This window comes from Nicotiana tomentosiformis, chromosome 5 (genome assembly GCF_000390325.3).
Source record: "Nicotiana tomentosiformis chromosome 5, ASM39032v3, whole genome shotgun sequence".
Taxonomy (NCBI): domain Eukaryota; kingdom Viridiplantae; phylum Streptophyta; class Magnoliopsida; order Solanales; family Solanaceae; genus Nicotiana; species Nicotiana tomentosiformis.
Genome location: NC_090816.1, coordinates 29155140 through 29227228, shown reverse-complemented (window position 1 = coordinate 29227228; position 72089 = coordinate 29155140). Strand labels below are relative to the sequence as shown.

General features: G+C 37.1%; 2 protein-coding genes and 1 long non-coding RNA gene across 3 annotated transcripts; 2 read left to right on the top strand and 1 right to left on the bottom strand.

The window, feature by feature from the left end:
* Positions 1-29829: 29829 nt before the first annotated feature.
* Positions 29830-35847, bottom strand: LOC104092690 (phenylalanine ammonia-lyase 1). Its single transcript, XM_009598347.4, has 2 exons — positions 35229-35847; positions 29830-31739 (listed from the first exon to the last, which is right to left on the bottom strand). Exons 1-2 carry the CDS (start codon positions 35636-35638, stop codon positions 29990-29992), a joined length of 2160 nt encoding a protein of 719 aa, XP_009596642.1. The 5' UTR covers positions 35639-35847; the 3' UTR covers positions 29830-29989.
* A 4635-nt stretch (positions 35848-40482) lies between these two features.
* On the top strand, positions 40483-41565 carry LOC104092689 (uncharacterized). The gene is made up of 2 exons (XR_685485.4): positions 40483-41124; positions 41324-41565. It is a non-coding gene; the product is annotated as an uncharacterized lncRNA (long non-coding RNA).
* Positions 41566-47552: 5987 nt separating this feature from the next.
* On the top strand, positions 47553-51388 carry LOC104092688 (proteasome subunit beta type-5-like). Its single transcript, XM_009598345.4, has 8 exons — positions 47553-47700; positions 48336-48459; positions 48563-48692; positions 49343-49449; positions 50133-50267; positions 50349-50452; positions 50927-51027; positions 51157-51388. The coding sequence occupies exons 2-8, from the start codon at positions 48343-48345 to the stop codon at positions 51282-51284; spliced, it is 822 nt and encodes a 273-aa protein (XP_009596640.1). The 5' UTR covers positions 47553-47700; positions 48336-48342; the 3' UTR covers positions 51285-51388.
* Positions 51389-72089: the final 20701 nt, after the last annotated feature.

Genomic DNA, 72089 nt, shown 5'->3' with positions numbered 1-72089 from the left:
CAAGTCTGTTCCAAGAAATTCCAAGCAAGACCAACATCCCTTTCACGAAATCAAGAAGTGATAACATTAGAACGATCCCAACGGCGTAAGTATCATTATACTGCCTCTCTTTTTCTTTGTAGTTTGAGTTTTGGAAGGTACTTTATGGTTAAGAAAATACCTACTTTCTGTATTTAAGCTTTTTCAATCTAAAGGAAGGTTGATAAATTCGTTTCCTAATAGCCAGAACTCACGGGACGGTGATCGGAAGTCGTGAGGTCGATTTATTCTACTTGTACTGGACTGTTTTGTAGTCCACTCGTGTTGGCCTCTTGTGCTACTGATTTATGGAGTTTGAAAGAATAAACGGCATGGAGAAACGCCACATGTGCTAGGATAGTGGGCTGGTCACTCATCGTTGCAATTTAAGGCTAATTGATAACTTGTTAATTGGGTATGTTATAGTATATTTGGGCTTTTTGTTATATTCCGAATTGTAGTTAAGTTGTTTTTGAGTTGCTGATTGTATTGTGTTATTGTCTCGCCTATAGTAGGCTTGAGGAAGCAATAAAATTAGGGAAAATGTTGTTTGTTTTGTTACAGATTAAGTTACTTTCTTTATATAAATGAGAGAGTCATTCATAGCTTGACAATAGATTCACTATCATTGTTGTAGATTAAGGTGCAGTGAGCTGAGTTTAGCATTGCTATTAGACAGATTTCTATAAGGTATGTTAAGGCTATCCCTTCTTTCCTTTTGGCATGATCCATATGATACAACGAAACGAGCAAACACGCAACTTTCACAAATGACTCTATTCTTAGAAATACTAGGGGTGCCTATATTCTTGATTCCCCATATGTCATACCATTATATCGTCTATTCATGGGTCTCAGAAAATACATAAATTAATAAAGTTTATTCGAAGGCATATTGGTCTTACGATATTCCGAGAGATCTTATTCACTTACTTCATTATGCATTGCATTCATTTATACATGTACATTGACCCATAACCAGATAGAGTTATATACGCGTATATTATATGTATATGGGGTATAGGAAAAGGTTACGGTGTTATATATGCACCACTACCTGATCAGTTGGTATACATTGATGATTTTTCCCACAGAGGCCGAGATGCTATGATGGGATGCCCTCAGAGGCTTGATGATGTTATGTACACATATACCTATGCATGATATGATATTTATATGCACATGCATGATGTTATAAATGTTTCATAATTCATAAAGCTATTCAGACTTACATGTTGAGTACTTTACTACATGTTTATTTCATGTCTTTTATATACTACTTTTAATTCCTTAGATACTCGGTACTTTGTTTGTATTGACATCCCTTTTGCCTGAGGATGCTGCGTTTCATGTCCGCAGGTCCCGATAGATAGGTTGCCAGTACTCCTAGTAGGCTATCAGCTCAGCGGAAGGTGTTGGTGCACTCAACTTGCTCCGGAGTTTCCTATTTGGTCAGTATGATTTGGACATGTATAAATTGGTACAGTGGGTCCCTGTCCCGACCTTTATGACGTTTATGTATTCTTAGAGTCTTGTAGACAGATGTCATATATATGAATACTTGTATGGCATTGCCGGCCAATGTTTTGAGTGTACAAATAATCATGTCGGCCTTATAGGCCCGTATGTCACATGTATAAGGTTATATATCATGTTGGGTCATCTTATGTCTAGTATTCTCTTATGTTTTATTCTGGTTATCTGATGACGTCCCTTCTGTCCTATTTACCCATAATGGTGTGATAAGAAATATACGTTATGTTGGTACTCGTTTGAGTAAGGCACCGGGTGCCCATCGCGGCTCTCCGATTTGGGTCGTGATAATTGTCAGGCACATTTGTTAACCCAAAGCTAAATATCATATTTCAGTTGTTAATGCTCCAAATAGAATAAAGTCCGTGAAGGGTAGAGTCTATGACACGCTTGAAGCATAATAGACTAATCAGTTTCAAAAATAAAATTCCTTGAAGAAGTAGATGAGCAAATGATCAAGATGATCATAATAAGGAGACAAGTGCTCTATAAGATCACCACGATATAACACTTTATAAAACCTCATAAAAGAGGCTCAGGTACCTGAAAATAATGAGATCTCAATAAGTTATATCTTTATTGAGTGATGATGGAACCGATATAAAATGATCATCGACGATATTATTGATATAATGTAGCGCTCAATATTATTAATATTAACGAGAATCTTGAGCTCAAATATGTCCTAGAATATGGAAAGATAAATAATTGGCCAAAATAAAAAAAATACACAATCAAGATTGAATTCACCTGAAAATTATGAAGTTGGATGGATAGTCCCAACACCTGAAAGTATAAAGCTCAGTGGAGGTACACATATGTTCTTGTGAAAAAGTGAAATGCAAAATCAAGTCTATAGATATAAAGACGATTTGTGGCACAAGATATTTTGTAAATATCCTTGCATTGATTATATGGAGATATATTCTCCCGTGGTGGATGCAATCACATTCAAATATCTTATCAGTTTAGCAATTTATGAAAAACTTGGTATGCGTCATATGAATGTTATCGCGACCTATTTACATGGCTCACTAGACAACAAAATTTTAAAAATCCCTGAAGGATTCAAAGTGCCTGAAACATATAAAGATTCCTGGAAAACTTGTTCGATAAAGCTTCAAAAATTATTATACAGATTGAAGCAATCAGGGCGCATATGGTATAATCGCCTTAGCGAATATCTATTGAAAGAAGGGTACAAGAATGACCCAATTTGTCCTTGTGTCTTTATAAAATAATCTGGATCTGAATTTGTCATAATAGCTGTGTATGTTGATGACTTGAATATCATTAGATCTCCTGAAGAGCTTTCAAAGGCAATAGAATATTTGAAGAAAGAATTTGAAATAAAAGATCTTGGAAAGACAAAAGTTTATCTTGGCGTACAAATTGAGTATTTGAAAAATTGAATATTTATCCATCAATCAACATATACCAAAAATATTTTGAAGAGCTTTTATAGAGATAAAGCACATCCATTGAGTATCCTGATGGTTGTGGCATCGCTTGATATAAATAAAGATCCATTTCGTCCTCATGAAAATGATGAAGAACTTCTAGGTGCTGAAATATCATATCTTAGTGCAATTGGGGAATTAATGTATCTTGCTAATAATTCTAGACCAGATATAGCTTTCTCTATAAGCTTGTTAGAAAGATTTAGTTCTTCCCCAATATAAAGATACCGGAATGGTATTAAGCATCTATTCAGATATCTCCGAGGGACTATTGATATGGAATTATTTTACTCAAATAAATTCAGGTCACAACTAATTGGTTATGCAGATGCAGGATATTTGTCTGACCCACATGAAGGTCAACCTCAAACAGGCTATTTATTCACATGTGGAGGTACTGCCATATTGTGGTATTGCAATAAAATAAACTATGGTTGCCACTTCTTTAAATCATGAAGAGATAATAGTCATTCATGAAGTAAGTCGAGAATGCGTTTAGTTGAGATCAATAGCTCAATATATCTAGGAGATATATGGTCTTTCATGGGGAAAGGATATTCCAATAACATTATATAAAGACAATGTTGCATGTACAGCTCAATTAAAAGGAGGATATATTAAAGGAGACAACAAAGCATATTTCACCAAAATTCTTTTTCATGTATGATCTTCAAAAGAATGGTGAATTAGATATTCAACAAATTCGTTCAAGTGATAATTTGGCAGATTTGTTCATTAAGGCATTGACGACATCAACATTTGAAAAGTTAAGACACAAGATTAGAACGCGTCGTCTCTGAGATATCAAATAAGGTTTTTATCGGTCATCGGGGGGAGTATAATACGCGTTGTACTCTTTTTTCCTTAACCAAGGTTTTGTCCCATTTGGGTTTTTCTGGTAAGTTTTTAATGAGGCAACTCTTAATGCGTATTATAAGATATGTGTACTCTTTTTCCTTCATTAGGATTTTTCTCAATGAGTTTTTTTTTTAATAAGGTTTTAATGAGGTACATTATCTGTTAATAGACATCCAAGGGGGAATGTTATAAGTCCTGCAAGTGAATTCATCCACTTGCAACGATGGATGTCTTCCATAACAGGTTTTGAAATGGTTCTGTATTCATAACATATTTTGGATTGGTTCTGTATTCATAATAGGTTTTGGATTGGTTATGTATTTATAACAGGTTTTGGATTGGTTTTCTAACAACGAAATATTTCTATGAATAGGTCCATTGATGAACCTATTCGATACAGTTGAAATAAAAGAAATCCTCCTTCTAATATTATTATTCCCTTCTTATGTTAAGTTCTAGTTAATTACAAAGTTTTTGCTATATTGCTTTTAATTTATAACAACTCTTTTTTACTTCTCATTCTCCCTAATGCTTTTATAGTCAAAAAGTGTTACAAAATTAAACACTACCATAAGATGGTCCAAATTAGCACGCCGATAGTATGAATTAGGGGTGGCCTGTTTCAAAGATCGGTGGTTCTGTCGCCGAGCAGCACTGACTTCGATCATCTTTAAGGAATGGAACAGTACTATCAATGTATTTTGGCTCAGCACATCTCATCGCCCCAGCCCCCAGGCGCTCGCTTTATTGCACCACAGACTTATGCACGCCACCACTCACCAGAACCATAAACCAAGTCGATGCTTAATCTTAGTCTATTTTAATTTGGTTGTTTACTAACTTTATGTTTTTTTTTGTATGCTTAGATGTTTTGTTAAAGACTTATTATCTTTGATTAAATGTTAATTACTCCATGACATAAAAAATAAAACTTCACTGAGATTCAGAGGCAGATCTAGGATATGGGTGAACCACTAATAAAGTGAGAAAAAAGAAGTACTAAGTGAAAATCGATCCATATTCCTTTGGATAAATAAATCAGCATTCAACCAAGTGCACCACTCAACCATTTTGGAATATGGGAGCCAACAGAAAATATTAGATCAATTTTACGAAATATATACATAAAATACCTAGTTTGGCGGAAAGATCATGAGTTCACGTGCATCTTAAAAATGGCCTAAATCCGCCCCTATTGAGGTTGCCATTAGCAGAATATTAGGTACTATTAAGATAAATTTGGTTGGATTGAAACGACGAGTATTTGAAGTTGAGTTGATTGAACGCTCAATTGTGTTTGAACATAAATCTTACTAAAAAGAAAAGATTGAGGTTGAAGTTTTGTGAATAAAAATCATTATTTCATTTGAAATACTCCTCAAACTGATTTTTCAACTTTAAATTCTCCACTTCTAGTTGAGGTTGAAATAGTGGACAAAATTGTAAAACACCTATTGATTTGCCAATAATATTGGGTGAACGACACAATTACCACAAAAATAAAATTATTTACCCTTGTCTACCCATTTACTTTTCTACCCATTAAATTAATTACATTTCATACCCATGATAGCTTTTGTGGGTAATTTCCTCTTTTTCTCCTTTTCGTTTTTATTTCTCTTCTTCTTTTCTTTTTTCCTTCTTTTCTTTCTTTCTCCTTTTCTTTTTTTCACATTTTCTTCTTCTTCTTTTTTTCTTTTCTCCTTTTCGATTCATTTATTTTTTGCCCGAATCATATTATTATTATTATTACCATAATTTAATTTCACCACTCAATTTTGACTCCTTCTATATTTTTTATTTTTCTTTTTTTTCCTTTTTTTATTTTTTTAATTTCTTGTTCCTTTTTTAAATTTATTTAACTCCTTTTTTCTTTTATTTTCTTTTTCTCTTCATAGTTTTATTTTATTTTATTTTTTAATTATTCTTCCATTTTTATACAATAAGAAAAACTAGCTGATATATTAAATTTTTTATTTTTATTTTATAACTGGTATAATATATAGTTTTTTTAATTCAATTATTAGAACAGCTTATACATTACAAATATTTTTTCTTCTCTTTTTCGCTTTCAATTTTTTCTTTTTAAATTTCATTTATTATTATTTCAATTCATTTTTTTATTTTCTTTTTTGGTCATAATCTAATTTTGCACACATTTTTGGCTCCTTTATTTTTGTTCTTTTTATTAATTTGTTATTTTTTATATATTAACTATAAAAAATAACTTTCTTTAGCATATATTATATCAAAAATAATATATTAGTAACAGTTGAATTATATTATTGTAGTATACTATGTTACCTACATGTTATATATCACATACTGACAGAGTATATGTTACCGAGAACAATGTTAGAAAATTGTAAAAGGATCCATTGATTATTTTTTGAAAATTTTAAAAAATACCAAATTTAACTATATTGTTATATTATACCATATAATGTAATAATATATTGTTACAATAAATTATACACTATTAAATTAAATATTATATACCAAAATGGTATATAGTATATTATTTTGGTATATAATACAAATTAGTCTTCTTCGCTAGTTCAATTCAATTTCAACCTAAATTTCAAAAATTTACTCCAGAATTTCCACCAATTGACTCAAACTTTAACCACAACCTTCAATCAAATATTTCAAACTAAATATTTTGGTTTAAGAAAAAAAATAAAAAACATGAGAAAAGTTGAAAAAGAACTCAAGAAAAATTCGAAAAATTCTAAAAAGACCAAATTATAATAGTATACTATTACGTTATATAGTATACTGTAACAATATACTGTTGGAAAGAATTGTATACCAAAATGGTATATAGTATATCATTTTGATATACAGTCAAATTTTTCGTCGCCAGTTCAATGTAATAAATTATACACTATTAAATTAAATATTATATACCAAAATGATATATAGTACATTATTTTGGTATATAGTATAAATTAGTCTTTTTCGCTAGTTCAACTCAATTTTAACTTAAATTTATAAAATCTACTCCAGAATTTCCACCAAATTAACTTAAACTTTAGTCACAACCTCCAATGAAATATTTCAAATTAAATGTTTTAGTTTAAGAAAAAAATAAAAATAAAAAAAATGAGAACTCCGTTGAAATGTTGAAAAAGAACTCGATGAAAAGTTCAAAAAATTCTAAAATGACCAAATTGTAATAGTATACTGTTACATTATATAGTATACTATAATAATATACTGTTGGAAAGAACTGTATACCAAAATAGTATATAGTATATCATTTTGGTATACAGTACAAATTTTTCTTCGCTAGTTTAAACATTTACTGCAAAATTTCAACAAAATTCACAAATATTTAGCTACAACCTTAAATCCTCTATGATACTAATGTGGTATATATCATATACTGATAGGGTATCATAGATAGTTGGTTCATATATACTTGCAAGGTATATAAATATACCAACTAGGTATATTACTACTTTATGTTTGTTTCTACATCTACTTATAATAATGTGAATAATATCTCTATAGAACTCCATCAAACATCTCTTTTGAGATTTTTTTTTTTTTTTGTAAAAAGCATGAGAACTTTATTAAAATATTTAAAAAGGATCCAATTAAAACTTTTGAAAAATTAAAAAATGACCAAATTGAAACATTATATTGTTACATTATATTGTGTGCTATAACAATATATTATTGCAGTAAATTATATACTGTTAAATTATATATTATATACCAAAATAGTATACAATATATCAAAATAATATCTTGTGTTCTTCATTCAACAGTATACTGATATATTATACCATATACTGTAACATTGCATTATCGTAATTAATTATATACCAAAATAGTATACAATATACCATTTTGGTATACAGTATAAACTCATCCTTTTCGCTAGTTCAACCTAATTTCAACCCAAAATTATAAAATCTCCACCAAATTGATTAAAAATATAACCACAACCTCTAGTCAATATTAAAGCACACTCCAATCACAATTGGATCGAAATAACTACAAACTCAACAAATCCAGTTAGTGAGAGTTAAGCTTCAAGATACTTCAATGATAGATTTAATTTTCTCACAATAAAATCTTCAAAAATTAGCATTAACATCATAATCTACACATCAAAGAACAATACCCAATAAATTCCAACAACACTCCAAACACGCATGAAAATTCAAATCTTAGTTAGATTGTACATATTATTTTTTGTTTTACTTTTAAGAGATAAAATAAATTATGGAGCGTAAATAAAAAAGTGGGAGATGGCAGTAAGAAAAAGGTACAATACAAACAACATACAAATGCTATTTTTTTGTGATTGAACTTCATATTTGAAAATTGTGATTTTTCATGAAATAAAAGAGGAAAAATGATTTTGAAACTTCTTAAAAAAAAATTTTGTTTCTCCTTGAGAAATGAAAATTGATGACGTGATGAAAAAGGAAAGATAATTACGTATTAGGTTGGACGAGTAATTAGTTGTAATAGAATTAGTCTTCTTCGCTAGTTCAACTTAATTTCAACCAAAATTTCAAAACTTTACTCTAGAATTTCAAGCAAATTGACTCAAACTTTAGTCACAAACCTCCAATAACATATTTCAAACTAAATATTTTGTTTTAAGAAAAAAATAATAAAATATGAAAACTCCATTGAAAAGTTAAAAAAGAACAAAATGAAAATTTTAAAAAATTCTAAAAGGACCAATCTGTAATAGTATACTGTTACGTTACATAGTATACTGTAATTGTATTACCAAAATGGTATATAGTATATCATTTTGGTATACAGTACAAATTCTACTTCTCCAGTTCAACGCAATAAATTATACACTATTGAATTAAATATTATATACCAAAATAATATATAGTATGTTATTTTGGTATATAGAGGATTGGTTCATTCCTTCAAAATAAATTAGTAGTAAGTATTGTAATTAATTATATACTCTTGAATTAATTATTGTATACTAATACAGTATACACAGTATACAATGTAATATTTTGGTATATAGTACAAATCTATCTTCTTTACTAGTTCAACTCAATTTCAACCTAAATTTCAAAAAATCTACTGTATAATTTCCATCAAATTGACTCGAACGTTAGCCACAAACCTCCAATCAAATATTTCAAACTAAATATTTTGGTTTCAAAAAAAAAATAATATGAAAACTCTATTGAAAAGTTAAAAAAGAACTCAAAAAAATTTCAAAAAATTCTAAAAGGACCTAATTGTAAGAGTATTATAACGACCATGCTGGTCGTTTTGAGAGTTGTAGCCCCACTCCCCCATTTACTGCTCTTTTTATGCTTTATAGTTGTTATGTGACTTGACGGGATAGTCGGTTCGGGTCCGGAGAAATTTCAGAATGAAATGAGACACTTAGTCTCAAGGTTGAAATCTTAAGTTGAAAAGATTAACCGAATGTTGATCTATGAGTAAACGACTCCGAAATAGAGTTTTGATGGTTCTGTTAGCTCCGTTGGGTAATTTTGGACTTAGGACCATGTCCGAATTTTGATTTGGAGGTCGGTAGTGAAATTAGACTTGAAAATGGCGAAAGTTAGATTTTTAAAAAGTTTGACCGGGACTAGACTTTTTGATATCGGGTTCGAATTTCGATTCCGGAAGTTTGAGTAGGTCCGTAATGTCATTTGTGACTTGTGTGCAAATTTTGGGTCAATCAGACATGATTTGATAGGTTTCAGCGTCATTTGTAGAAGTTGAAATTCCTTAGTTTCAATAGGCTTGAATTGGGGTGTGATTCGTATTTTTGATGTTGTTTGATATGATTTGAGGGCTCAACTAAGTTCGTATCATATTTTAAGACTTATTGGTATGTTTGGTTGAGGTCCCGGGGGCCTCGGGTTGATTCCGGATGGTTAACGGATCAAAAGTTGAAGTTGAGAAATTGCTGAAGCTGGACTCTGCTGGTGTAACTGCACCTGCGGAGCTTTGATCGCAGGTGTGAGCTCGCAGGGGAGTGTGCCGGTGGCCGCAGGTGTGAGGGAATTGCCGCACCTGTGTGACCGCAGATGCGGCATGGGGGCCGCAGAAGCGAAATTAGGCAGGGGAGCTGGGTTTCGCAGAAGCGGCTTAGAAACTCGTAGAAGCGAGTCCGCAAGAGCGGAGGAAGGGACCGCAGGAGCGAGGAAAGCCGCAGAAGTGGGTATGTTGTCGCTTCTGCGACTCCGCAAAATGCGGCAAAGTTTCCGCAGAAACGGAAGTACTGGACAGAACACTTAAATACAAGAGTTCACGATTTTGCTTCATTTTAAACATTTTAACCTCGATTTTTGGCGATTCTTGAGAGGATTTTCGAGGGGTTTCTTGAAGTAAGTCCCTTGTGCTCATTTTTTATCAATAATCTTGTTTTCTCATTGATTTTCCCACCTAGTTAGTGTGTATTTAAAGTGTAAAATTGGGAGTTTGAGGCTAGGAATTTGAAGAGTTTGATTTGGGGATTTGGGTGACTATTTGGTGTCGGGTTTTGGCAAATTTGGTATGGTTGGACTCGTGGTTGAATGGGATTTTAGATTTTGTGACTTTTAACGGATTTCGAGATGAGGGCCCGGGGGCCGACTTTTGAGTCGATTGTTGACTTTTGATTAATAACTTAGTATTTTTCTTCTGGAATTGATTCCTTTAGCCCGTGTTGATTATATCAAAATATTTATGGCTAGATTCGAGGTATTTGGAGGCCGTTTTACGAGGCAAGGGTGTGTTGGAGTAGATATTTGCTCGGATTGAGGTAAGTAACTCTTCTAAACTTGGCCCTGAGGGTTCAAAACCCCGAATTATGTGTTATATGATTGGTGTTTAGGCGATGCACATGCCAAGTGATGGGTGTGTGGGCGTGCACCGTAAGAACTGTGACCTAGTCGATTCCATGGAATTGTATAGTGGATTTATCTTGTTGATATCCATGTTTTCACTATGTGATAGTAATTGAGCTGCCAATCGTCCTAGAAAGCATGTTTAGGCTATTGTTGGTACTGTTGAGACCCATAGTGGTCGTTTCTTTGCTGTTGACTTATTGATTACATTGAAATTTCGTACTCAGTCATATTTATTCATTGCATATCATATCTCAGACTCCTTTGCTATTTATTGTTGTATCATATCATCATTTTTGGGCTAGTTTCACGACATTGTGAGCCCGAGAGAGAGAGAGAGACTGGAGAGATTGATGACTGAGTGAGGCCGAGGGCCTGATTGAGAGTGACAGTTATGGTATCGGGTTGCACGTCACCACATATTTGTTGATTTATGCCCGGATCTGGCTTATTATAGCGCTTGGGCTGAAGGAGCCCCTCTGGAGTCTGTACACACCCCCAGTGAGCGCAGTTGATTATATTGAGGGATGGATCTTCCCTGGACATGGATCTTGTCCGAATCATTTATACTTGGGGATGGATCTTGCACTGGGCTAGATTGGCCTTATACAGTATTGAGTGACTGACTATCAGTCGAGTTATATATATATATATATATATATATATATATATATATATATATATATATATATATATATATATATATATATATATATATGGGATGGATCTTCCCTGGGCTAGATTGGCCATATACAGTACTGAGTGATTGAGTATTCTGAGAGTGTGAGTACACGAGAATTTCAGTGTGGTGCATCGCATACAGCATGTGCATTGGCACGTAGATGTAGAGAGGTCATGCTCCTCAAATCATTCAGAATTTGATCTATTTTACTTGAATTGAGTTTAACTGTTGAACTTAAAAGTATGCCTACATTCCTGTATTGTTATTTCTATGTTGAATTGTACCTGTTGAGTTCGTCACTACCTTTCAGTCCAAAGGTTAGATTTATTACTTATTGAGTTGGTTGTACTCACGCTACATCCCGCACCTCGTGTGCAGGTCCAGGTGTTTCCGGTCACGGCGGTTGCTGAGTTGTGGAGTACGAATATTTGGAGACTATCGAGCTAGTTGCATGGCGTCCGCGGACCTTGACTCTCCCTCCTTATCTTCCATTTTATGTTTCAGCTATTATTTTCTAGACAGTGTATTAGACTGTGTTTTTATGTATATGCTCATGTACTCTATGACACCCCGATAGTTGGAAATTTCCGCGTTGTGTTTTGGGTTTCTATCTCATTTATGAGAATTTTTTATTATTTAAACTACGTTAATTCATTTTCTGTTAAAAGTGTTTGAATTCGTCTTCATTCCTTCAAAAAAAATTAGTAGTATACTATTGTAGTTAATTGTATTCTCTTGAATTAATTATTGTATACTAATACAGTATACAATATACCATTTTGGTATACAGTGCAAATCTGTCTTCTTAGCTAGTTCAATTCAATTTTAACCCAAAATTTAAAAATCTAATCTAAAATATCCACCAAATTGACTCAGAATATAGACACATCATCCAATTAACATTTCGAACATACTCGATCAGAATCAGATCAAAATAACGAACAAACTCAACAAACCCAATTTATGAGTTTCAAGCTTCAAAGTCCTCCAGTGGCAGATTATTTTTTGTCACAATTAAATATCCAAATATTATCATTAACACCACAATCTACACATCATAAAACAATACTGTAACGACCCGATCGGTTGTTTTGAGCTCCAGCGCGTCGTTCGGCGGTTTGAGTCCTTGAGTAGCTTCACTTCAGATATTATGACTTGTGCACGTGGTCGAAATTGAATTTTGGGAAGTTCGGAGTTGATTTGGAAAGAAAATTCTAATTTCGGAAGCTTTAAGTTGGAGGAATTGACTAAGGTGTGATTTTTGAGTAAACGACCTCGGAATCGGAATTTGAAGGTTCCAACAGGTTCGTATGATGATTTTGGACTTGGGCGTATGTTCGGATCGGGTTTTGGATGACCCAGGAGCATTTCAGCACCTATTTTGGAAGTTGGCATTTTGGAAGAACTTCATAAAAATTGGGTTGAGGTGTATTTCAATGTTATCAACGTCCGTTTGGGATTCCGAGTCTGGGAATAGCTCCGTATGGTGATTCTGGTATTGGGAGTGCGTTCGGAAGTAGATTTGGAGGTCCATAGGTTATTTCGGAGTCATTTGGCAAAAAATAGAAATTTAAAGGTTTTTGGAATGTTTGACCGGGAGTGGACATTTTGATATCGGGGTCGGATTCTGATTCCGGAAGTTAGAGTAGGTTCATAATGTCAATTATGATTTGTGTGCAAAATTTAATGTCAATAGGACGTGATTTGATAGGTTTCGGCATCGAATGTAGAAGTTTGAAGTTCTAAAGTTCATTAAGCTTGAATTGAAGTGAGATTCATGCTTTTGGTGATATTTGATGTGATTTGAGGCCTCGAGCAGGTCCGTATTATGTTATGGGACTGGTTGGTATGATTGGACGGGGTCCCGGGGACCTCGGGTGTATTTCGGGGTGGTTTCACATCAATTTGAACTGTTTTGGAACTGTTGTTGCTGGTATCTGGTTTCCTACTTCGCGAACGCGAAGGGAGTCCCGCATTTGCGAAGAGGAACTTTGAGACTGTTGGTATTTGGCCTTCGCGAACGCGAAGCAGTGGACGCGAACGCGAGGCAGTAGCTGGGAAGGCCTTCGCGAACGCAGCCAAGGCTACACGAATGCGGAGAAGAGAGAGGGAGCGGGGGCCTGGAGTCATTTAGCCTTCGCGAACGCAAAGCTTCAACCGCGAACGCGAAGCAGTAGGGCTTGAAGGCATCGCAAACGCGAGGCTTTGGTCGCGAACGCGAAGAAAGGGCAATTGTGCTGGGCAGAATGTTTTTAAAGTGTGATTTAGCCCATTTCACTTATTTCTCTCTTGGTTGGGCGATTTTGGAGCTTTTGAAGAGGAGATTTCCATCATCTATGTCAAGGTAAGTGATTCCCACCTATTGCAAGTTAAATACTTGGATTATATATAGATTTTAACATGAAAAATTAGTGAAAATTTGGGATTTTGATAGAAAACATAGAAATTTATATTTTTGGATTTTGACCACAAATTTGGGCATTGAGAGTAAATTATATATTTGAGTTCGTGATGCCATGGGTAATGTTTATCTTCGAAAATTTTCGTAATCCGGGCACGTGGGCCCGAGGGTGATTTTTATCGACTTTTCGAGCGGAGTTGGAAATTGTCATAAATTAAATTATTATGAGTATTAGAGTATATATTTATGGATTTACACCTTTATTGACTAGTTTTGGAGCGATGGGCATTGGTTTCAGTTGTTGGAAAGGCTTTGGAGCCGGTTATGAAATTTCGAAGCGAGATAAGTCTCTTTTCTAACCTTGTAAGAGGGAATTAACCCCATAGGTGAATCAAATTATTATGTGCTTCTATTTGTGGGGGCTACCTACGCACGAGGTGACGCGAGTCTGTGCGTAGTTACTATTATGCTTATGTCCGGGTAGTCTATGACCCACATCATGTTGTACTTGCGATGTTTGCGCCCTATTTGTTAATTTAATCACTTAAAACATTTAGAAACTCGATAAATAAATTGTAAAAAGGTTAAACTTCACTTACTTGACCATTAAATAAAAATTTGAAATTTTTGGAATATTTGCCCCTTAATAAATCTTGAATTGGTTGTTTAATGTGTTTTCTCTTTTGTGGAGCGGGCCGAATGCCTCGGTAGCAGATAGATGCATCTATGGTTCATGTCATTCGACCCTCGGCAGTGCACAGTTTAAATATTATGTTGGATCGGGCTGTACGACCTCGGCATGATTTGCGCATGATATATTTTTAGAATTGATAATAATTGATATTGCTTTCATTGGCCCGAGATACAAAAATGTTAAATGACGAAAATAAATTTGGAAATTTCTTATGAACAAAAGAATTGTTTACTTATTTCAGGATATTGAGCTTACAGCCATTCTACGTAATTCATGCTTAATTATATCATTGACATTTTATTTATAGCCCTTAGTAAGTGTCGAATTCGACCCCTCGTCACTACTTCTCCGAGGTTAGGCGTGATACTTACTGGATACGCGTTGATTTACGTACTCATACTATACTCGCTGCACATTTTTGTGCAGGTGCATATATGTCCAGTGGCCTTGTGGGCATAGAGGCGTGGTTATTGCGGGGAGTTAGGTGAGCTGCATTCCACGTTACGAGTCCGCAGCCAGCAGAGTCTCCTTCAGAATATTTATATTTCTCCTGTCCGAATTTGTATTCCGGACAGATGTTGTATTTTATTTTACATTCCTAGTTGAGGCTCATGCACTTGTGACACCGGGTTTTGGTGTGATTAGGGTTGTCCTGTATTGAAATTGTTAAAAATATTATTATTTACTATGTAAATTCCATCTTTTACTATTTAATTGAAAGAAATATGATTTCAAAAATATTAAAATGAGAACCAAATTAAGTATTTATTTTTGGCTTGCCTGACAACGGTGTCCGGCGTCATCACGACCTTTAATGGATTTTGGGTTGTGACAACATGGTATCAGAGCACTAGGTTCACTTAGGTCTCACGAGTCATGAGCAAGTCTAGTAGAGCCTTGTGGATCGGTACGAAGACGTCTGTACTTATCTTCGAGAGGCTACAGGGCTGTTAGGAGCACTTCTCTTCTTGATTCCTCATCGTGCGATTTGATTTCCTGTTAGGCTTGTGCCTTCATTTACTTCCTATTCAATTTTACACGGCGTGAAGCGCTTGTTATAAATTGGAAATCGCGGAATTTAAATGATACTACATATGTGGTGCAGGATGTTTCTCCCTGCGTATTTGCTTTGGGCTATCGTCGTCGCCTTGTGGAAGGTCGTTCTGTCGTTTCCGCTCAGTATCAGTATTACCTAAGGTTTCGAGAATTGGCATTGATTGTTATGACGATTCGTGTGTTTCTATCGCACAGTGTTTGTGTAATGGTGGGATGCTTGTCCATGCGTCGAGGCAGTGAATGACTTGGAAGGAGGTTTACTCAGTGCATGATTCAGAGATTCGATATATTATTTCCAGCGGAGTAAAGGCAATCAGACTATAAATGTTCAGGTTTGGGTTGATAGAGTAACGAGACTTGGTATTTTCGAGCGTGGTGGAATTTTTATCTGTGATGTGGTGTCGTCGTCCCCGTTGAATGCGTTAAGGTTCGTCGGCGTCATGGTCTTCATCAATTTGCCTTCGGGGTAGAGTAGTGTGAGATGGTGCCGGAGAAGCGGTTGTCAGAGACAACGGAGTGTAGTAATTCCAGAATTTAAATGGGTATTTCTAATATTGACGGCTCGAGGAAGATGATCTTCGGAGGGGTTTAAAGTTGGTAGCGATCTATTGGTTCAAGTGTTGCAGAGATGGAATTGACTTAAGGCAACAACTGGGCAGCGAAGGATGAAGAAGGACATGAGGGAGGTGTCTGGCAGAGGATAAACTTCTAGAAGGCCAAGTGTGAGAAACAAGAGTTGAGTAGTTACTTAAAGGAGTAAGTTTGACCAAAGTGGGAGAGTGGCAGAGTATCAGATGGGTTTTGCGGTAGGATAACTACACGCATTGAGGAAAGTTTAGAGTGATTTGGAACTCATGGTGGACAGTGACTAAGTCTACGAACTTAATTTGGAATATTGGCTGCTATACGGAGAAGGGTTGGATACGACGGAAAGGAGATGTATGGTACGAAGAAGAATACAACATGACTTTGGATTGGAATGTATTGTCGTACCTTTAGTTGATGTCCATGAGAAGTGAACGGAATTGTACAGCTGTGAACGAGCACGCGCTGAGGATGGATTATTGGTTTCGTGGTAATTATACTCGGTGTAGCGTTGTTGGAAGATGTCGGCATAGAATTTCCACAGGTGGGTTATTTCCGATAAGCAGGTTAACTTTTGTGTGGTGTTGATGAAGCTTCTATGAAGAATTTTACTGGCTATCCAGTAAGAGGTCGAATATGTATATGTGGCTAGTGATTCAGAGCGTTCATGAAATAGTTAACAAGAAGATTTCGAGGAATTTGGCGGGTCGATTGCGCGAGGTCATGTCAGTAAAGAAAAATGGATCTCGGTAGGTTCCAAGGTCATGTAATGGTAGTTTCAAGCTTAAGTGGGAGAGCCTCACCGCCTGCGATTGGATTGCATAGTTATTTACTTGTGAGGTTTCTAGTTATCGGCATATTGGTGGGTTGTTACGACTAAGAAAATAGAACATCAGTGGTGATTTGAGCCAAGGATTTGAGAAATGTGTGCTACAATTGGCCTTATCGATTCATGTTCAAGCTTTGGGAAGACTCGGAGTTTATGCTTCATGTAGATGTGATGTACAAGGAAAGGAATTCAGTCGGTTGCTTCTGCGAGAGGTTGTTTATGAGCTAGCAGGGCCTTGGAGTTTGATCATAATTGGGAACAAGTCAGAGTGGGTGACTCTCAACAATGGTTCTAGTGGGTTCAAAAATTCAAAGTGCGGTGCCTAAGGATTTCGAGCCAGTAGTATGGTTAAGTATTGAGCTTTTGCAGTGGATTATGAAAAATGGCTTAGAGTGTTCTACGTTATCTTCAGTCTGTGGTGTGGCATTGGAGGAATGGGAGAAAATAACTTCGGATTCATAGAGGGATTTTCAGAATGGGTATACCAGTTGAAGATGCGAATATGTGCATAAGGAGAGTATGAGATGGTTCGTGGGTTTTGGAGAGAGCGTGGTCTCATGAAATAAGGTCACTCAGGATGAGTGCGAATTTTGGTTCACGATGTTTTGAATGGAGCTATTATTATTTCTAGGGCAAGTTCCGAGTAAATTAGAAGAAGTGGCTCGGTTGGTAATGGTTAAATCAGCACAGTTATGGCAGTGACCAGTTTCTCCAGCGTGAAGTTATACATGTGATTTGTGGTTGTACACTTGGGCTTGAGCGCCACCACAACTTGGTTTATTTGGGAGGTATTCGATTCGTATGGCTTTGTTGTGTAAAGGAATTTCCGAAAGAGTTATGGTAGTTTAGATTACGACATGAGGTTGTGTTTTTTGCGGTTTGGGAATTTAGTTGCGTGTTGCATTGATTCTTCTGAAATGAGCTAAGTAAAAGGTTTCTATATGATGAAGTGTTTATCCTATTAGTGGATCAGGGGTTGTTATGGAATTCTGGTACTCTCACGTATTGGCATGTTAGGTGCAGTGAGGGGAATGGGAAATTGGAAGTTGAGGATCAAGGTTTCGGTTCGGTGTTGACAAGAATGTCACGAGCTCGGATGATCAGGGAAGAATTCAGATGTTTAGAGTAAGCTGGTATTGTCTTTAGCATCACCTGAGATCGGTATCCTGTGTAAGAGGCTTTGTGTACTAATTTGCATCTTTTTGATTTGTTTTACAACATTAGTGTGGCCGGTGGTATGGATGTGCAGACTTGTTACCTGGTGCGGGAAGTCGAGGGAGCATATCCCAAGGGAAGATTGTATAAGTGTGACATGTAGTCACTTGATTGATTAAAGATTGAAACCAAGTATGGAGATTTGGTACTATCGCTAATGTGAGAGTTTATGCCTGAAAGGTGCTCTATTCAGTTGGTTGTGAATTGTGGAAGTTTGTTCCGGATTCGATAGCTGTTCTTGTGTGTCATGTTAAAAAGGTCATTTTGGATCCTTGAGAGGGTATTTGCCCAAGCATGGTATGATCAGAATTGGTTTGAGGTCTGTTGATGGGTCCAGATGTGGATGTGTATTCTACACCAGCCTGGGTGTGTTCATTCAGTATAGTATTCCTTATGGAGGAGTATTCGGGCGTGGGATGTTAATTTTGTCGCCAACTATTTCATGTAATACTCTATTATGCCATGTGGGTCGTGAGACGGCTTGATTATTTGTACAATGTGTTGAGGTCCCGTGTAGAGGTGTTGTTATGTGAGCAGGATGGCTCTCGAGATGCAGAGCATATATCGCACCTTAGTTGTGCTTGAGTTTTATAGCGTATGACGCTACCCGTCTCCCCAGGATTTGCATTATGCACTTGGCGTGCTTATGGTTGATATTCAGGCATTTCGTGAGTATGAGCGTTACGGCACGAGGTGTGTTTTCTTTAGACTATTATGTGTGGATCGTGTGGCACGCCGCCACGGGTACGTTGTTTGTATCAGGTGGCACATCGCCACGGGTATCATAGTTGGATCGGGTTGCACGCCGCAACGGTATCATGTGTGGATCAGGTTTCACACCGCAACAATGTGATATTGAGTACAGTTCCCTATACCTATTCTTGTGTGTTTTGCCTCTCATTTTCTGAGGAAGATTCATAACATCTTTTCGGTTATTTAATTAGTCATGTGGGTTGAGCAGTTTCTTTCCGGAGTTCATGTTTCCTTATGTATCACATGCGAGTTTGTGGATTACTGGCACATGGTGGCATCATATGAGACCTTTGGTAGTGTTTGTGGTGGCTTATTGTCGGAACAGCTTATACTGGGTGAGACGAGATTATTAGACCTGGGATCAGTGCGATCGGATTATATGAGGCATATTAAAAAGCAAATATCATTATTTGGTTCATAATGGGGTAATGGTCCTTGTCAGGATGAGGGACTCAATGATTTCTCGACTCTGAAGTTGGTTATGAATTTCTACACATCCTTTCTGTTGTGATAGTATTGCGAGAGTTGAAATGGGACCTATATGCTTCGTGAAGTGCGTGTGGGCATCAGATTCGTGGGATTTTGACTATCGTTGTCAGAGGATGTTATTATGGTCATGTGAGTTACACAGTGCATGGTATGGATTCAGTAAAGGTATGCAATCATGTATTGGTGCATCGTGTAGTGATGGATACGGTGTTCATATGTTGGAAACAGACCTGGTATAGGATTTCAGATGTTGGAATTTGGCTCTAAGGCCTATTTGACTAGATAAAAAGGAGGATTTTTGAGTTTTCTCGAGCTAATGTGCTCAAATGGGTTGTGGTAGCACGGGTAGGTGCACGAGGTATTAAACAATGATTTCGGACAACTCCAGAGCAATTCTTAGCACGTTCGAGGATGAATGTATGTTTAAGTGGGAGAGAATGTAACGACCCGACCGGTTGTTTTGAGCTCCAGCACGTCGTTCGGCGGTTTGAGGCCTTGAATAGCTTCACTTCAGGTATTATGACTTGTGTGCGTGGTCGGAATTGAATTTCGGAAAGTTCAAAGTTGATTTGGAAAGAAAATTCTAATTTCAGAAGCTTTAAATCGGAGGAATTGACTAAGGTATGATTTTTGAGTAAACGACCTCGGAATCGGAATTTGAAGGTTCCAACAGGTTTGTATGATGATTTTGGACTTGGGCGTATATCCGGATTGGTTTTTGGATGACTCGGGAGCGTTTCGGCGCCTATTGTGAAAGTTGGCATTTTGGAAGAACTTCATAAAAATTGGGTTGAGGTGTATTTCAATGTTATCAATCTCCGTTTGGGATTTCGAGTCCATGAATAGCTCCGTATGGTAATTTTGGTATTGGGAGCGCGTCCGAAAGTGAATTTGGAGGTCCGTATGTCATTTCGGGGTCATTTGGCAAAAAATAGAGATTTGATGGTTTTTGAAAAGTTTGACTGGGAGTGAACTTTTTGATATCGGGGTCGGATTCCGATTCTGAAAGTTGGAGTAGGTCTGGAATGTCAATTATGACTTGTGTGCAAAATTTGAGGTCAATCGGACGTGATTTGATAGGTTTCAGCATCGAATATAGAAGTTTGAAGTTCTAAAGTTTATTAAACTTGAATTGGGGTGCGATTCATGATTTTGGTGATGTTTGATGTGATTTGAGACCTCGAGCAGGTCCGTGTTATGTTATGGGACTGGTTGGTATGATTGGACGGGGTCCCGGGGACCTCGGGTGTGTTTCGGATCAATTTGAGCTGTTTTGGAAGTGCTGTTGTCGGTATCTGGTTTCCTTCTTCGCGAACGCGAAGGGAGTCCCACATTCGTGAAGAGGAACTTTGAGGCTGTTGGGATTTGGCCTTCGCGAACGCGAGGCAGTAGCTAGGAAGGCCTTCGTGAACACGGCCAAGGCTACGCGAACGCGAAGAAGAGAGTGGGAGCAGGGGCCTGAAGTCATTTAGTCTTCGCGAACGCAAAGCTTCAACCGCGAACACGAAGCAGTAGGGCCTGAAGGCATCGCAAACGCAAGGCTTTGGTCGCGAACGTGAAGAAGGGGCGACTGTGCTGGGCAGAATATTTTTAAAGTGGGATTTAGCCCATTTCAATCATTTCTCTCTTGGTTGGGCGATTTTTGGAGCTTTTGAAGAGGAGATTTTTATCATCTATATCAAGGTAAGTGATTCTCACCTATTGCAAGTTAAATACTTGGTTTATATATAGATTTTAACATGAAAAATTAGTGAAAATTTGAGATTTTGGTAGAAAACCTAGAAATTTATTTTTTTAGATTTTGACCACGAATTTGGGCATGGAATTAAGAGTAAATTATATATTTGAGTTCGTGATGCCATGGGTAATATTTATCTTCAAAAATTTTCGCAATCCGGGCACGTGGACCCGAGGGTGTTTTTATCGACTTTTCGAGCGGAGTTGAAAATTGTCGTAAATTGAATTATTATGAGTATTAGAGTATATATTTATGGATTTGCACCTTTATTGACTAGTTTTGGAGCGATGTGCATTGGTTTCAGTTGTTGGAAAGGCTTTGGAGCCGGTTATGGAATTTCAGAGCGAGGTAAGTCTCCTTTCTAACCTTGTAAGAGGGAATAAACCCCATAGGTGAATCAAATTATTATGTGCTTCTATTTGTGGGGGCTACCTACGCACGAGGTGACAAGAGTCCGTGCGTAGTTACTATTATGCTTATGTCCGGGTAGTCTAGGACACATATCATGTTGTACTTGCGATGTATGCGTCATACTTGTTAATTTAATCATTTAAAATATTTAGAAACTCGATAAATGAATTGTAAAAAGGTCAAACTTCACTTACTTGACCGTTAAATGAGAATTTGAAAATTTTGAAATATTTGCCCCTTAATATATCTTGAATTGGTTGTTTAATGTGTTTTCTCTTTTGTGGAGCGGGTCGAATGCCTCGGTAACAGATAGATGCACGCTCGGCAGTGCACAATTTAAATATTATTTTAAATCGGGTCGTACAACCTCGACATGATTTGCGCATGATATAATTTTGAAATTGATAATAATTGATATTGCTTTTATTGGCCCGAGATACAAAAGTGTTAAATGATGAAAATAAATTTAAAAAATTCTTATTGTAACGACCCGGTCGGTCGTTTTGAGCTCTAGTGTATCATTCAGCGGTTTGAGACCCTGAGCAGCTTCACTTCAGGTATTGTGACTTGTACGCGTGGTCGGAGTTTAATTTCGGGAAATTCGGAGTTGATTTGGAAAGAAATTCTAATTTCGGGAGCCTTAAGTTGGAGAAATTGACTAAAGTGTGATTTTTGAGTAGACAACCTCGGAATCGGGACTTGAAGGTTCCAACAGGTTTGTATGATGATTTTGGACTTAGGCGTATGTCTGGATCGGATTTTGGATGACCCGGAAGCGTTTCGGCGCCTATTATGGAAGGTTGGCATTTTGGAAGAAATTCATAAATTTGAGTTGAAGTGCATTTCAATGATATCGACGTCCGTTTGGGATTTCGAATCTGGGAATAGCTCCGTATGATGATTTCCGGTCTTAGGAGCGCGTCCGAAAGTAGATTTGGAGGTCCGTAGGTCATTTTAAGGTCAATCGGGCGTTATTTGATAGGTTTCGGCATCGATTGTAAAAGTTTGAAGTTTCAAAGTTCATTAAGTTTGAATTAAAGGGTGATTCATAATTTCGATTTTGTTTGATGTGATTTGAGGCCTCGAGTAGGTCCGTGTTATGTTATTGGACTGGTTGATGTAATTGGACGGGGTCTTGGGGGCCTCGGGTGAGTTTCAGATGCTTAACGAATCGATTTGTGGACTAAGGAAAATGCTGAGGTAGCTGATACCTGGTGCAACCACACCTGCGTGAAAAGGGCCGTAGGTGCGGGCTCACAAGTGCGAGCCACGAGCTGCAGAAGCGAGAAATGGAGGGCATCCTAGAATCCGTAGATGCGGAAGATTGGGCGCACCTGCGTGAGCGCAGGTGCGAGAGACATGGTCGCAGGTGTGGCTAGGCTCGCAGAAGCGGCCCTCCTTGTCCGTAGATGCGGAGCCCGGCCAGGTGAGGGAAAGGCAAGCCTGCGAGGCATTTGCTGAAGGTGCGGGACCGCTGATGCGGCCCGAAGCACCGCAGGTGCGAAAGTCGCTGGGCAGTGAGGTTTTATAAAATGGGATTTTGGCTTATTTTCACTTCATTTCGTCCATGGGAGCCGATTTTGGAGCACTTTGGAGTGCCATCTTCATCAACTATAATGGGGTAAGTAATTTCTTCACATTTTGAGTTAAATACATGGTTTTTACATGGATTCAAGCATGAAAATTTGTAGAAATTTGAAATTTTGAAGAAAAACCTAGAAATTATTATTCTTGGATTTTGATCACGAATTTGGGCATGAAATTGGTATATACTCCCTCCGTTTTAATTTATGTGAACACATTTGACTGGGCACGGAGTTTAAGAAAAGAGAGAAGACTTTTGAACTTGTGGTGTAAAATGAGGCACATATATTTTGTGTGGCTATAAATCATTTCATAAAGGTAAATTGTTTCCAAATAAGGAAAGAGGTCATTCTTTTTGGCATAGACTAAAAATGAAATAGGTTCACATAAATTGAAACGGAGGGAGTATTTGAGTTCGTAGTGCTACGGGTAAGGTTTATCTTCGAAAATTTTCGAAATTCGGGTACGTGGGCCCGAGAGTGATTTTGTCGACTTTTCAAGCGGAGTTAGAAATTATTATAAATTAGATTATAATAAGTATTAGAGTGTATATTTATGGATTTGCACGTTCATTGACTAGTTTTAGAGCATTGGGCATCGGTTTGAGTTATTGGAAGGGCTTGGGAGCCGATGATGAAATTTCGGAGCGAGGTAAGTCTCCTTTCTAACCTTGTAAGAGGGAATTAACCCCATATATGAATTAAGTTATATGTGCTATTATTTGTGGGGGCTACGTACGCACGAAGTGACGAGAGTCCGTACGTAGCTACTATTCCTGTTTATGTCCGGGTAGTTTTAGGTTTATACCATGCTTTATGGACACCATTATTTGATTATATTTGTTAATTGTATCAAAGGAAACTAAGTCGATGATTTTAAGGATTTAAAAGTTTCAAGTTGAATTGTCTTTATTTTGAAAAGAATCAAGAAAGAGTTATTATTTATTGATAATTTATATTTTACCGTGTCGCAAGTATGATCCGCGAGCGGGGTAATTCTTTCTACTACTCTCATGGGAGCAGGTCGTTTGCCTCGGCATGTTAATAGATGCATCTATGGTTCGTGCCGTTCGACCCTCGGCAGTGCACAATTTATATTTATGTTGGATCGGGCCGAACGTCCTCGGTGAAATTTTGTGCGTGATAATAGAACTAGAAGTCCCTTTTATAATTGGTATAAATTCATTATTTGAAAGATTATTTGTTTTAAATGAAGGAAGTGATTTGGGTTCTTAAATATGGTGATGAATTGTTCAGTTATTTCTTGTTCTGCGTTTTATTGTTATATATATCATGCGTAATTAGAATTTTATTTTATCATATTGTTGGCCCTTAGTAAGTGTCGAAGTCGACCCCTCGTCACTACTTTTTCGAGGTTAGGCGGGATACTTACTGGGTACGCATTGATTTACGTACTCATGCTACACTTGCTGCACATTTTTGTGCAGGTGCATATATGTCTAATGGCCTTGTGGGCACGGAGGCGCGGTTATTGCAGGGATTTAGGTGAGCTGCATTCCACGTTACAAGTCCGCAGTCAGCAGAGTCTCCTTCAGAGTATTTATATTTTCCTGTCTAATTTGTATTCCGGACAGATGTTGTATTTTATTTTATATTCCTAGTTGATACTCATGCACTTGTGACACCGGGTTTTGGGCGATTATGGATTGCACTGTATTGAAAATTTTAAGGATATTATTATTTATTTTGTAAACTCCATCCTTACTATTTAATTGAAGAAAATATGATTTTAGAAATATTAAAAATGAGAACCAAGTTAAGTATTTTTTTTTTGGTATGCCTGACAGCGGGGTCCGGCGCCATCACGACCTTTAATCAATTTTGAGTCATGACACTTATGAACAAAAGAATTGTTTACTTATTTCATGATATTGAGCTTACAGTCATTCTACGTAATCCATGCTTAATTATATCATTGACATTTTATTTATAGCCCTTAGTAAGTGTCGAAGTTGGACCCATCGTCACTACTTCTTCATGGTTAGGCGGGATACTTACTGGGTACGCGTTGATTTACGTATTCATACTATACTTGTTGTATATTTTTGTGCAGGTGCATATATGTCTAGTGGCCTTGTGGGCGCAGAGGCGCGATTATTGCGAGAACTTAGGTGAGATGCATTCCACGTTACGAGTCCGCAGCTAGCAGAGTCTCATTCAGAGTATTTATATTTCTCTTGTCCGAATTTGTATTCCGGACAAATATTGTATTTTATTTTTTATTCCTAGTTGAGGCTCATGTACTTGTGACACCGGGTTTTGGGGTGATTATGGGTTGTTCTGTATTGAAATTGTTACAAATATTATTATTTACTATGTAAATTCCATCTTTTACTATTTAATTGAAGGAAATATGATTTCAAAAATATTAAAATGAGAACCAAATTTAGTATTTATTTTTGGTTTGCCTGACAGCGGTGTCCGGCGCCATCACGACCTTTAATCAATTTTGGGTCGTGACAAATACCCACTAAATTCCAACAATAAACACTTCAAAACCCACATGAAAATTCATATCTGAAATTTTAAACTTATACACATGGAGTTTAAATTCTTTTTTTTTTAGTTTGATATTTTGCCATAACTGAATTATGTGCTCAGCTAATTCAAATACTAAATAAATTAGTAGTTAATTCAATACTGAATTTAAAACTGAAACCGATATAAAGAGGGAGAGAAATAAAGAAAAAGTTTAGTTATTTCCAAAACCAACAATCTTGCACAAAAATTAGAATTTAAAGAAAGTTACTTTGTTGTTGGTTGATTAACCAAAGAATAACTAGGAACGTCATTCAGCTTGGCTTTATGAGTCTTTTGTGACCGAAGGACTAGAGTTATGATGGACGATCCGATAATAAGTTTGAATGGGGTGGGTATGTTTTGTAATTATTTTAAAAATGAGTAAAGAATGGTAATAAATTTATGTTTCATGGGCATTTAGCGTAGATTGCTCAATAATATTTCATAGTTTACAAAATTTTGTGGCCCATTACAAAATTTTTATTAGTTTTATGTCAAATCTTTCAAGGAGTTCTTTATTTTTATGTACAAGAGATTTGAATATAGAATACAAAAGATCTTTGCGGTGTCAATTTTCTTCTATTCAAATACTCCGTAAAGATTACGTTGAACCATTAAAACGCAAAGAGATCTTTGCAGAGTTTTTTCCTTCTATTCGAATGGTAAAGAGTTAATTTTTAACCACTTCCTTTTTGTATGTTCAAATGCCTACTAAAAGGAATTAGGTACTAAAGGTTTATGTCCTTTTATTTAAATAATATCATCTCTGATTCAGAATATAATCCTAAAAATAGTTTGCAAGCATTGCAGTACTACTATTTATATCTTTTACTCCTAACTAGTACTCCTAGGAATATTCTTCTCATTATTAAAATGTGACCCAATTCTCCTGTTCAAAGTTCAGGATTTATTAACATTGCAAATTAGAACATTTTATTATTTTTTCACTTTCATGTACTTACCAACTTTTTTGTCAACAAGTTGATTAAATTAGCGGCCGAAAAATTAGAACAAATATCACTATCTCTCTTCTCACCTACCAACCCAAGAAGGGGATTTGTCACTAACCAAGACTTAGTCACAATTGAAATGCATTAATATTGACAAGCAAAAGATTAAAAACATGTATTTACATATCTGTCTCATCAACAATCCTGAGGCAATAGGGCCGGCAAAATCAAACTAATGGCCACAAATGAAAGGGCAGAAGTCAAGAACAAAACAAGAGCTACCTAAACCAAAATGTAGGGCCAATGAAAGATAATTAAACTTGTTGAAGTGATTTTCTTATTCTCATGTAACGACCCGATCGATCGTTTTGAGCATTTGTACTTTGCTCGTTAGTTTACGTGCATGAGTAGCTCCGTATGATGTATTATGACTTATGTAAATCGTCGGTTTTGGTTTTCAGGTTATTCGGAATCGATTTGGAAGAATGAATTTTATGGTTTAAGCTTTAAGTTGGAAGAGTTGATCAAGTTTGACTTTTGTGAATTTGACCCCGGAACAGAGCTTTGATGGTTTCGTTAGGTCCGGATGGTGATTTTGGATTTGGGCGTATGCCCGGATTTGCATTTGGATATTTCTAGAAGGATTCGGCGCTAAACGACGAAAGTTGGAAATTTGAAGGTTTGGAAAGTTCATAAGTTTTACCGGGAGCTGACTTTGATGATATCATGTTCGGATTGTGGTTGCGGGAATTTGAATAGCTTCGTTATGTCATTTGGAACTTGTGTGCAAAATTTAGGTTCATTCTCAGTTGATTTGATATGTTTCGGCGCGAGTTTTGGAAGTTGAAAGTTCAAAGTTCATTCTAGTTCGAATTAGAGTGCGATTCGTCGTTTCGATATTGGTATGTGTGATTTGAAGCCTCGAGTAGGTCCGTATTATGTTATAGAACTTGTTGGTATATTCGGACGGGGTCTCGAGGGGCTCGGGTGAGTTTCGGACGAGTTTCGAACCATTTCGTCGCATGTTGCATGTGGCTAAGGCTGTTGGTTCTGATGTGGTCGCATCTGCGGACAATTGGTCGCAGAAGCGACATCGTAGATGCGGGGCCTTCTTCGTAGAAGCGAGGTGAGACCTGGGCAAGGAAGATCACAGAAGCGGAAGCTCGGGCATATCTGCAGCCCCGCAGAAGCGAGGGTCTTGGGCACAAGAGCGAGCTTGAGCGCAGATAGACACGCGTTTGGTTTCGCACCTGCAGTTGCACAGAAGCGGATGGAGATCCGTAGGTGCGAGGGGTTAGTTGTCTATTGGAGTCCGCAGAAGCGGAGCTTGTGTCGCAGAAGCGACGCTGCCGATGCGGCTTATGTGTCCGCAAAAGCGGAAATGGCTCCGCAAAAGCCTTTAAATCGAGGGTTTGGTCGTTTTGTTAATATTTTGTGATGTGGGACTCGGATTGAGGCAATATTTGGAGGCAAATTTCATCATAAGAATTGGGGTAAGTATTCTACACTCGGTTTTGATTATATTTCGTGATTTTATCTTATTTTTAGTAATTGGATTATGAGTTTTAAATAGAAAATTTGGGGATTTTAGCCTAAAGCTTCATAGAGTGGGTTTTGAGTTTTGAATGTCGATTCGGAGTCGGATTTGAGTTAAACTAGCATTGTTGGACTTGTAATTGAATCGGTTGTCGGATTTTATAAGTTTCATCGAGTTCTGAGGCGTGGGCCTGGGTTGGGATTTTGAGTCGATTTTAGACTTTTGATTAAAGATTCGATCTTTATTGATTGGGTTTGTTTCCTTTAGCGTTAATTGATGTATTTGAGTTGCTTTTGGCTAGTTTCGAGTCGTCCAGAGGTCGGTACGCACGGGATGGCATTTTTGGAGCATCGCTTGGCCTGCTCGGTATTGGATTTGGCTTGTGCGAGGTAAGTAACACTTCTAAACTTAGGAGCTGAGGGTATTAACCCTGATTATACGTGTTATGTATTTGGTGTTGAGGTGACGCACATGCTAGGTGACGGGCGTGTGGGCGTGCACCGTGTGAAATATGACTCAGTTATTTCTGTGGTACTGTGTAGTTACCTGATCTTATCTGTAACTATAAAATCTCTACGTACTAGAGTTTTTGAGCTGTAACCATGTCTAGACCACATGTTTATTTTGTTGGGATCCACCGAGGTAATTGTTGTTGTTGAGTTATTTTCTTACATTGCAATTACATACTCAGTCATACGCATTCATTTGCATATCATATCTCAGTCTCTGTCACCATTTATTGATACATCACATCATTATTTTTGGGCTTATTTTGCATGGCATTGTGAGCCCGAGAGACTGGAGAGATTGATGACCGAGCGAGGCCGAGAGTTTGATTCTGAAGATATTGATTATTTATGGGATCGGGCTACACACCGCAGCATGTTTTGTTGATTTATGCCATGATTGGCTTGTTATAGCGCTTGGGCTGAAAAAACCCCTCCGGAGTCTGTACACACCCCAGTGATCGCATGTATCTACTGAGTACGAGTGCCGAGTGCGAGTACCGAGTGATTGGGAGGATTGGGTAGCTGTGAGGACTGAGTGGCTGTGAGGACTGAGTGGCTGGGAGGACTGAGTGAATTGATACTGTGAGAGTATGCATATGGTTTTATCACTGATTTGCATCGCATTCGACATGCACACTTGATATACAAGCATAGAGATACATTTTTCTCATGTTGTACGGCATCACGTCATTCATGACTTCTCATACATATTGACATACATGCATAGAGATGTACTTTCTCCATGCCATTTGAAAATGAAACATTTACCTGTTGAAAAGTTTTGGGGGGAAATCACAGTTTTCAAACTTACTCATAAATTTGGTGATTTTGATAAAGGATTTGGGTTTTCACTATTAAACTTGAAAAGCATGTCTATTTTCCTGAAACTGTGAATTAACTGAGCATTTTATCTCTAAGCTACTTCTTTTATTACTTCCATTATGTTATTATGAACTGTTGTTGGCTATTGATATTGGACCCTGACCTGTGTTCTAACTCATCACTACTTTCAACCTAAGGTTCACGAGGGAGTACACAAGTTTGAAGTAACTTTTTTGTGTAGTCACAAAAGTTTAAATACAGTTGCTAAAAACAAGATACAAATATTATCAATAAGTTTTAAGTCCCAAAAATTTAAATACAGTTGCTAAAAACAAGATACAAATATCAAATATCATCAATAAGTTTAAGAGTCACAATTTTTCTTACAAACCCTTAAAAGTTCTCAAACTAGAAAAATAAACTTACAAAGTAATGTACCTACATTGTGAAGCCAATAACTTTATCTTTTTTTTCCCACTTTTTTCTCTAGCAAAGTGGAAGAGGAGCACCATTCCATTTCTTCAAGCAATCAAGCAATGGATCTACCAACTTCCCTTCATTCATAGCAGTGAATACTTTGTCAAATTCTTCTCCAGGTGATTGGACTTTCTCGCCTGTCAAATAATTAGTCCTTAATTCTTCCCTCACAAACTTGTACAATGGATATGACCTGCATTCTTGAATCCTATTAGGAATTGCTGGCTTCCCATTCTCCAAGTTACATCTAGCACTCTCAATTTCCTTAGGCAAAACAATCTTCAATTCTTCCTCAAATGCACTGATTTTATGGAAAATTGAAGTGCTAGAATTCGTCTCCTCATTACTATTCAATAGGGCATGGTCCACTAACACTTGTCTTAACTTTTGCATTAGTGGATAGTTAGCACTGCAGGGGTCATCAGCATATGCAAAACAATATTCTCTATCAACCGCTGTGAGCAAGTCTTTCTCGCTGAATCTTGAATAGTGAAGCCCTCCATTTTGACCAGTTATCAGCACTTTCTTGGCCACTAAACTCACTGCACTTTTCACTGAAGCCTTGAGATTTTCTTCCAAGTGCCTCAAGTCAATGGCTTGGCAAAGTGCTACTAGATAAGTAGAAGACATGAGTTTCAAAATGTCGACCGCCTCAGCTGTTTTTCTTGAGGAGATTAAGCCCAAAGAGTTTACATCTTGGTTGTGTTGCTCAGCACTTTGGACATGGTTAGTCACTGGATTTGCAAGAAATTGGAGTTCAGAACAGTAAGATGCCATAGCAATTTCAGCACCTTTGAAACCATAATCCAAGCTAGGATTCCGCCCCCCGGTCAAATTTGAAGGTAATCCATTGTTGTAATAGTCATTGACAAGTTCAGAAAATTGTGCAAACATAAGTTTCCCAATTGAGGCAAGTGCTAGCCTGGTGTTGTCCATTGATACGCCTATTGGTGTCCCTTGGAAATTTCCACCATGCAATGCCTTGTTTCTTGAAACATCAATCAAAGGGTTGTCATTAACTGAGTTAATCTCTCTTTCAATCATTTTTGTTGCTGATCTAATGACCTCAATTTGAGGACCTAACCATTGTGGAGATGTACGTAGAGCGTAACGATCTTGCTTAGGCTTTTGTAAAGGGTCCATTTCATGGATTTTCTTAGCTTCCTTAACATAGGAACTTCCATCTAAAATATGTTCCATTATAGCTGCAGCTTCTATTTGGCCAGGGTGATGCTTCAATTTATGTGTCAAATGGTCTGTAAACTCAGGCTTTCCTTGCATAACTTCAGCAAAAATAGCTGATAAAACTTCAGAAAGAACAGCGAGAATGTTAGCCTCAAAAAGAACCATAGAAGCCAAACCAGAACCAACAGCAGTGCCATTAACCAAAGCTAAGCCTTCTTTGGGCTGCAACTCAAAGAATCCAGTGTCTATACCGGCCAGTTGAAACGCCATGACAGCATCCAATAATTCTCCATTAGCCCCAGTTGCTTTGGAATTGGGCCGGCCCGTTAAAAGCCCAGCAATGTAGGACAGTGGTACCAAGTCACCAGATGCTGTGATTGTGCCACGGAGAGGCAAACATGGGGTGATGTTATTATTGAGCAATTTTGTTATAGCTTCCAAGATCTCAAATCTTATGCCGGAGTAGCCTTGAAGTAGGGTGTTGATCCTCACTAGCATGGCGGCCCTCGTGGCGGAGTGTGGCAGCGTGTGGCAAGACTCTGTCCCATTGCCAAAAATTCCGGCATTCAAGAACCTGGTTCAGATGACATTCCATTTAGCAAATCAGCTTTAAGTTGACGTACAAAATTAAGCTGTAGAAATGACACCACGTAGCCACTTTAAAGAGGTGTCATTTAGGAATTAATCGGTGCGTCATGAATTTTAGTTTTTCATTTTACTTTTTCTAGACAAAAATTCATGAATTATCTTAAAGTTAAGATTTTTAGTTTATAATTTAGAAAAAAATAAGTACTAGCTAATCTATAAATAGTTTCCATGTGCACTTGAAATGTATTAAAGCACTAAGAATAATAAATACGGGTAAATTTTCCCTCAAATTTTAGTAAAAGTGCTAGTGTTGGACCATTTTAAACCATTAAAAGAGTAATACCGATCAAAATCAGAGCCAAAAACGTAATTTTCCCTTAAAAAGCAAACAAATCCTGTTACATAATATAATGGAGTATATTTTTGGGGGCTTTTTCTTTGTTATTTTAGGCTATTTCTTTAAATTATTAAAAGTTGAGTTGGAACATCTTGTGTCTGAGAGAGTCTCTCTTGTAAATAACGTTACTATGGTTTAATGGTTGGGACCCTAACAAATCTGTGGATCAAATAGACAGATGTTCCATCTATTAAATGCCATCTTTTTAGACAAAATTAGACCTAAATCTGCAGCTATCATTTATTAGGCAAAAAAAGAAAAAGCAAAAGCAACTTTGAACCATAATGTATAAAGGCTTTCATGGAGTGATCACGTCCGTATGGGCTATTCATTTGGGATGTTTACAACGTCAACACTTTTTCTGGTTAATTAATAATTCGATTTGTTGGGAGTATGGTTGTCAATGGTTCAGTTAGGCCGGTTATTTTATAAAATTTGTACCATACCAAATTTTCGATTATTCTATTATGTATAACCAAAATTAAACTTTTCGAAACCGTCTCAATCATGTCAGTTTCTCTTCGGTATCGGTATCGGTACGGTTCGGTTAATTTTCGGTATTTTTTTAAATGTCATGTAAAAGTCGCTAGTAAAAGTAAAATAAAATAACATACATACTTTTATTGGACTTAGCAAAACTCTCTAGACAGTTTTACTGTTTAAATGGTGATGAATTAAGAAAACATGAAAGATGGTCATAGTATAGATCCATTAACTACTCTACAACAACGTAAAAAAAACTAAACAAAGACAAAGAAAAAATAAATCACACGAGTAGAAAGATATTAACCAAGTTGGGACTCAAAAATAAAGTCTATAGAAGATTAAATATTCAAAATGATAAATCTAAATCATACAAAAGGAAACATATTCCATACATTGTAGTTTGCTACTTATAATCGCTAGAATTCTTTGCGTCTTGTTAGTGAATATGCTAGAAATAATTTAGTTTCAGTAGGAGTAACATAATAGGTTTGGGAATTAGGATTTTGACTTTAATTACTTATTGGCTTGTAATCATTTTTATAATTTCAAAGGTTAAAGGAAAAATTTAATGTTTTATTATTTTTAAACTTAGTATATAAATATATTTTTCACATGTAAATTTATTCGGTACGGTTCGTTATTTTTTTGGGTTTATTTTCATAAAATAAAAAACTTACCCTAATTATCAGTACGGTTGTAGATTTATATAAAAACCTACGATTTTCTTTTTTTAAAAAAAAAACTAAAAATCGATTCAGTACGGTATAGTTAGATCGATTTAATCGATTTTTAAATATCTATTAACACTCCTAGTTGGGGGCTAAATTAAGTTGAATTTAATTAAGGATTGAGAAAGGGCTTCCTTTTACTTGCATAACGTGTCTGGATCTACTTTTCAAAATCTGCAAACAAACCTATCATGATTCATGTTAGTGATATAGACTTCATTTTTTTAATATTAACAACTCCACCATTTCTACTCACCAGCATAGAAAATAATATATATATATAAGGATTGAGAAAGGGCTTCCTTTTACTTGCATAACGTGTCTGGATCTACTTTTCAAAATCTGCAAACAAACCTATCATGATTCATGTTAGTGATATAGACTTCATTTTTTTAATATTAACAACTCCACCATTTCTACTCACCAGCATAGAAAATAATATATATATATATATATATATATATATATATATATATTGTTTCAACAGTTAGTAATGGCATAACCCCCAAAAGCATGGTTGAGAAAAAAGTGGGAAAAGTGAAGAATTGCACGAAAGCAAAAGCATAATTATTTTCAACGAAGATTAATACTCTATTAATAAACTTGATAATTCGACTTATGTGAGTGAAAAAATTTGGAAGAAAAATCCATGAAATATAAAGGCATCTTTGTTTTCTTTTTCTTGACTTTTACCCCCCATCTCTTTCCATGCCTTGCCACCTAGTTTTTAAAAGACAAGCTGGACATAGAGACGTACCTCCAAAAGTGTAGAGTTTAAGTTTTATGTATTAATATTGAAAAACATATATTCAATTAAGTCATTTATAAGGTAATGAAAAGTTATGTAACTCTGATCTAATCTACTATCATAATATATGTTTTTAATATTAACAACTCCACCATAACATATATTCAATAATATATGTTTTTAATATTAACAACTCCACCATTTCTACTCACCAGCATAGAAAATAATATATATATATATATATATATATATATATATTGTTTCAACAGTTAGTAATGGCATAACCCCCAAAAGCATGGTTGAGAAAAAAGTGGGAAAAGTGAAGAATTGCACGAAAGCAAAAGCATAATTATTTTCAACGAAGATTAATACTCTATTAATAAACTTGATAATTCGACTTATGTGAGTGAAAAAATTTGGAAGAAAAATCCATGAAATATAAAGGCATCTTTGTTTTCTTTTTCTTGACTTTTACCCCCCATCTCTTTCCATGCCTTGCCACCTAGTTTTTAAAAGACAAGCTGGACATAGAGACGTACCTCCAAAAGTGTAGAGTTTAAGTTTTATGTATTAATATTGAAAAACATATATTCAATTAAGTCATTTATAAGGTAATGAAAAGTTATGTAACTCTGATCTAATCTACTATCATATATTAAACTACAATCGATAATATAAATATCATTACACTGTCAATGAATATATAAAATTCAAATTCAAAATATTATGTATATTCAAAATATATATCGTTTTCACTCTTCCAAACACTAACTAAATACTGTACTCCCTCAGTCTCATTTTATGTGACACGATTCACAGTACGAAAGTCAAACAATCTAATCTTCACTGTGAATATTTAGGATATAGAATCTTTAAATTATTTTAAATAAATTTTTTAATTTAAAAAGTACATAACAAGTATTATAAGTCACAATAATTAACAATGTAAAATATTAAAAAAACACATAAAAATTTACGAAAAAAACTCTTCTAATTCGCAAAATAGTAACTATGTCACGTAAACGTAAAACTTATTGCGAGAACTTTTAGACTAGGTAACCAAGATTGTGACATGAGGTACGTACGTAACATGTAGTGATAATAATTTGTGTTTACCTTATTAGCTCCTTCTGTAGAGCTGCACCTTGTTTGGTCCTCCTATGTGATGTAGCACCAAAACCAGTAGTAACACCATAGCTATCAGTCCCATTTTTCATGCCTTCAATGACCCAATCACTGCTGGCCTTGACGCCCGCCCTGGCTGCCTCCGCCAGCTCCACCATCACCTCTGTGCCCGACCTGCCTGCTATCGCGGCCACTTGAGCTATCGTTAGCGTCTCACCCCCTAGCTGAACCACCGGCTTCCTAAACTCCTCCACCATTTTCTTGACTTCATCAAGGTGGCTACCCTTGAGTGCATCAGCTGCCATGTTCCAATTCAAAGGGTCTTGTTGTTCATTACCCTTAATACATAATTCTTGACTAGCATTATTATGACCATTACAATTTCCATTGGCATACTCCATTGTTATGTAAAGGGTAACAAACTCTCAATGTTTTGGACAAATACTTAATTGGTTAGGAAAGAAAACTATATGTGATGTTTGATGAATAGTATTGGGCTATAGGTGCATGTATATATGACTGTATTGCTCTATCTTTATTTGATTGGTGGAATTAGGAAATTGCAAAGCTTATGAGTATTAGCTTAAGCTGAATTTCCTGAGTTTGTTGAGCCAAAATGTGTGTGTTTAAATAGAATGGGAAGATACATTGTCATTAGAGTGTTGGACTTTGGCAGGCCGATGTGTTAGTTGAAAATCAAGATTGGCCGTTGGATTGCACATAGGAATGGACGGCTGAGATTCTAGACACGTGGAGAACATGAGGTAGTTGTACTTGGATAAGGAAGGGCAGCCAGGGTAGGCGTATTTTCACTGACAGCCACTCTTCAAACCCCCCACCTCCCCCCCACCCCACACACACACACAAAGATCCACCAAGAAAGAACCCACCAACCCTCTTTTAATTTTTTTAAGCGGTTCAAGAATTTATATTTGTATGTACAAAAAAAAAAGCAGTTCGGTGCACAAGATATCTCTCGTTCACACAGGGTTCGAGGAAGATGTGATGTAAACAGCGTACCTAATGCAAGCATTAGTAGCTGTTTCCACGACTATGTTTGTAGATACAATAATAGCAAATTTACGCCAGTGGCTCGAGCTGAAAAAACTTTTATTAAAAAATGCTTCTTACTATAATGAGCTACATTGCGACGTTAATTCGGATTAGTTGATTCAATGAATTATATTACAGATATCAAATAAATAAATAAATAAATAAATATATACATATATATATATATATATATATATAAATTTTATGTCAAGGGAACGTATAATATTATTTCCCTCACTATATATAAACTTTTATTCGTGTGCAAATGAAGGTGGAAAGGGAAGGATGTTTGTTCAAGTCAAAGAGGAAGGGAAAGAAAGGGTTTGGGCGTGGTTGTTGGGAAGGACTCAAACAAAAGCAACACGTCATTTCACATTTGAGGAATACGTGAAAAACGTCACAAAAAGTGAGGCAAAATAATTTCCATAATTTTGACTTTTCGTCTAAATGGGATGTTTTAAGAGTGATTATTTTCACTTTTGTGGGCACGGACAAAATGAATATTCCATTAAGCTAAATTTTGGTGTACTATTTAGTTGAAGATCTTTATTCATTCAACTCTCTTGATGGTAACTCGGAATCTTAAAGTTTTTCAGATAAGCAATATACGGTAGTACACTTTTAATCAATTTATTATAAGGTTTATTTTTCTTTATGCATCAAGTATCCGAAATTCACAAATTCAATCAAATACGCAAGTAGGCCAACTAAGGGGGAAAATATACCAAGAGGTTCTTCGTTCCCGAGTTCGAACTGGACGAATGGATTTAACGATCTCACACAACTCTGCGTGGTTATTATAGGAGTATCAGTCTAGCAGTTAAACCATGAAAGTAATTATATCTAGAATAATTTTGGAGTCGTTAGATTGAAGTTTTAATAAAAAGATCATTTGCATGTATTATACATGAAACTGCACACAAATTGTTGATAAATATTTCAATGCAAATAGTTATTATTGTCCAAAATTTGAGTATTAATTACTTTCTATAGTTTTAATAATGTTCAAATGTAGATGCCAGTAATATTTAAGAGGCATGTTTGTACAGTACTTCGAGTAACTCTAGTAGTAGTAAAATAGTTATATTATGGATAAGTTCCAATAACTACAGAAAAGAAAAAGAAGAAGCAAGAGATTATGAAATTATATAGAAAGTAAATTAAATATAGTTACATTGTGACTACGAATATCACTGAAATTACTGTTCTCGACTTAATTATTTTGACAAGTACAGTATATTTATTGACTTAAAATTTTATATAAATTTGGTCATGTACTCTCATGTTTGACATTTTATAATTGGGATAATGTAGGGTACGAGGGTGTGGCTACACTAACAATGTAAAAGTGTTAAAACATAGTTTTAATTTATATGATAGTTTTTTCTTATTAGTTCATTTAAAAGGAATGATATATTTTTATTTTTCAAAATAATTTAATTTTAATTTTTTTATTTTGTTCATTTATTGAAATTTATTTATAATCACACAAATATTATGACTCCACAAAGCTTTTATAACTTTTAAGACCATAAATTTTAAAAAGCTTTCTTTGTTTGTCTTTTTTTTTTTCCTTAAACCCGATATCTAAGTCAAACTACGTCATATTAAGATGAGGGAGTTCACAGACATCGAGCTACATTCTATATTGACTCAACCTACCATTTCATTAACAATAAAATATGAGTTGCAGTAGTACAAAACTTTATAAATTTTTACTTGTTGCTTTGCCAGAAAAACACGCGGTACATACTGATCGTATATATGCAATTTTTTGTTTTGTTTATATTGGGGTTGTGTCGTACGAAAGATGTTATATAAATAGTGTCGATTAATTGTTGAAATTTGTCTCGTAATTAAGTGAATTGGATTTGCGACTATGATGGCCTTAAAATTGGGTGAAATTCAAAAATAGTCATATTTACATGTGGTAATTGAAAATTAGTTACAGTTTTAAATTTTTTTGAAATTTAGCCACTTTTCATGTAAAGATAAATCTGAACGAAAATACTGTTCAAACTCCAAAAAATATTTCAGCATAATATACTGGAATTTGAATTTTATACATGTGAACTTGCAGCATAATATACTGGAGTTCCAACTTAATATACTGGAGTTCCAGCATAATATACTGGTCCAGCATAATATGCTGGAAGTTCATACACAGGTACTCCAATCTCTAGTTTATGATGCTGAAACTTTCCGTGTGCTGGAGTTCCAACATAATATGCAGGAAGTTCATACACAAGTGCACCAATATAATCTCCAGTATATTATGCTAGAACTTTCTGTGTTGCAGCAAAATAGTGGCTATTTTTCAATGACTTTGCAAACCCTGGTTATTTTTCAATTACCAGTCCGAAAACTGGTTAGTCCGTGCTATTTTCACCTTAAAATTTTACTCTTTGTTTCAAAATCAATATTTATTTTTTATTATACTTGCTACTATTATTTACAGGTGTAACCTCATATTATTGGTTTTTAGAAAATATTATTTACAAACATATATAAAAAATTCCTTTTGTTTTGTTTTGTTTTGCGAAGCAGGCGATACCTCTCATTAAAGAGTGTCTCTATCACTGTGGGCACACATAATATAAGCTGGACGATTGGTTGCTACAATTTATCAACCAAAGATCAAAATATGGACGTAAAACTTATTTTTCCTACCAACCTTTAGGTTTATGTCGTACTTTTCCATTTCTTTGCCCAATTAATTTGTACAAAATATCAAGTTTATCCCTCTCAAACCTTTTATAACATTCAATTTTGCCAACTTTAGATTTTGTCTCAGATCTACTAAAAGAAAATTGATCTAACAATTCTAGGAGCATATATAATAGTATATCAATTAGGATAAGTGATAAAGTTTGACTAGGACAAGCTTAATATTATTATGCAATAGTTTATATGAAAGAAGAAATGCCATATAAGGATATACTAAAGAGAACAAATAAAATTTTGGTTCATTTTAATTCAGCTTGACCAATTAAATTCATTGTTCGTAGGTGAACAATGTTTATAAGAAGCTACCTACCCACCCTGATCAAGAGATAACCACTCGTGAAGGCTGAGATATATACGTGATAGTAAGTTCAATACGTTTGGTATGATAAAAATCATTTTTTGAAAAATGATTTATTTTTTGAAAAATATACTTCTAGTATTTAGTTAGAGAATGAAAATTATTTTTCGGAGAAACATTTAGTGTTATAGATAGATGAGGATAATATTAGCAAATATATAGTTTTTTGATGAAATTTTTTAGTACTAAAAATTTGATAATAATATATGAGTGTTGGTAAAAGCAATAATATAAATTTGAAAATTAGAGATAATTGTGAAGAAGGATAACTTCCATCAAAAAATGAGCTAGGAAATATTTTGGTAGAAAATATTTTCGCTAAAAACTAAACACCAAAAAATGATTTATTTTCTTCCCTCGTACCAAATGCAACCTAGATGTGAACTCAGCATCCTGAATTAATTCGTCCGCCATTCTTTCTGACTTCATTCTTTTTCACTTCAACGGCTTCTTAATTATTGTACCAAATTGTTTGATTAAATTCAAAAACTGCTATTGTATATAACTTTTATCATTTTTTTTGGTTTTATTATTTTTAATGATCTTTTTACTCCGGATACACTCTTTTTATTTTTATTTTTTTATCTTAAGGAATAATTACTCTACGAGCGAGTGAGTCAATACATGAAATTTTGTGCAAGTCAAGAAAAGAAATTTCCTCGAATCTTTATCTTTTCTTGTTAGGATCAAATTTGAAAATTTGCTTCTCTTCAAGATTGGTCAGCAGTCAGCAGAAAAATTTATATTGTTGCCTGCATTTGCTTATTTAAAGTTGTGATTTGTCATGTTGATAGGCTTAATTAACTAAGTAATCATATTATGAATGGATGATTTAAAATGAGGAAATAAGCAATAAATTTTGGTAAAATAAATTAAAGTAAAGCATGCTTGATTGATTTCGTCAAGTCTTGCTAACCAACAATCACAAGATAAGCTATTGCCCGTTTATACCTTTTTGTCATTAGAGGGTTGGTGGTGACTTGGTGTAGTGGGAAAAAGATTTTATTATTTTTTTTTAAAATAGAGGGGGTTGGTGAAGAGACCAGATTTCACGAGCTTTGACTTGAATTTCATCCTTACTTTTTGCCTTTGTCTAAGTTTCAATAATATACTCATTCTGGTACATATTATTTGTCTTTTAAATATTTTATATATTTGTATATGTATACGGGTAAAACCGAGCCCATGAGAGACATCGTCTTCCGATGAAGCAAACGGAGCAAGAGACGTAACGGCAGGGAACAAGAATCGAGACCAGGAGCCCCTCGAGTCGGAGTCTGGGCAAAGCACCCGGCCTGGGAGTATCGGGGCCATGACCCCAAGTTCGGTTTGAATCCCAATGGCCTCGGAGAACACTACCAGGTAACTGAGCACGACCAATAAAAGGCCATGATATCCGTGACCAGCCGGATATCACGGCACTTATCGGCACAGAACCAGTGATTGGTTAAACAGAAGATTTTTTACCTTTCATAGAATTGTAGTTAGGGTAAAACTCTCATACTATATAAAGGGGGTCTGATTATTCATTAGGGATACTGTAACACGAATATCAAGACAATATATTATTATTTCCTCAGCTATTCAAAGTTCTAATTCTTGTTCATGAGTGCTTGGTCATTGTGAGTCCGCGATCTAGGGCGGATATTTTAATAATGCAAAAAAATTGTATGGATCTTACTTTTTGTTGGGGATGCGGAATTTGGGAACATTGGTGCTCTGCTTCCTTTCAGAAAGTAAAAGTTACAGGTAATTGTCTCTTTTCTTGTATTCAGTATAGAACTTTCAATTTGTTTTAATTTTAGGTCTTGGGTTGGTGAGAAAATGAAACAAATGGATAGATGGTAAAGAATAGATTGATTCTTGTAAAAAGTTATTTGATTTATTTACCTCAAAGTTACAGTAATTTCAGGTTCATATATATAAGTTCTTGCTGATTTGAATTCAGGGTGAGCAGTTTCTGGGTTTCAAATTCCTTATCACAAATAAGGGTATGGAGAGGTACCACTCGAATCGGGAGTTATCTTGACATTCTGATATAACTACATGTTACTTTGAAAAGGTTCCACTTTGTACTTCCTGTTCCGTATGATTCATCATGTCCGTACAGAAAGATCCATGGGGTGCAAACGGTCATGTGTAAAATACAGATGTATTACGATTTAGTAGTGTATTATTCTCATTTTTCTCTTGCTCCAACTTCTTTCTTTTGGTAAATGCAGTAGCGGAACTATTGTTGCTTCAAAGCTCAAGCTTTATGCATACAGGTACAGCTCGGTTTTATAGTATAACTAGTAAATAGCGCGGTCATCAAAAGAGAAAAAAAATATGGCGGATACTCTACTAATTGTGAGTCCGCGATCGAGGGCGGATACTCTACTAATTGAACCATAAAGTTTCAAGGAAAAAAGAGTAATTTCTTATTTTTGTCTAAAGTGTGAAATATTTTAAAACAAAGTAATTTGATAAAACAACTAAAATTTAAGACCAAAGGCACTCACTTCGATCAATAATAAGTGATTTTTGGCCTTTGACACACTCTTTAAGAAAATACTAACTCCTAGAAGAAAAGAAGAAGATATTTTGACTAAATTACACTTAATTAAAATTAGCATATTATTAACTTGACATATTGAAATTTGTAAACAAGGGAAAAGTTTGGAAAAACAAAGTTAATTCTTTTTTGATTATGTAATATATATCACTTATTTATGATCATAATAAAAAGGCAAAAGAATCACTTATTATGGACCGGAGGGGGTAATATTTATAATTTGTTAAGAGGGCACATCGCAAGTTTCTTTGGATATCTTGTTAATTGACGAGAATAAATAAAGAGGTTAGAAAATAAGGAATTTTACATAACTGTCACATTTTAAAAAAAATATAACAAATTCTTAGCATGAAATCCAATATTACATCTGTTGAAGGAAAATATTTATATTTGTAGCACACCGTTCCATTAAAATAGGAATATTAATTATTAATCCCTAAACATAAGCAATTTGAATGGAAAGTCAATAATTCTTTGTACAAAAATCATGCCTATTATTTTTCCTCTTTATCTATTAGCTCTCCTTCTTTTTCTTCATCTTCTTAATTTTGTTTTCTGCCGAAGTCAATATATTTTCTAAATTTGTTCCATTCGTTTTCTTTTTAATTATCTTTCTTAAGTTTTTCTCTTCCTTCTTTCTTCCCTTTTTAACATAAAGATCTTACTTCGATAATAATATACGTTAATATATACAAAACGTATATATAAAAAATATACATTGAATAACACATATAAAATATACAAAAAATATACATAAAAAATACATCTTCAATTAAGATGACACTTAAGACATGTGAAATATACATAAAAAAAATATATCTTAAATTTAATTAAGATGGAATATATATATATATACACAATATATATAATACATCCTGAATTAAAATGGCACTCGACATATAAAATATATTTGAAAATATATATTAAAAATACTTAAAATAAGATGACACTTCACAAATAAATATACAAAAATTATATACATAAAAATACATTTTGAATTAAAGTGATACTTGATATACAAAGTATAAAAGATGTATAAATCAATACATCTTGAATTTAGATGGCATTCACATATGCATCAGATTTTCAAAAATGGAGTGAAGAAGATGAATGTTAGAAAGGAAGAATGGAGATGGACAAAAAAAGTACTTTCTGTGATTAGTGAGTCAGTTAACTTATTAAATGTTGAACTTAATTTTTATAATATGCTAATAATGAAAATAAAAAGTGTTATTTATGAAATAAACAATAAATGATGCTATTTTTTTAAATAATAATTAAAAAAGGATCAAGCGTGTAAAAAACTCTAGAAAGAACATCGAGAGCAACAAATAGTAGAAGTGAATAAATGAAGGAAATAGACATACATTCTCTACTTCAAAATTTTCAAAAGTTTAAGCTTTTACATTTAATCAAAATTAAGAGAATTATCTTCTTCTTTTTTTTTGGTTTTAAAGACTACATTCTATTAATTAACGATGTACAGGGAGCTTCTGCTTAGAAGCAGTGTTACAAAAAGTTGGAAGGATATTACTTTGGGTGTGTGCATGTGAATGGTCAGTGTCATGTTCATCTACTACTCTATTACAAAAAGGATGGGTGATGTTACTACTAGTAGATAGTATATCAAAAGTTTTACAAAAAGAATGTTCGGAGTTTGGTTGTATAATAGTTGTTGTGGAGTTGTGTCTACTTCTATGTCTTCCCCATTTGTCTGCAAGCAAGTCTTTCATGAGAAAAGTTAGTGGATTGTGCAAAAAAGTGATGTTGCTGCCCATCATTTCTATCCCAAATTGTGCTAGTCTATCAGCTACTGTGTTGAGCTCCCTGTAAGTGTGCTGAATGGATGTGTCACTCATTGACCGAATCAGGGATCTGCAATCATTAAGCAAGTGTGAGTGGATTGTGTTTGTATTATTAAGCATGGCAACTACCTCTGCTGCGTCCATGTGAATTTAAAGTGGAGTCCAGTTGTGAGCTGCTACTATTTGTAATCCTCTGAATAGTGCCATTAGCTTGATATTAGTGACGTTAGTTGCAGGACATCGTCCCGCATATCCTATCACCCAATCGCCATTTGTATCCATGAATACTCTCCCAAACCACGCGTTGGTGTTAGACTGCTTGAGTGCCCCATCCCTGTTAAGTTTGAAATATCCCTTAGGAGGGGGTTTCCACTTAATGTACATAGGTATTGAGTGTTTTTTTTTATAAGTGGAGCTATTTGTTAGATAATAAAACTCAGGAGCAAGTTTATTGATTAACGCAATGTTGGGAGTACTTTTAGAATGTTCGAAAATGTTTTTATTCCTAGTATTCCATAAATGCCATAATGTGAATGGAATAAGTATTTTATGAGGTATTGAAGCTCTATTTTTAAAACCCTGGTAGCCAATAATAATTTTGAGCCATTCATAGGTGGGGTTTGTTTCATACGTGAAATTTCGAATGAGGATGCCTAATTGCATGTTCTGCTAATATTTTTTTGCGTTAGGGCAAATGAAAAGAATATGGCTAATGGTTTCTTCTTGTACTCCGCATATTGTACATAGGTTTGAAGAGAGTATTCTGATGCTATGTAGGTAAGAGTTGGTTGGTAGACGGTTGTGGCTTATTAGTCAAAGAAATGATTTAATTTTTCAAGGAAGTAAAGCTACATACTACTTGCATCTTCCATATCCAACCATGGAGATTTGGAAGTTGGTTGGAATTTATTAGTGCTTTATAACAAGAACTTACAGTGAATGTCCGTGCTGATTATCTTTAATATTGTGATAAGATATATAAAATTTGTATCTTCTAAGATTAAGGAGCTAACACGAGACGTTTCTTGTATTAGACTAATTTAATCTGAAATGAAGAAAGGTTATAAAACTGTAACTCTATGACACACACGTATAGTCAATGACCAATACTACTAGAAATTCGGTCAAAACCGACCGCGGTAATCCGATCGACTTCGGTCGGTCAAAATATCGATCGAAGTCGGTTAGTATTTTTATTTTATTTTTCAATATTTTTTACAAAACTGACCAATAAAAATACTGACCGACTTCGGTCGATTTTTTTGGCACAAAAATGCGGGAAACTATTTTGACGTCCCGCCAAATTTATTTTTTAAGAACCGACCACCTTTGGTCAGTTTTTCATAAAAAAATTTATTCAAAATTAATATTCAAAAAACCGACCAAAATCGGTCGGTTATTTAAGTCGGTCATTTTAAAATACGATCAATTTTGGTCGATAATTTTATATTTTTAATAAAATCGACAAAAACGGTCGGTTATTTTCGCGCAAAAATGCGATTAAAGAGTACAAATAAAATAAAAGATAGTCTTAACCCAAAATGTACTAATGATCTAGTGATAGAATAGTATCGTGCCACAGTACATATCCGATTCGATTCCTAGACGATGCATTTTTTAATTGCATAATTAAAATTCCGACCGATTTCGGTCGATGTTTTTGGCAGTTTCTTTTCTTTTTTGGTCGCTTGTGAAATTTTATTTACTGACCGAACTTGATCGAAAATTACGACCGACTTTGGTCTCTATTTATTACCGACCAACTTAATTTCGATGAATTAAAGTCGATCGAAAATCGGTCGGTATTTTTGGATGATTTTAGGTAATTTTCTAGTAGTGCAAATATTTGATTGCACGGTTCTGTTGAAACTATACTATTTGTATAGGGTAAAATTGATTTATAACGGATGGTCGAATGGTAACATGACATGTGGAACCGACTATAGGCAAAGGGCAAGTCGGAGAACAACCAATACCGGACACAACTAATGTAATCGGTATCGGGTAAATACCAAAGGGAGCGTAATCGATGGGAGAAGGTCAAGGGTTTATCATCGGATAACATTCAATAAGAAAATATTCGTTAACATTAAATGAGCGACCGTTGTAGAGAATGTTTGCATTCATGGCATGTCGTTACGCGTTCATCAATGACTCTTTTGTTATCATTTAAGAGCAGCTTGATCATAGGATCTTGTTTCCCTAGGTAGAGCTATAGATAACAAGCTCAATAGCCATTGTAAAGAGACGAACTTTTTGCATTCAAAAACTTTATTTTACTACTTGTTGTCTTAATTAAACAACTTTATTTTCACTTTATCGCTACTCTCACTTTTGTTCTTGGAGGCATTGCGTTCGGGGCTAGGCTCGCAGTCTTCTTCAATTTTAATTGCTGATCTTAATATTAATTTTATTTCCTTATCATTTTTGGATCAAATCGATTTGTTTGTCTATAAACTACGTAAAAAATTTAACTGTACTGTTTTGCGGGTAAACACTATTCAAATTCGGAAAGTAACATGTGTTGAGAAAATTTACATCAATCTTTCTTTAGAGTTACAAAGTTTTAGCCTTAAATTGCTTTTGGTAAAGTAGCCCAAAACAATTGGCATTGTATAGCCAAATTCCAAAAAACTTATTTCTCTATTTATTATCTTTGCCCATAAAATCCACACCAATTGCATCGTCAAATCAGCATCCACAACCACCAATGTCTTGCCGACGTCGACCAGTTAATTTTCGCTGCAACCGAAGAAGAGCAACCTGCAAGATGTGAACGCTACGAGATTCTTAGGTTTTTGAGGAATTTTCGGATCCTTCTTAAACTTAAGAGAAATACATGAGGGCAGTGACAGATGCAGGATTTTCACTAAGGGGGTTCAAAAAAGAAAGAGTGAAAAAATGAAAAGATATTGTGGCTAGTGCGAATTGAACCAGTGACTTCACAAAGGTTTTGAACCCTTTGACCACTGAGCTATGAGTTTGGGCTGTGTCAAGGGGATTCAAACATAATAGAAGTGGAAAATAAATTTTGCCTTATATATACAGTGTAATTTCTCGGCGAAACCTAAACCCGCCCATGCATGAGGGCAATTCATCATGTTATTGAAATGGACGGCGATTCACTCGGCGTAGATGCACACAATGTGTTTGATTATGATAAATATTTGTATACCAAAATGGTTTGGTTCCCACTTTAGGTTCTTTTTTCTTTCTTTTTTTTAATTAGAAATATAATCTTAGTTCTCATCTTGTATATTAATAAAACGCTAGCATATGTAATTATGTATATCCACTAAAAATTATGTAATACATTGAGATATACAAAGAACAAAAATAAATTTTTGATAAACATTTCGATATACACAAAAAATAAAAATAAAATTTGTGATATACATTTTGGTATACACATTATTTGATGTGTTATACATTACGATATACAGGTAATGTATTTTTCTTATACACTTAGCATAGAGACAATAATGAATTATAGATATAATTTTATATTTTAAATATACAAAGAAGGAAATTTTTTTTTTGATATATATTTTGATATACATAAAAAAGGAAAATAAAATTGTAATATATATTTTGATATACGCATTATTATTGTAATATATATTTAGTGGTTACTTGGTACCAATATCTATAACTAAGGCTTTTTTCTGCTAATTATATGTATACGTTGTTATATTGTGACATTTTTTCAAGGAGAAGAATGAGGAGGAGGAGAATTTGGGCCTCATTTAAGGCCCGTTCAATGGAATATTTGGGCCTTATTTATGGTACAAACCCAAATTCCGTTAGCGGGCCAGACTGACATCACTCTAAATGTTGGCCCAAACTTTTATCATTTCAAGTTTGTCAGTGTTTCTTCTTCCGCAAGTAGATACCACTGCAAAAGAAATTGCTCTTCATTTTTCTTGGCAAATTCCCGAGGATCTCTTACTCCAGCTAAATTTTATTGTAAGTTCCCTAATTTTCGTTATATATAAATCTTACTGCAGTAGTTCGCTTCAACTATTAACGGCTTGTAATTGTACCAAATTGTTTGATTAATTCAGAAACTGCTACTATATAACTTCTATCATTTTTTTGTTTTATTATATATTATATATTTAATCATCTTTTTACTCCGGATGCAGAACTCTTTTTTTTTAAAATGTTAAGGAGTAATCTACTCTACTAGTGAGTTAAGGTGCTAGTAACTGGGTTCTGAATTTAATTTTTGAGTGAGTTAAGGTGCTAGTAACTGGGTTCTGAATTTAATTTTTGTATATATTTAGTGGATTTCCTACACATTTATAGGATTTGTGCCAAAGCCATTGGGTTATGACGGACACATATCTTAAAGCCTACATCTGCCCTTGCAATTATCCGCAACCATTTTTGGTTTCTAACTCTGAAATATCAGGATTGATGATTTAAGTTATTCCTTTAATCCAAATGAGGCTATATATAAAGGCCTTTGAGTTAAGTTTGGTGCGTTTGAAAACTTTAATAGTTAAATTCTCTAATTATTACTCAATTTCTTTGTCTACCGAGATTGTTAAATATTACAGAGTGCAATGTGTTTGATTTATCAATTGTTACTGCTAAAGGTTGTAAATGATGAAGATCGATTTTAGTGGACTTGAACCGAGTGCCCCACTTCGAGGGGAGTCTTCTGAGCTATTTGATGGCATTCCAAGTTCTCCATCATTCCAGATTCCTGATACTGCTAATGTGAGTCTAACTTACTTTTCTGTTTGGTCAATAGTATTAAGTTAATTGGGAATCTATGAGTCGCTAATTGGGGTTTCTTTTTCTATCCTGTGTGCTTTCTCAGTTTGATGGTTTTCAAAAAGAAGCAATCCAAATGGTGAAGCCCGCGAAGGGAACCACGACCCTTGCTTTCATTTTTAAAGAAGGTGTCATGGTTGCTGCTGATTCTCGGGCTAGCATGGGAGGATATATATGTAAACACTTTTGCTCATTTTTTGTAACTTTGTGAAGAAAATCATTAATTACTTCTCAACCCTGCTACTGTTATGAAGCATCTATTTGTGTATGGCTCTTGTGACCGTGCTGGCAAGAGAAGTTACTACCCTGCTCCCTGCCAATCGTTAATTACTTTTCAACCCTGCTAGAAATTTTTTGTCAGTGGCATATTTAAGTATATCTCTATGTCATATGCTATACCTTTTCGTATAGGGCTCTGTTGTCAATGTCACTATAGTTGTTGGTACAACGGCTATCATTTGTGAATAGCACCTTAAGCAGGGTGTTTGGATAAATAGAGACATAAGCTGATTTCTCATTAATCAGAAAAGGAAAAATCAGATTTCTTGAGTACCTGATGAGAAAACTTTAAATAATTTCAATTGTTATATGGTTGTGTTGGGGACTCATGCTGAGACATGAATATGTTTTAGTTTTGTATGTGTCATATTTGACTGCGAAGTTCTTCATTGGGAGGAATGTGAATTCCAAATTTTAGGTAATTAGGTTTCTAGTTCGTTTGAATGATTCAAATACTCCTCAAGTGTTATTTCTTGATCTGTTGCAGTTCTTTTGATTTGGCTGGTTCTCTTAAGAAATGTGTCCTTTTATTTTTAATATTTTGCAGCATCTCAATCTGTGAAGAAAATCATTGAAATTAATCCATATATGCTTGGCACCATGGCTGGTGGGGCTGCTGACTGCCAATTCTGGCATAGAAACCTGGGAATTAAGGTATTTGGTTATGAAGTACTTATGTTTCCTTTTCCAAGTTGCTGCATTTACCCGTTTTTTTCCAGGAGAGTGCTTGATCTTGATCAGTTCTGGTCTTCTACAATACAGAGCCTCTATGCTCTAGAGAATTTTAATGCTTCTGATGCATATATTTATTTAGGATGAGTATGTCTCTCCCTCCATTCAAAAGTTTAAAAAAAGGAAAGAAGGGAGTAAGCTAATAATAATAATGGAAATGTGACTAGATTGAACTTTGAAGGGGTCAAAAGAAAGAAATGACTAATATTAAGTGGTGTTAGATTTGGCAGGGAAATGACTATTGGGAAAATTTATTCCCTGCCTTTTAGCACACTAGTTATTTGAAAGTATTTAGCCGCTTATTTTCTTCAAGATCAAGCCCCTACGGTTTTTACCTTTTACATTTCTTGGGCCATCTTTCACTCTGCAGATTAAGCTCTCCTGAAGTTACAGTCAAACTGTGTTTATTCAGAAACAAAAAAAGGGGAGAGGGGTGTGTGTGTGTGTGTGGGGGGGGGGGGGGGTGTACATTTATAGATCCTCTACCCCTAACCCACTACAGAAGAATGTTCTGCAGTTTTTTACCTTCATAAGCAGAAGTAGTATTATGGATTTTGGCTTCATGCACTTGAAAACTTGGTAACCTGTTTATTTTCATGATCCAGTGCCGTCTACATGAACTGGCTAACAAAAGGAGAATTTCAGTTACTGGAGCTTCAAAGCTGCTGGCAAACATTTTGTATTCTTACCGCGGAATGGGTTTGTCCGTTGGAACTATGATTGCGGGTTGGGATGAGAAGGTATTGAAAGATGGATGCTGGTACAGTTTGCAAAATGTTAACTTCCTGTTTTCTTACTAATATAAAACCTTGATTGTGCAGGGTCCAGGACTATATTATGTGGATAGTGAGGGAGGACGGCTTAAAGGAACCAGATTCTCTGTCGGATCTGGTTCACCTTATGCTTATGGTGTTTTGGATAATGGGTGTGTGCTTTCTTCTTCCTATCAGCATTTCCATGGTTTCCTTAATGTTTGCATGAGAATGATTGTTAACTAATGTCATCATATTTGTACGACAAAGGTGACATTCTGACATTGTATAGTAATAGTCAACTCAATCTTCTCATATGTGGCTTGTGCATATTGAAGTGCAAAGACTGCATGCACGAGGTGCAGATGCATTTACATGTTGGTCATACTTGATCTCAGTGTCTTCTGAAAGAGAGAAAGCTGTGTTGTGCCACCAAGGTTTAAATGCATTCCGTATGCGGAGGCCGAGGAAAAAGGGGGGGGGGGGTCCCAACTTTTTCATAATTCTCCTTAGTTTATTGTGACGATGATAAGGTCAAAACTTTCGCAGCTTGCAACTCATGCTTCTGATTCATTAACTTCAGGAAACCACTGAACTCTTGATTCTGTCTAATTCTTATATTTTCTCCCTGTGCTGTTTCACTTTAGGTACCGATATGATTTGTCTGTGGAAGAAGCAGCCGAGTTAGCTAGACGAGCGATTTATCATGCTACATTCCGTGATGGAGCTAGTGGAGGTGTTGCTAGTGGTATGTTTCTTGCATCCTCATCCTTAAAAAGAGGAAGTACAATTTTAAGTGGCTATTTCCGTTCTATCTGCTGTATTTTTGCTCCATGGTGTTTGTGTATTTGGTCGTTAACTTTGTGGTTCGTTTCAGTTTATCATGTCGGACCAAATGGATGGAAGAAGCTATCAGGTGACGATGTTGGAGAACTCCATTACAACTACTATCCCGTTGAAGTAGCAGCAGTGGAACAGGAAATGGCTGAAGTGCCAGTAGCCTGAGGATAAAGATCCTGTAATAGTGTTTTTTTATGTCATGATTTTGTAAACCAGATCAAATATGTTCTCATCTTTGCATATTAAAGAGAGATCAAAGTTTATTTTTCTTCTCAGACTTTATTGTGCAGTTTGTGCTGCACAAACTGCATCTTTCCACTCTTCAACTTCTCTCATTCAATTTCAGTCGTTCAGCTAATCAGGTATTGTTTTAAAAAGAAACAACAAAAATGAAAAGCGGACAAGTAATGAAATAAGTTAATTTTGATCTAAGTAGATTTTCTTTAATCATGTATTATCCTTTTACAATGAGCTCTAGGCCACCAATAATGTCTAAGACTAAGTAATCTAATCCCTTTAATCCAAAGTCTTACCAAACACCAAGTAATTTGATTTAAAGAAAAGTTTCACATACCAAAATACCCATTATTTCCCAGAAAAAAAAAACATTATTTCACTAAACCAAATTAGCTACATACTGGCAGGCTACTCGGTTTTCTTTAATACATCTGCTTATTTAATTGAATAAAAGACATTTATTAGAATATGTAAGCGACATCCCAAGTGAAACTGAGTTAGGGGCAAGCAAATTGCGAAAACATACACATTGGAAAACCAAAATTCTTTACCTAAGCATATGAAATATACAAAGTGGCATAACAGTTGATCCATTTGCAGACAATATTTACAATAATACAATCTATTCAGAAACTCTATTTGTGTGAGCTTATTCAGCAACCCACGCCCGGAGAGTTGGAGCACAAAACTAATCTTTATGATGAATCTTCACAACATAGAATATGGTGGAGCGTGCTCAGATTATTGGAAATGTAGATGAATAATGAGAAATCATATAGCCGATTTCAGCTACGCAATAATTTTTTTTTTCCGTGCTATTTGTACATCATGTCTCTTTACAATTTTAAATTTAAGAAAATGACCTTTTTAGATCTCTTATGTGTAAAAGACAGATCTCTTATTTGTAAAAATAATCTCCCATGTATAAAAAAAAGAGATAGGATTATAAAACTAAAAACATGTTTGTAAAAAGCCAAAAAACCAATTGATCCTACTTTTTCTGGCTTGCAATCTATTCAGACTTTTCTACCTCACCCAATCTTTGGGCATCATAATCTTGTTCATACAAATCCTTGTTTCTACTGTAAACAATTCCAGCCATATCTCGAGCACTCAAAAGCTGAAAATTATTAGATAAAATGAAGTGAGAGTTACCTCAAGGAAGAGACATTATACCAGACGTAAATAGTAAGTTGTAGAATAAACCGTATCAGGAGTTAGGGTGTGTTTGGTACGAAGGAAAATATTTTCCTGGAAAATGAGTGGTTTTATCACTTATTTTTCCTTGTTTGGTTGGTGAGTGGAAAACTTTTTTCCGAAAATATTTTCTAGTGTTTGGTTAGAGAGTATAAAATATTTTTAGGAAAATAGTTTTTTATGCTACTCTCTTCAACTTACCTTATCCAAAATCCCCATGTTTCATGTACTCCTTCCCCTCCTCCCTCTCCCCCCACCCCAGACTCTCTTTTCTTCAAGAATTTAATTATTCTTTTCAAAATTCACACAAACCCAAATGAACTAATGTGCTACTTTACTTTTTCACACAAGAACAACGTTAAAATTTGAGCTTGATAACTAAAAAGAAAAATATTTTATTTTGTTGAAAAAAAAGTATCTTTTCTACAAAGAAAAATACACATTTTGTTTAATGAACAAAAATACTTTATCTATATCATGAAAAAAAAAAGTACTCATTTTGTTGAAATGAAAGAAAATATTTTTTTCTACAAAAAGTACTCGTTTTGTTGAAATGAAAGAAAATACTTTTACTACAATATGAAAAGAAAATATTCTTAATAATAGTTTTATTTAGGGTGGGTGGTGGGAGAGAGTGGGGGTGGGTGTGGTGTGGTTGGGGAGGGGGTTGGGGTGGTTTGGGGTTGGGGTGGGTGAGGGTGGGTTGGTGGGTATGGGGAATAAGGTGTAGAAGATTGAAAAAGAATTTTAAAAAATATTTTCCCTCCTTTTAATAGGGAAAATATTTGAGTTGATTAGGAAAATATTTTTCAAAACATTTAAGCCAACCAAACATGAAAAAATCGGAAAATATTTTTCGAAAAATATTTTCCTTCGTACCAAATACACCCTCTCTCTCTCGATTTTTCAAATCCAGACTGATATTTTAGATTATAATCAAGCATACACAATATACCACATAAATAAGGACAAAATACATACTTTACCCATCGACCTTGTAAAAGTGTGTCAATTACAAAATCAAGCACGTGAATATTATTCCACATATTAAACAAACCATCTTGTACTCAAATCCCCCTTCTTACACCTTTATTAAATGCGGGAATAGTATTACACACCAAAACTTTTAAAAGTGTGTCAATTACATACCTCTTTTGCCATGTGTCACACGCGTGTATTACAAATAAAAGAGGCACGTGAAAACTGAAAAATTCATCTGAAATTCAGTTTTTTTTTTTAATTTTTTCCTTTTTTAACTATTTTCTTTTTAAATTAAAGAAAAAAATATAACCCATGTCTTCTTCCCCAACCTCTAGCGTATCCCCCGTTTAGTCTACTTCCCCAACCCCCATCCTAGTTTTGTCTACTCCCTCATGTTTCGTCTCTCCAACCCCTATGACTTAGAAGAAAAAGAAAAAAAAAAGAAGAAGAAAAGAGGAGCTATTGGGTCTTGTAAAAATCACCATTATTGACCTTTTGAAAAAAGCTTGAAAATTTAATCGGGTCTTATTGATTTTGCTGTTCCATAACCTAGAAAATTAGTTTGAATTCGTGATTATTGTTGAGTAAAAATTTACTAAATATATGCTGAAAATTTGGTGATTAATTTTGATAAAATTCAAAAAACACCATTAACAAGTTTGAAGCTTTCGGTATGAGCTTGAATTTGAAATTTGTATAAGGATTTGTGATGAATATTGTTAAAACTTGTTAAAAATCGGCAAAGAGCTGAATCTATAGTTAGGGAAGAAGATGCTTTGTGGTGGAAGGGTTGGTGGTAGTATGGTGGTGGTGGTAGAGAAGATGATGGGGTTGGTAAGATGAGGAGGGGGCGATGTTTTTTCATTTATGTATTTTTTTCTTTGGGAAGATGGGGGGGGGGGGGGGGGGGCAGAGGTTGTTGTTGTTTTTTTTTTTCCAGTTTTTTTTTCTCGATTTATGACACGTGTTAAGCAGATGTGGTCAAACACCGAAGTGGTGTGTAATTGACGCACCTTTAAAAGTTTTGGTGTGTAATATTATTTTCCGTATTTAACAGAAGTGTAAGAAGGATTTGGGAACAAGGTCGATGGGTAAAGTATGTATTTTGCCCATAAATAAGCGACATATCACATACCTTTGTTTTTCTTACATTTTCCTATGTTTCATTAGATAATTTTATATTTCCTTATAAGCTTGTACACGGTTAAAACCGATCCTCGATCATGAAGATCGATCGAGGATGGCATCTCAGTCAAGGGGTATCTTCATGGAGAACCCGAACGAATTCCGAGATGGGGGCGTCGAGCTCGGGGCGTCCGAATCGACTGAGGTAACATCGACCGATACAGGTCCCGAACATCGATACCCGAAAGTGATCACCAAGCTCGAAACCAAGGCTGAGGTTCCAATCCGACACCGAGCTCGAGTCGGTATCGAGCTCACAGACAAAAAGCTGTTACAACCGCACCAAAGGAGAGAATTTTGGCGGGAATTAAGGAGGAGACACATCATCATGGGTCCTCTACTAGTAATATTATTCCATTATGTTGCTATAGATAAAGTAGTGATCCTTGGCTATAAAAGGCAAGATAGATTGTAATAGAAGACATCTTCCCTGGGATTAAGAATTCATTATGTTTATCTTTCTAAAGCTCACTAAGTATCTTTGTTCATCATTTTCTATTTTGCATCATAAATACGTGTATTGTTATCTTCAGATCAAAGGAATCTACTTACCCTTGAAACCATACATAAATTCAACGTTATCCGATTTTTCGGGTAAACAGTTTGGCGCCCACCGTGGGGCTAAGGATAACAAGTGATTATTTGATACAAATATACAGTACACTCCAGCTTACAACTTCATACCAGCAATGGCTCTGCCAATCGACCTCGAAGCCGGCCTTCAGGATGAAACCAACAACTTGGTGCCCGTGGCCGAAAGGCTACCCAACAACAGCAACGAGGCTCGAATCGAGGAACCCGAAATTCGAGCCGAAGTACCAGTAGATATCAATTCACGAATAGCTCTAGAAGCGAATCAGCGTTCCAAGCAGGAAAGAAGCGTTCAGGGTGGCGCTCGACCCATAGCTCGAGACACCCACATCACAGGGGAAATCAGGGTCAGCTTGCGTATGATTTTCGAAATGCTACAAGCCCAACAAGTAGCGATAGCTCAATTGCAGAGCCAAACTCATATGCAAAGTAATCCTAACTCCAATCCACTTCTTCGAGAAGTAACCCCCAGAACGGAGCCCGACATAGTGAAATCGAACGAGCGAGAATCAGGAACCGCTCCTGAAATTGCTAAACTGCTCGAGGAACTCACAAAACGAGTCGAAGCCAACGACAAAAAATTTGAAACATATGATGCTAGGATCGATCAGATCCCGGGGGCTCCGCCCATGATGAAAGGGCTGGATTCGAAGAAATTCATACAAAAGCCTTTTCCATCGAGCGCGGCCCCGAAACCGATCCCAAAAAGTTCCGTATGCCCGTAATTCCCAAATATAACGGTACGACCGATCCTAACGAACATCTCACCTCCTATACATGTGCCATCAAAGGCAACGATTTGGAAGACGATGAGATCGAGTCCGTATTATTGAAAAAGTTCGGAGAGACCCTCGCAAAAGGAGCAATGATCTGGTATCACAACTTGCCACCGAATTCTATCGATTCTTTTGCCATGTTAGCAGATTCGTTCGTAAAAGCATATGCTGGTGCCATAAAGGTCGCAACTAGGAAATCGGATCTATTCAAAGTAAAACAAAGGGGTGACGAAATACTGAGGGAATTCGTATCCCGGTTTCAAATGGAACGCATGGATTTGCCACCAGTCACAGACGACTGGGCCGTACAAGCTTTCACCCAAGGGTTGAACGGACTGAGTTCGACAGCATCACGTCGGTTGAAACAAAGCTTGATCGAATACCCTGCAATAACCTGGGCGGATATACACAATCGGTATCAATCGAAAATCAGGGTCGAAGATGATCAATTGGGATTTCCGTATGAACCCACGCGTCAGAACCGCGCAACCACTAAAATTCTGAAGGAAACCAACAGAGAACAAAGGTCAAACAGAGACCGATACCAGCCGTACGTCACAGATCGAGTGAACCACAGTTCGGCACATGAGACAGTTAGGAATAACCGCAGGTATGATCAGGGGAAAAATTCTCGAGGACTTATGAGCAAGAGAGGCTTTGATAAATATGCCGATCCTATAGAAGTTCCTCGATTATCAGAATATAACTTCAACATCGATGCATCCGCCATCGTATCGGCTATCGGACGCATCAAAGATACCAGATGGCCTCGACCCATGTAGGCCGATCCGGCCCAAAGGAATCCCAATCAAATATGCGAGTATCATGGCACCCATGGTCACAAAACGGAAGAATGCAGACAATTAAGAAAGGAAGTAGCCCGCTTGTTCAACAAAGGGCACCTTAGGGAATTTTTGAGTGATAGGGCGAAGAACCATTTTAAAAACAAGGACTTCTGCAAGCAAAACGAAGAAGAAGAACCACATCACATCATTCACATGATCATCGGCGACGTCGATACCCCTCAGGGACCTATGCTCAAACGCACTAAAATGTCGATTGTGAGGGAAAAACGATCTCGAATTCAAGATTACACTCCCTCAGGGACTTTATCGTTCAATGATGAAGATGCAGAGGGAATCATCCAACCCCATAACGATGCACTGGTAATATCCGTACTCATGAATAAAATTAAAATTAAGCGTGTGTTAATTGATCCAGGTAGCACGGCCAATATCATCAGATCGAAGGTCGTAAAACAGCTCAGCCTACAAAACCGGGTCGTATCCGCAACTTTGGTTTTAAACGGATTCAATATGGCATGCGAAACCACCAAAGGCGAGATAACCCTACCGATAAACGTCGCCGGAACAATTCAGGAAATAAAGTTTCACGTGATCGAAGGCGATATGAGATATAACGCCCTTTTCGGAAGGTCGTGGATCCACAACATGAGAGCTGTACCTTTGACCCTACACCAGGTCCTCAAATTCCCAACACTGACAGGTGTCAAAATAGTGTACGGAGAATAACCAGCCGCAAAGGAAATGTTCTCCGTTGAGAAAGCAAAACCAACATCTTCGTCTTCGCCGGTGAATGGATCGGGTTCAAAAGAAGGCACAGTCGAAGACCGGAACGCCAAATAGCAACCAAAGACATCGGCCTCGACCCAGCCAGATAAGCAGAGCATCGAAGAAGATAATGATCAGGATCCCTCGATCCTTTGTGACCCCCGATGACTCCGATGCCACCAAATCAACTATTGAGGAATTGGAGCAAATCATTTTGATCGAACACTGGCCCGAACGAAAGGTATACCTGGGAAGGGGTTTGAGCCCCAAACTCAGGAAGAAAATCATTCAATTTCTTATCGATAACATCGATTGCTTTGCTTGGTCCCATTTAGTTATAACAGGAATCCCGCCGGACATAACGACACATCGACTAAGTATGTCCCCTAGATTCAGACCGGTGAAGCAAAAAATAAGACCCCAATCGGAGGTGAAGCACACATTCATAAAAGATGAGGTAACTAAGATGCTCAAAATAGGATCCATTAGAGAGGTAAAATACCCCGAATGGTTGTCCAATGTGGTCGTAGTGCCTAAAAAGGGAAACAAACTTAGAATGTGTATAGACTACAAGGACTTGAACAAAGCATGCCCCAAATATTCTTATCCACTGCCCAACATAGATCACTTGATCGATGCCACGGCCATCCACTAGATCCTTACTTTTCTCGATGCCTATTCCGGGTATAATAAAATCCAGATGAACTCGGAAGACTAGGAAAAGACTTCGTTTGTGACCAGATATGGAACATATTATTATAACGTAATGCCCTTCGTGCTAAAAAATGCAGGAGCTACTTATCAACGCCTAGTAAATAGAATGTTCAAAGAACAAATAGGTAAATGAATGGAAGTCTATATTGATGACATGCTAGTCAAGTCCCTGCGCGCAGAGGACCATTTGACCCATTTGCAGGAAACATTCGATATTCTGAGGAAATACAACATGAGGCTCTACCCCAAAAAATGTGCTTTCGGAGTCGGCTCGGGTAAGTTCCTCGGCTTCATGGTGTCAAATCGGGGAATCGAGATTAACCCAGACAAAATCAAGGCCATTGAAGACATCACCATCGTGAACATCGTGAAAGCTGTACAAAGGTTAACAGGAAGAATAGCAGCCTTAGGCCGATTCATTTCGAGATCATCAGATCGAAGCCATAAATTTTTCTCTCTACTCAAAAAGAAGAACGACTTCGCTTGGACACCAGAATGCCAACTAGCGTTACAAGAACTGAAACGATATCTATCGAACCTACCACTGCTGCACACTCCAAAAACCGACGAAAAACTTTACCTGTACTTGGCAGTATCAGAAGTTGCCATAAGCAGTGTCCTGGTTCGAGAAGAGGAAGGTACGCAATTTCCTGTTTACTACGTAAGTCGGACCTTAGGGGAAGCGAAAACTAGATATCCACACTTGGAAAAATTGGCGCTTGCGCTGATTAGCGCCTCTAGGAAGTTACGACCGTACTTCCAATGCCACCCCATAAGCGTATTAACCACCTGCCCACTTCGTAATATTTTACATAGGCCTGAACTATCGGGCCGATTGGCCAAATGGGCCATCGAACTCAGCGGGTATGATATCGAATATCGACCTCAAACGGCCATCAAGTCTCAAATTTTAGCAGACTTCGTGGCCGATTTCACGCCGACCCTTGTACCCGAAGTCGAAAAAGAACTACTGTTAAAATCAAATTTATCGACGAGGGCATGGATCCTCTTTACGTATGGAGCTTCGAACGTAAAGGGGTCCAGGCTAGGCATAGTTTTAAAATCTCCCACGGGTAACATTATTAGGCAAGCTATTAAAACTATCAGGTTAACTAACAACGAGGCCGAGTATGAAGCCATAATTGCAGGTCTCGAGCTAGCTAGAAATTTGGGAGCGAAGGTCGTTGAGGCCAATTGCGACTCTTTGCTGGTGGTGAGTCAAGTAAACAAAACCTTCGAAGTCCGAGAAGGCAGAATGCAAAGGTATTTGGACAAACTGCTTATCACTTTGGACCATTTCAAATAATGGAGTCTACGACATGTTCCACGAGAAAAGAATAACGAGGCCGATGCGCTTGCTAATTTGGGATCATCGGTCGAGGTGAATGATTTGAACTCGGAAACTGTCGTTCAACTTTCAAGATCTGTAACCGAAGAAGGGCACGCCGAAATAAATTCTACTAGCTTAACCTGGGATTGGAGAAACAAGTATATTGAATACTTAAAAAACGGAAAGCTCCCTTCAGACCACAAAGAGTCCAGGACCCTTCGAACTAAAGCTGCTCGATTTACTTTGACTGCGGACGGAACGTTATATCGAAGAACATTCGATGGACCGATGGCGGTATGCATAGGTCCGGGAGATACCAATTACATCCTCCGGGAAGTACACGAGGGCACTTATGGCAATCACTCCGGTGCCGACATGTTAGTTCGAAAAGTGATCAGAGTAGGGTATTATTGGATCATATGGGCAAAGACACAAAAGAATTTGTTCGTAAATGCGATAAATGTCAAAGGTTTGCTCCAATGATCCATCAACCCGGAGAATAACTTCACTCGGTCCTATCCCCATGGCCATTCATGAAATGGGGAATGGACATCGTCGGCCCCCTACCATCGACCCCAGGTAAAGCCAGATTTATTTTGTTTATGACTGACTATTTTTCTAAATGGGTTGAAGCGCAGGCGTTCGAGAAAGTAAGAGAAAAAGAGGTTATCGACTTTTTGTGGGATCATATCATATGCCGATTCGGGATACCATCCGAAATAGTATGTGATAATGGGAAGCAATTCATTGGCAACAAAATCACAAAATTCTTCGAAGACCACAAAATAAGAAGGATACTAGAAACCCCGTACCACCCCAGCAGAAACGGACAAGCCGAATCAACAAACAAAACAATTTTTCAAAACCTGAAGAAGAGATTGAACGACGCTAAGGGAAAATGGAGAGAAATCCTGCCCGAAGTCCTTTGGGCATACCGAAAAACATCGAAATCCAGTACAGGGGCGACCCCATTCTCCTTAGTATATGGCTCCGAGGCATTGATACCAGTCGAAGTCGAAGAGCCTAGTCCCAGATTTTGATTCATGACGGAAGAATCAAATAACGAGGCTATGAACACCAGCCTTGAATTATCGGACGAAGGACGAGAAGCTGCCCTTATCCGGTTGGCCGCACAAAAGCAACGAATCGAAAGGTATTACAATCGAAGAACTAAACTTTGCCACTTCAAGCCAGGGGACTCGGTGTTAAGGAAAGTCACCATCAATACTCGGAAATCCAAATGAAGGAAAACTAGGACCAAATTGGGAAGGACCGTACCAGTTGCTCGAGAACTTTGGGAAAGGATCATACAGGCTCGGCATCATAAACGGCAAACAGCTATCAAGCAGTTGGAATGTATCACATCTAAAACGGTACTACTGCTAAGGTCCGATCTTTCCCATATTTATTCAACTATCCCGTATAGAAGTTCGAACAAAGAACAGAAGTATTCTTTTACTCAAAAGCACGTGTTGCACTTTTTTTTCCTTAGACCGATTTTTCCCCAAATAGGTTTTTGCGGGAATGTTTTTAATGAGGCAACCATCGATCGTGCTGTGCTTTTAAAATAGTATCCGAGGCTTTCGACCCTTAGCCCTAACGACCTCGAATACTGGGGGGCACCAGGCCCTCAAATACATCGAGTTCAGATGCAACAAAGTCTTCTCACAATAATAGAGGAAAAATTGTAAGAGCCAAAATGGTCAAAATGAACCATGCTCATATAGATTACCCCAAAACATATGACAATGACTTGAGATTTATTATGCAACCAGCCTACGGGCATATCGATTTATCTCGAGTTTGAAATAAACACTCGAATATTAAGCCTACAGGCTACTTCTATATCGAGTTCGAAATACTCAGTCGACCGTTGAGCCTACGGGCTACTTCAACATCGAGTTCGAAATAATCACTCGAATATTAAGCCTACGGGCTTCCACATTATCTCGAGTTCGAAATAAACATTCGAATATTAAGCCCACGGGCTACTTCTATATCGAGTTCAAAATAAACACTCAAATGTTAAAGCCTACGGGCTGCCGAGTTCGAACAAGGACCCAATCGAGTTTGAAACATTGAAAAAGCTACGTTTACTCAGAGTTTACGTTAACCACCACATTATCATCAACTCAACAAGCAAAACGTCACTCCAAATCTGATCGATCAAAATCGACCTTGTTATATATATACAAAATTGCCTACGTAATTAATTTACAGATATGGAGAATTAGACTCTAAGCTTCTGGGTTGGGGTCTTCCCCACCCTCGGACCCGCTTTTGCTACCATCATCGTTATCATCGTCATCATCATCAGAAGCCAAGGCTTCAGCTTCCGCTTCAAGCTCTTTTGCCTTTCTTACCTCTTCGGTAAGGTCGAAACCTCGAGCATGTATCTCCTCGAGGGTCTCCCTTCGAGATCTACACTTAACAAGTTCGGCAACCCAATGAGCTCGAGCATCGGCAATCTTTGCCGCTTCCCGGGCCTCCACCTGAGCGGCCTCAGCATCAGCTCGATATACAGCAATAGACTTATCCGCCAAAACTTTCGACGACTCAACCTCCGCCTTAGCCTCAGCAAGTCGTATCTCAAGCTCATCGATTTTCTTAGCCTGAACCGACACCTTTTGCTTGACGTTTCGAAGCTGAACGTCGGCTGATAATAACTTTGTTAAGATGGTTTCTTTCTCCACTGCCAGGCGGTCAATAGTCTCCTTCCACTGGTTGCATTCGGCCCGGATTTGGTCGACCTCCTCTCGAAGTAGCCCGATCTTCTCGATCTTTTGCTGCAACTGAGACAACGAAGGGTTAACTTCCACAGTCAAGTCAAATCCATAATTTAACAGAACGAGGCTCACCTGCTGATCGAGCTCGACCCTTTCTTCACGAACCTTAGCCAAATTCGCTTGAAGATCCTTTATAGACTCCTCCTTCTTGCTACAAAGAAGCCGAAGGTCATCTCTTTCACCTAGGACCTTCCGGAGTTCGGCCTCACACTGGCTAAGATCAAGTCGAAACCTACCGATGGCCTGCATAGTTAGAAACTATCATCAACACCAATAAAATAAAGAAGGATCACCGATATCGGAACCGTCAAGTATGGAAAAGAACAAAGAAGCCAAGTATGGAAGAATCATTACCCGAGTAATAAAACGCTGAGCTTCCTCTAACAAAAGAGAAGCATCACCGATATCGGAACTGTCATCAACACCAGTAAAACAATCCTTAAAAGGATCCGCTGCACCTGAGCCAGCACCAATATCGGGAGTCTTTAGCTCTCGAGCCTCCTTCAACGCCTCCTCAGAAAAAGACGGAAGAGAAGGTGAATGACCCATTGCCATTGCCCCGAGCAAATCACTCGGAGTACTCCGATTGAGACTTAGGTCTTCGGAACCAACCCCGATGGGCATGGCTGCCATCGGCTCAGCAACTCTAGCAACCTCGACTGCCTCTGTAGGTCGGACTACTAAAGCCGAGGAGCTATCTTCTTCTTCTTCTTCTTCCTCCCTCAGTCGTTGGACCGAGTCGATCGAAAGGGCAATGATTTTTCTCCTCACCTTTCGAGTTTTGGGCTTAGGGTCCTCCGGCCGAGAGGAAGCCCTTCGTTTCTTTTCTTTTCCCTGTTCCAGGACCGGGGACTTGTTTCCTTCATCACCGCTCGAAGGCCTCAAAACGGCATCCCTAGTTACACCTATATACAAAGGAAAAATCGATAATGAAATGAACGCAGAATATACCTCGAGGGAAACAGGAACCAAACCTCACCATGATTCTTGGCCTCCCATCTACCTTTAGCCAAATCACGCCAAGCGCGCTCGGCATAGGATGAAGTCGAGGCTAACTTTCGAACCCAATCCTCGAGATCAGGCACAGCTTGTGGCATCCAAGGTGCAGTTGGACATCATAAAATAATATTAACAAAAATGGAAAAAGACACAAAAAGCAAACATGAATCACTTACGGTCGAAATTCCATTTTTCAGGAAACGACATCTTTTCCTCCGGGATAAGATCACGAGTCCTCACTCGAATATATCGACCCATCTAACCTCGATCCTTATCTTCATCGATGCTCGACATCAAAGCCTTCGATGCTCGGCGATGTAGCCTAATTTGTCCACGATAAATCTGAGGCCGATACAGTCGTATAAGGTGGTTCAGAGAAAAATCCAACCCTCCGGCTTTGATAGAGAAGAAACGCAATAAGATGACTATACGCCATAAGGAAGGATGAATTTGGTCGATGGTGACCTGATATCTCCTGCAGAAATCAAAAATCATGGGATCGACAGCTCCCAACATAAATGGATAGGTGTAAACACTTAAAAATCCCTCCACGTAGGTAGTGACGCTCTCATCGGAGGATGGGATTTGTAACACAACCTCAGAACCCCAGCCGCAGTCTTTTCTGATGGCCTCGAGATGAACCTCTACTATAGAGCACGTATACATCGATACGTGTTCACACCGACCCGGAACGGACAAAGGGTTCTCCACCCTAAAATCAGTTTTTAAAATACACGGGCCGGGAATATAATCTTGAACGGACGGCTCCGTCGGCGCCTTATCGTCACACGGCCGTGAGGAGGAAGCTTTCTCCTTGTGAGGTAGGATTTTTGAAGTTTTCTCCATCAATATGAGAAGAAAAAGTCGCAAAGGAAGGTGAAAGAGGGGACAACACCAAAACTCTAGTATAAGCGGCACTAAAGCAACGGAGTAGAGAAAATAATCAAAGGGAATTTGGGAAAAGAGGAAGCACAAAAGTGGAAAACATTATATGGGAAAACTATTTATAAGGCATGGCGATTCGTTTCTAGTGGTGGCCGACCACCGACTGACACACATTAAATGCCTCGATAAAACCAAATCGATGGGACAGCTATCACGCACGTCATAGTCAAAGTCAATAGAAACGTCATCATTGATTCGGTCGAACCTTAGGGAAATCACATCGTTTCTCGACATCTCCTTCCCAAGAAACGAGGGGGCTATCTATATACGGTTAAAACCGATCCTCGATCATGAAGATCGATCGAGGATGGCATCTCAGTCAAGGGGTATCTTCATGGAGAACCCGAACGAATTCCGAGATGGGGGTGTCGAGCTCGGGGTGTCCGAATCGACCGAGGTAACATCGACCGATACAGGTCCCGAACATCGATGCCCGAAAGTGATCACCAAGCTCGAAACCAAGGCCGAGGTTCCGATCCGACACCGAGCTCGAGTCGGTATCGAGCTCACAGATAAAAAGCTGTTACAACCGCACCAAATGAGAGAATCTTGGCGGGAATTAAGGAGGAGACACACTATCATGGGTCCTCCACTAGTAATATTATTCCATTATGTTGCTATAGATAAAGTAGTGATCCTTGGTTATAAAAGGCAAGATAGATTGTAATAGAAGACATCTTCCCTGGGATTAAGAATTCATTGTGTTTATCTTTCTAAAGCTCACTAAGTATCTTTGTTCATCATTTTCTATTTTGCATCATAAATACGTGTATTGTTATCTTCAGATCAAAGAAATTTACTTACCCTTAGAACCATACATAAATTCAACGTTATCCGATTTTTTGGGTAAACAAAGCTATATGCACAACCAATTTTTACTACAGATTTTATGCATGCACTTCCATCATCTAAGCTGAATCCTCATAACCATTTCTAGCGGTTTTTAAGCAGAAGCTACATAATAGTTACCACTGTAAACTTTTTGACTGGATCACCAAATGATATCTAATTTGAGACAAAAACTATCAGAAAAGGAATGTCTGGGATAGTACTAACTCCCGAATGCTTGACCAGATCAGTAACCAAAAGGTTAAATTTTGCGTAAAACAAAGGGTATTAATCGAAAGTGCTATACTTTTGAAACAAAGGAGACAATAAAATTTGATAATGCTTTAGTGTATCATATCAGACACAATCAAATTTGGAAGAGGGGGGTAAACCAGTTGAGTTACAAAACAAGTCTTCCACTTTTTAAAGATGTTGTTAGTTGGAACTTGTTTATTTATGTTTCATAGAAAGTAGGTAATATCCTAGAGGGGAACATAAAAAAGGTAGTCCCTCTTTGCATTTTGGATGCATTAGTGAGAGAAAAGTACAACTTCTAAAGTAGCAGAAAATCCATTTTGCAAAGTAAAAAGTGATCTTCTTTATTTCATTTATTATATATGATGCAATATATAAGAATTTACCGTCTTGTAGTATAGATAGTTGGCTCAGAGATTTATTGAATACCTATAATACACCATTTGTTATGTTGACTCTATCTTTCTATAATATTAGTGAAGACGTCGAAAAGAAAATAGGTGTATGTGCTTACGTTTATCTAACGGTTAGCAAGATCTCAAGTGCTAATTTAAAACTTATTTCCTAAAAGGAAGAGGAGGCTCCAGTTATTCAAGTAATTGTAGAGCAATTAGACCAAACTTTCAATGAACTATATTAAACCTGTAGTGTTCACGAAACATGCAGAAAACGAAGCCTCAACAGTGGCAGGCTCTTTGTACGTACCTTCAGCCTTAGTGACAGATCAAGACTCTCAACTGCCCGAGCATATTGTTCCCTTGCTTGATTTCTCTTATCAATTTCAGAATTTATATTTCGAACAAGAAACCAACGAATCACAAGAATATAATGGTGCATAAATCTACAAGTAATAGCATACTTGAAGTTAGCAGTTTAAAAGGCGCAAAATGAATACATCTTCAGAATGAGTTGTGTGTATAAGATTTATCGCCACCATAACTTAGAGGTTCCTTTCACAAATGGAAAATAGAGAGATTCAAGATTCCATCAAAATTAAAGGAGGTCCATGTCATCACAATCCACGAGGTATTTAAATATTTAATCAGAGTTAAAAGAGATCAAAATAGTTGGCCCGGAACAAAGTTGGCAGAATGAGATCGAACTCTACCTGAAGTAATGGAAATAACTTGGATACAGACGAAATGAAGCTAACAGTCATGCTCCTTCAAAATACAGTCAACAGGAAGAGTTAAAAAAAAAAAAAACACATAGATGAGAAAGTTAACAAGTCTAAGACAATACGAAAAGAACCATATGGTACCAAGAATGATAATTAAGGACGTAAAAGTGGAGAGCTTGGACATATATCCTTCCAAATTAGCTTTTAACACTTCGAAATTGAACAAGTATTCCATATTTTCTTTCCCTTCCAAACATACTGTATACGGTCAAAACCGGTTTCGCCCTTTTTGTAATTAGTCGAGATTGGAACACGATGGACCGAGGGTCGTCATCATAATATCGAGATGAGATCTGAAGCCAGGTTATCGAGCTCAAGATTCAGGGACCGATCAATACCGAGCTCGAAGTCGATATCGAGCTCGAGTCCAAATCGAACTATGATGTGAAGTGGTGTTATCAAGCTCGAGATCTAGAGATCGATCAATACCGAGCTCGAGTCAATATCGAGTTCGAGACCTAGAGACCGACTAATACCGACCGATACCGAGACCGACCGAGATCGAGCCAAGAGACAAAGAGCCGTTGTAGACGCACTGGGGGAGAGAATCTCGGCGGGAATTAAAGAAAAGCTAATTAACTAATCTATTATGTGATCCCCACTATGTATTTTTAATAATATCCAAAAAAAGTTTCCTCCACTATATTAAGAGTGGCTATCATTTCTACAGCAGAGGACATTAAGACATTAATACACTCTCACATTTCAAAGATTATTGAGATTTACACACATACAGAAAATATTATCCTTTTCTGGGCTTGTTACCTCGGTTCATCTTGTTCATCTAGAAATCATTCTCCACTCAATTTTGATTTGTATTAATTCCTTTTTGCAGTCAATGCCAGATATATTTCTACTTATTTTTCCGATTTATTCCAAATTATATTACGTATCCTTAGAACTACGTATAAATTCAACTATATCCTTTTTTCGAGTAAACAGTTTGGCTCCCGCCGTGGGGCTAAGGATAATAGTGGTTATTTGATACGAATCTATGTGAAACACATTATTTTACACTTGCCCTTGGAAATGTCTTTGATTTTAGGTTTGAAATGACGAATTCTCAATTAATGGCCCTACCTATCGACAACGAAGCTGGCCTTCAAGATGAGAACAACAACCTGATGCCCGGGGATGAAAGGCTACTCGTCGACCCCATTGGAACTCGGGTTGAAGGGCCAATAGACATTAATTCACATATGTCCATCGAGGTAGACCAACGTTCCGACGGTGAAAATAGCATTCATGGTGGAACTCGATCTGCAGCTCGAAATACCTAAAACATTGAGGAAAACGGAATCAACTTGCGTATGATTTTCGAAATGTTGCAAGCCCAATAGGTAGCGATAGCTCAGTTGCAGAGCCAAACCCAGGCACCGAGCAGGCCCGAGCCCAGTCCACCTCGAGACGTCACCCACAGAACGGGGCCAGCTGTAGTAAGGTCAAATGAGCAAGAATCGAGGACTAGTCCCGAAATTGTTAAGATGTTCGAGGAGCTAACAAAACGAATAGAGTCGGTAGAAAGGAGGATTGAAGCAAATGACAAAAAAGTGAAAACTTATAACTCCAGGGTTGATCAGATCCCGGGGGAACCACCAATATTGAAAGGCTTAGATTCCAAAATATTCATACAAAAGCCATTCCCCCCCGAGCGCAACTCTAAAACCGATACCCAAGAAGTTTCGCATGCCCAAAATTCCTAAATATAATAGAACGACCGACCCCAACGAACATGTCGCCTCTTACACATGTGCCATTAAAGGGAATGATCTAGAAGACGACGAGATCGACTCTGTATTATTAAAAAAATTTGGTGAAACCCTGTCAAAAGGAGTAATGATATGGTATCATAATTTACCGCCTAACTCTATCGATTCTTTTGCTATAATTACAGATTTTTTCATAAAAGCACATGCTGGAGCCATAAAGGTCGAGACCATAAAGTCGGACCTTTTCAAGGTAAGGCAAAAAGATAACGAGATGCTAAGAGAATTCGCATATCGTTTCCAAATAGAACGAATGGATCTACCACCGGTCATAAACGATTGGGTTGTTCAAGCTTTCACTCAAAGACTGAACGAACGAAGCTCAGTGGCTTCACGAAGGTTGAAGCAGAACCTGATCGAGTACCTGGCTGTTACCTGGGCCGATGTACACAATCAGTATCAATCAAAGATTAGAGTCTAAGATGACCAGTTGGGTTCTGGGTCGGTTACTAAAAGGGACATCAACCGAGAACCAAGGTCGAACAAGGACCGATACTGGCCGTATAGTGGAGATCATAGGGGTAGCGAACCAAGACGTAACCCCGTACAAGGCAATAAAAGAAGTGATCGAGGCCGAGGATCTCGAGGGCTGATGTACAAGAATGGTTTCGACAAACATACCGGACCTAAGGAAGCACCGCGGTTATCAGAATATAACTTCAACATTGATGCATCCGCCATCGTATCGGCTATCGAACGCATCAAAGATACTAAATGGCCTCGACCTCTGCAGACTGATCCAACGCAAAGGAATCCCAATCAAATGTACGAATATCATGGCACTCATAGCCACAGAATGGAAGATTGCAGGAAATTGAGAGAGGAGGTAGCCCGATTATTCAATAAAGGGCACCTTCGAGAATTTTTAAGTGACCGGGCCAAAAATCATTTCAAAAATAGGAATTTCAGTAGACAAAACGGACAAGAAGAGCCACAACACATCATCCATATGATCATCAGTGAGATCGATATCCCCAAGGGGCCGGTGCTTAAGCGCACTAAGATGTCGATTGTAAGAGAGAAGCGATCTCGGACTCAGGATTACGCACCTAAAGGAACCTTGTCCTTTAGTGATGAAGATGCGGAATGAATCATGCAACCCCATAACGATGCACTGACAATAACTGTACTTATGAATAAAACTCAAGTTAAGCGTGTGTTAATTGATCCAGGCAGTTCGACCAACATTATTAGATTGAAGGTCATAGAGCAGCTCGGTCTACATGACCAGGTCGTGCATGCAACCCTGGTACTTAACAGATTCAATATGGCATGTGAAACTACTAAGGGCGAGATAATTCTGCCAATAAACATGGCTGGGACCATCCAAGAAATGAAGTTTCACGTAATCGAAGGCGACATAAGGTATAACACCATTTTTGGAAGACAGTGGATCCACAATATGAGAGCTGTACCCTCGACCCTCTACCAGGTTCTGAAATTCCCAACATCAGAGGGAGTCAAAATGGTCTATGGAGAGCAACCGGCCGCAAAAGAAATGTTTGCCGTCGAAGAAGTAATTTCGATATCTTCACTATCGTCTACAAAAGGATCGGGTTCGAAGGGGGAACGAGATACAAAATAGCAATCACAAACGTCAGCCTCGACCTAACTAAAGAATCAGAAGACTGACAAAGATGACAAATATGGAGTCTCTCGATCCTTCGTGGCCCCTGATGATTCCGACGCTACCCAATCAACGGTTGAAGAACTGGAGCAAATCACGCTAATCGAACATCTGCCCGAACCAAAGGTATACCTGGGCACGGAGTTAGATCCCGAGCTCAGGAAAAAGCTTATTCAATTTCTTATAGCTAACATGAACTATTTCGCTTGGTCCCATCTTGATATGACAGGGATCCCACCGGAAGTAACCACTCATAGACTAAGCTTGGATCCGAAATTCCTCCGGTAAAGCAAAAAAGAAGGCCCTAGTCCGAGTTCAAACATGCCTTCATCAAAGACGAGGTAACTAAACTTCTTAAAATAGGATCCATTCGAGAAGTAAAATACCCCGAATGGCTAGCAAATGTGGTGGTAGTCCCTAAGAAGGGAAACAAACTTAGAATGTGTATAGACTAAAGACCTGAATAAAGCATGCCCAAAGGATTCTTTTCCTTTGCCTAATATTGATCGCATAATCGATACCACGACCGGCCACAAGACTCTCAGTTTTCTCGATGCCTACTCCAGGTACAACCAGATACAGATGAACCTGGAGGACCAGTAAAAAAACCTCGTTCATCACTAAGTATGGTACCTACTGTTACAATGTAATGCCATTCGGTCTAAAAAATGTTGGTACAACTTATCAACGCCTAGTAAATCGAATGTTCGAAAAACAAATAGGAAAATCAGTGGAAGTTTATATTGATGACATGTTAGTTAAGTCCCTGCGAGCATAGGACCATTTAAAACATTTGCAGGAAACTTTCGACATACTGAGGGAGTACAATATGAAGCTTAACCCCGAAAAATGTACATTCAGGGTTAGCTCAGGCAAGTTTCTTGGTTTCATGGTATCCAATCGAAAAAATGAGATCAACCCCGATAAAATTAAAGCTATCAAGGACATCACAGTAGTAGATAATGTAAAGGCCTTACAGAGGCTAACGAGATGGATAGCCGCCCTAAGACAATTCATTTCGAGATCCTTAGATAGGAGCCACCGATTCTTCTCACTACTTAAGAAGAAAAGCAACTTTGCATGGACTCCGGAATACTAGAAGGCCTTGAAAGAACTAAAGCAGTATTTATCGAGCCCGCCGCTTCTTCATACCCCGAAAGTGGATGAACAAATTTACTTGTACTTAGCTGTCTCGGAGATAGCGGTAAGTGGATTCCTGGTTCGAGAAGAACGAGGTACGCAATTCCATATTTGTTATATCAGTCGGACCTTAGGCGAGGCTGAAACTAGGTATCCACAGTTAGAAAAATTAGCACTTGCTTTAATAAGCGCCTCTAGGAAACTAAAACCATATTTCCAATGTCATCCGATACATGATGTAACAACTTATCCTCTTCGAAGTATTTTGCACAAACCCGAGCTTTCAGGTCGATTGGCTAAGTGGGCCATAGAAATCGGTGGGTACGATATTGAGTATCGACCCTAAACTGCTATCAAATCTCAAATCTTGGCGGACCTCGTACCCGAGATTGAAAAAGAACTACTGATAAAATTGGGTACCTCCTCAGGAGTCTGGACCCTCTTTACGGACGGTGCCTCAAATGCAAAGGGGTCCGGACTAGGCATCATACTAAAATCGCCCACAGGTAATATAGTTAGGCAGTCTATCAGAACTGCATAATTGACTAACAATGAGGCCGAGTATGAGGTCATGATTGCAGGTCTCGAACTAGCCAGAAGCTTGGGAGCGGAGGTCGTAGAGGCTAAGTGTGATTCCCTCCTCATTGTCAACCAAGTTAACGGGACTTTCGAAGTCCGAGAAGATCGAATGCAGAGGTACTTGGATAAATTACAGGTGACTCTACATCGATTTAAGGAATGGGCTTTGCAGCATGTACCCTGAGAACAGAACAGCGAGGCCGATGCCCTTGCAAACTTAGGCTCATCGGTCGAAGATGACAAACTAAACTCGGGGACTGTCGTACAACTCATAAGATCGCTG

Coding starts and splice junctions, on each gene's coding strand:
- LOC104092690 (XM_009598347.4), bottom strand. CDS start 35,638: ATGGAGTATGCCAATGGAAATTGTAATGGTCATAATAATGCTAGTCAA. Junction 31,740..35,228: donor CTACAGAAGGAGCTAATAAG/GTAAACACAAAT, acceptor CATCTGAACCAG/GTTCTTGAATGCCGGAATTT.
- LOC104092688 (XM_009598345.4), top strand. CDS start 48,343: ATGATGAAGATCGATTTTAGTGGACTTGAACCGAGTGCCCCACTTCGA. Junction 48,693..49,342: donor TAGCATGGGAGGATATATAT/GTAAACACTTTT, acceptor AATATTTTGCAG/CATCTCAATCTGTGAAGAAA. Junction 49,450..50,132: donor ATAGAAACCTGGGAATTAAG/GTATTTGGTTAT, acceptor TTCATGATCCAG/TGCCGTCTACATGAACTGGC.